This window comes from Dermacentor andersoni, chromosome 9 (assembly GCF_023375885.2).
Source record: "Dermacentor andersoni chromosome 9, qqDerAnde1_hic_scaffold, whole genome shotgun sequence".
Classification (NCBI taxonomy): domain Eukaryota; kingdom Metazoa; phylum Arthropoda; class Arachnida; order Ixodida; family Ixodidae; genus Dermacentor; species Dermacentor andersoni.
In genome coordinates this window covers 63,085,158-63,157,246 of record NC_092822.1, presented here as the reverse complement: position 1 = coordinate 63,157,246, position 72,089 = coordinate 63,085,158, and positions in this window count along the sequence as shown.

Sequence of the window (72,089 nt, the reverse complement as noted above, 5' to 3'; positions counted from 1 at the left end):
ATTGTATGAGTTACATTGCTTTGGAGAAGATTGTCTGTATGTTGTTATGAGTTAAGTGAAATTCCTCTATATCGTCTCTTTGCTGCAAGTACCTCGTTTTCGTTGGTGAATCTTTGACTCCGATCCATTCTCTGGATTGCCCAGCATTCTCTTGATGCCCAGCATTCGCTAATGCGAATGCTGGGCACCAAACGAGCACCCCTTTTTGTGAACTGGTAGCTCGATTTCGGGTGAGCTTGCCACGCTAAGCTGAGGACATCTCCTGAGAGACCGGTCTGAGCGGAGCGGACCGTAAACGCTCTGCTAAACCTCTCTAAAATCTAAATGGAAGCAACGATGACTCTTTCTGTAAGCGTGTTTTCGAGTGAAGAGCGGGGGATGGACGTGGGACAAGATAGGTAGTTCTGCGTTTTAGTCGTCCCTTTACGTTTACTCCTCGCTTCAAGTAGCGGTTTCTTCAAATGTCACTTCCCCCTAACTTCCTTTTGGGCTCCAGGGTCCTCCTAAGCATTTTAACTCACCTTCTTGTTGTACCGCATATACTCAAGTAAAACTTGCCCCCATGTATAGCCCGGACCCACGATTTTCGGCCGCGAAAATTTGAAAAGAAAAATGAAAACTCGTCAAGAACGCGCCGAAAAAGCGCCAAAAACGCACCAAAAACGCACCTAGTCCCACAAATTGCTAAAAGACGGCGTCATTGAGTTTTTTCCGCAATGTACTTCGCGTGCTCGACAGCTTTATAGGGAACATCAAAGAACCAGTAGGCTGGCCGCCTACCGAGCGGACTTGGCCGTGATTCCTACTGGCTTCACAAGCGGGCTTCAACCGCTCGATGTTTCAGTAACACGGCCATTCAAGGCAGAATTTCGGAGGTGCTCCGACAGGGCGACTAAAGTGAGCGTCTCTTCACCAAATGTGCGTTTGGATTCCGGACGCGTGGCGTTCCACGTCAGTGGGCACCATCGCAGAGAGCTTTACAATCACGGGGATATCAAACGCCACGGACGACACAGAGGAAGACGGGCTTTAAGAGCGCGCCGATAAGTTGAGCTCATCCGAGAGTGATTAGATCGAAAGCGGCGATAAACGGTGGAATAAGAAGTTGATAACTTTCATCAGTTTTTTTTAATTATCTGACGCAGAAGTCGCAGTAGCACGAAAGTGTGTTAATGTGTAGCTAGAGGCCTGATTAGTGCACAACCCGCTCCAGAGAAAATTTGATGAAAAAGTACGGGTTATGCACGAGTATATACGTTACACTATTGCACTTTGTCAAAATTTTTACGTGAGCTCGAAGTCCTTGTTGCAGAAAAGAAATGAAACTACAGACGCTACGTAATTAAGCACCTGCTCAAATATCCCTGTTTTCTTGAGGGAAAGAAACGGCAGGCGGAACACATCGTTTTAACACGGCCCGTGGGTCCCCATAATCGGAACCTATTGCTCATGCCTCGCACCTATTTTAGATCCCTCAAAAAAATTTTTTTCTTCGCGCTCGTGATATTTGTGGTCTTCGGCACAAGTGTTTCTACAAAGGCAGTCGTTTAGCGACTAACAATTCCAGTATATTTTTTTGTTTGTGCGGCCGGCGCTGCTGTTTCCGAAGACGGGTCTTCAGCCGTCATCAAGTACGCAAGCATTTCCACTTTGATGTCCAGAAACCGGCATCACAGCGCAGAATACCAAGCACTAGTCCTAGAGAAGTCTTCGTGTAGCAAATCCTCGCATGGGTCTGGCAGCGAGCAAGTTATCCGAGTACGGAAGGGCAGGGAAATGAAGCAGTCAACTCCCGCACGCATTGCAGGTTAGTGCTGGTGTGGGGGTAAACATAACCGGAGAGGCCGTCATGAATGCTAGCGCCGAATTCGTCTCTAGGAACGGTCGACCATTTTCGCATGATTGATGACTCCGGGTATTGAGAAATCACTGACCCTCTAATGCAGGGCCTCCAGAAAAGAATGCCTGCGAGCACCGAGAGTGTTCAATTACGAGTGGCTCCAGAAGTAAAAAAAAGCAAGGACGCTGATTTCACAGTCACATAAAGATGACTGTTTTGCTAAGAATGGCCAGTGCAACACGCCCCGATCGCGCAATCCTGGGAATGATTGCACAATTTATTGAACATCGAAGCATTCGCCTAAAGACACTGGCTGTGAAAGAATATTTTGAGTGGCACACCGCGGAATAATTAAAGCGTGGAGTTCTTGGTGTGCTCTGTGAAAATGGGGTAGCTATGGAACAAGTGTGCAGTGTAACGACGTACAATGAAGTGACTATGGTGAGCGCGCTTCCTCTCCTACCTGAGGCAGCCTCTGAAGACGAAGACCTGCGGCACGTGCCACAGTCCGAGGACGAAGAGTGGGAAACGTCAGTTGAGAATTTAGGCAACTGGCCTTTCCTAGACGAGTTGGAAGGAGACTTACCGTTTCCGGATGATGGTCCACTTCTTCAAGGGATGACGTGCGCCGCTCAACCATTGCAACTTGCAATGCATGGTGCCCTCAAATATTCAGCAGCGAAGGACTTTCTTATCAAAGGTCACGAGAATTCTAAAATGGACACCTCAATAGCCATAAATATGAAGATTGCCATGAAAATGTGCGAGAAGTTGTTGCTAGGCTGCGAGCTTTGCTCTGCAGCTATTTATCTAGATCCTCGCTACCACGTAACGTTGACTAATGAGGAAAAGTACCGAGCAAAACAGCATCTGGTGACCACATCGAAGCAGCTTAGTCAAACTGTGCGAGGCGATGAAGTACAAAAAATAGCGGCAGCAGAATCACCCTCTAGGAACTTACGAGCTGAGGAAGAACTTCAGGCCTTCTGTATGGAAAGAGAAGAGGACTGCCTGCAGCCAGCTAGCCATAGTTCACTCGAAGTCGAAGGCGTGCACAGCCTACTCGATGCCTTCGAGAACGTGCCTAGAATAAGCCTTGATTCCAATATACTGGACTATTGGGAGAAAGAAAAGTCAGGGTGCCCAAACCTGTATTCACTTGCAACAGTAGCGCTTGCGGTGACGGCCCCACAGGCTAGCGTAGAGAGAGTATTATCTGGGATTAAGTACATCCTGTCTAGTCATCGAATGAGGTTGAATCTACCAACTCTTGACGATGTCCTGTGCCTTTGCTATTTTTATTCTGCCTAATAAAAATTTGCAGCATTGTATGATCACATAATAAAATATTTGAAAGCGGCAAAGGTGTCACATTATGCGGATTGCTAATCATAGAAGCCAACACTGCACTCTAACGCAAGAGTGGTTGCGGGAGAAGATTGGAAATTGAAGAATTCGAAGATTGATCTTCGAGCTTGACAAATGCAGCACGGAATTAAATGGAAGAAGGTAATACCCGCCAGATGATTAAGCCGTACATCATATAAAACGCTGCAGGAAAGGCCCACTAAGTGTGCGAAAGATACGCAATGTGACCACTACAATAGAATAAATGCACACAACTGATAAAGTAAAGCGCTCATCGAGCATGTAAATAAAGTTTCTTAAATCTCTTCTATTTGGCTAAGCGGGGTAGTTTATTCTCCCTAAAAGAACTTTCAAATAGGGTAGAACGCAGCATAAGAGTAAATGCAAGACGGCGCTGTTAACATTTATGTTGTAGGTTTCCTATGCGCTTTATTCCCAAGCAATAGGTAAACCGTTGGCGGCTCTTAAAAGCTGTAATTTCTAGCTTTTATTATGGTACATTACCTTGCATGTGAAGATATTTTTGCCACACGCCCGAGAGCACCACCAAATATTACGCTCACTCTGGAGTTCCACAACCCAGCAGATTCTCTAATTATTACTCTCTATTTCTTGTTAAGTTGTCCGCATAAACTATCAGTGTGGATTATATGCTGTCCCTTTCCATTTAGAAAAAGTTGGGACGTATTTTCCGAGGCAACATATTATGGCTTGTTTTTCATGGTTTCTATGACCTGGGACTACGATATTATGGGACGTTTTTAGTCTCTTGTTCATTTGCATACATCTACGCCCCCATGCGAAGGCCTTAAGCGTCATCAAAAAATAAATCCATATCTTCCACTTCTTCTGGTTGAACAAGCCGTTATGTACAAACAGCAGTGATACACAAACACTCGCACTCCTTCACGTCACTGGCACTACTTTTTTGCGCAGTGACATTGTGCCATTTGCTTACTGCTCTACGAGAGCATGGAAATGAAATAACAAATTTTTGACCTTCTTATCTCCACTTTTAAAGTATATGGGAACGCATTTTTTATATCATCATGAATCTGCTAAACCTTATAATTAAGTGGCATACTTATTGAAGTCGATTAATGCGAATTTGCGAGTAGGCTGGGATGGATTAGTGAGATGAGTGGGTCAGCTAATGTTAAATAGTGGGATTGGAGGCGGAATAATTCCGATTATACTAATTAGTGGGCTGGTCAAGGTGAATTAGTAAGTGGGACCAAACTGGACATTTTTGGTGTCCTTGGTAGTTGCAAATTTTGTCGTAGTCTTGGCTCTAACTGTCATTAGGAGAGCTTAAGAGTTGCGATCCACGTTTTTTATCTGTCGTGTATATACATGTGAACATTTGCCTATAAGCATGTCTTTTTCATCTGGTCGATATTGCTTCCTGTCTACGTATGATCCTGGCAGCCTCTAATCTCCCCGAGTAATTGAGGCTCCGACGAAGAATGGAACAACAAAACCAGAATCGTAATAACCTCTACTAGAGCAATTACCTTCTTTTCCTCCAGATCGAGAGCATAATTGTGGCCATTCTCTACATTCACTGCAGTTGTGTCTTAGCGGGAATGGTGTTCAGATAGTGGCAATACTCTGGTTTGCAACATTACTGCAAGGCTCATCGCCCTCATTTGAATATTCATCGTTATTCTTGACTATAATTCATCGATGGCGCAGGTGGCGTATATCTGTGTGCCTTCTTTGTAAGTATGTCTCCGCGCTGAAATATGTCGTTAAGCGAACACCAACTAGCCCAACCACAACCTTCTGCTTATTATTAACCGTGGGATGCTTTCTGCTAGAACGTGGTTCACGTTATTTTGTGAGGTTACGCTAAAGGTAGTAAAGGACGTTTATTATTATGAAATCTAGCAGTTCCGTTTTATGGTTAACCCAAATTCTCGTTAAAAATACACGTTAAAGTTTCAGTTTTTCGCAGAGCCTTCATGGAGGCTTTTCGAGCATGTGTATCTTAGCACCTGGAACGTTCATTGGCTCCATTGAGAGACTGGTCGCCTGACCCGCCGTCTGCTCAATGTTCTACGATTCTAAATTACGCGTGGCAATATATGGTTTTGATAATTCAAGATGACATTGAAAACGCGTCATTCCAACTGAAGTTCTACGTACAAGTGGACTTATGTTGCCCACACTGTGCACCATCAATCGAATAAATGAATGTAACTTCAGACGACACTGTGTGTGATGCGATCTCGTCCTTCGAATACGAGTTTAACGGCCAATCTCAAGCATGAACGATAATTCTGTTTGTGCTTCTAATTTTCTCAATTCACTTCAAACTATGTACAACGTTCTCGCCACTTATATTGCGTGCTTTCTTCCACCGAATTATAGGTTCGTGCATGTATCTTCATTTTTAAACATCCGAAAAGTACCAGAGAAACTTGGCGTGGTTAGCACTATTTTGTCAATTACAAACGCTTCATCGAAGACACGGTGGACATCCTCCCTTGAATGTTTCGCGGAAGTACGGTGACACGCGAAGCAAAGCCTTTCATGCTTCTTCGCGAGGAATTATGCGCAATTAGCACTGTCCTGAGAGGATTATGCTCAAGGCCAGAGTTCTCACGTTGAAAAGGTGCTAAGACTTGAAAAAGCTTTATATCGGGAGGTCCTATCTAAATATATTGTAAAGTAAAACTTGTTTTAGAGCCCCGCTCTTCAGGCGCCCGTTCCTGCGTTGAGCGTCGGCCTCGGTAGCGGCATGGGCGAATAATCGCGGATTATAAAAGACGGCAGAACTAACAATCCCACGCAGTCCACCACAACGAAGGACGCGTTTCGTCATGTTCCCAGCGGCACCACCAGATGGCTCCCCCGTGCGCGCATTCGCGGTACCTGCGGCGCTGTCCGTGTGCGGTTACTAATTCGCCGACGATTACGATACTCCCTTGGGCGAAATTTGAGTGCAGCTACATATGTGTTTTGATTTCGCGATATCTTGAGGCAAAGAACTTCATGTGGGCATATAGCAAAGTCTGCAATCGCCGCACAGAGTTCGCGTCGCGCATACGATCGCAAACCATCAGAGTCGAAACAAGTACGAACGAAACAATGCGAAGCAAACTAAGCAGGCGCAAGCGAGAGCTGACGCGAAGAGACGATAGTTCGAATCGAACGCTTCGCCTGAGGCCAGATACGAGTACGCATCGAGCTATCGGGTGGGTCCGCATGGTACCAGTTTCCCGCGTGCACGTCAGAGAAGGGACCGCTCTAATTGGTCTCCGCCGTTCGCGGCTTGCGTCTATCACCTTCCGCTCCGAATTCGCTCTTTCAGCTTTCTCTGTGCTCGTTCTTCGAGTTACGCCGACGACGAAGCCACCGCCGACGCCGGCACTCGGCGCAAGAACGGGCGCCCAAGAGCAGCGCTCCAAAAGAATTTACCGACGGTTATGAAGGCAGCGGATTAAGAAGAACGGTGATTGCGAAGATAGCGCGAGGAGTAAACGTAGGGAGAGGGTAGGAAGCATTCACGTGCGCCTCAATGCATCGAAGTGTAAATTCGACCGTCGCCAGATTACCGTCCTTGGACATCTCGTTGACGCGAACGGAATACAACCGGACCCATGCAAGATCCATGCTGTTACGCACTTCCCTGTTCCAAAATGTGTGAAGGATTTGCGCAGCTTCATCGGCCTTTGTTCGTACTTCCGCCGTTTCGTGAAAAATTTCGCGGCCATTGCACGACCACTAACCGAGCTTCTGCACCACAACGAGGCCTCTGCAGTCTCGCATCCCACCACGCCTCCCGTTCTGGCCCATTTCGATCCTTCTGTGCCTACCGAAGTCCGTACTGTTGCCAGCAGACACGGAATTGGCGCAGTACTGGCACAACACCAGCGCGGCCACGACCGTGTTATCGCTTACGCCAGCAGGCTCCTCTCGCCCGCGGAGCGTAACTATTCCATTACTGAGCGTGAGTGTCTGGCCCTAGTTTGGGCGCTTGCGAAGTTCCGCCCATTCTTATATGGCCGATCCTTCGCCGTTGTCACAGACCATCACGTGCTTTGCTGGTTATGCTCGCTGAAAGATCCTACAGGAAGACTTGGTCGCTGGGCCTTACGCCTCCAAGAATATTCGTACTCTGTCACCTACAAATCTGGCCGACTTCATAAGGACGCTGACGGCCTGTCTCGCTACCCCGTAGACGAGCCTGACGACGCTGACAGTAGTACCGCCAACGGCATTTTCTTTGTGTCTGCCTTCGCTAACATCGCCGATGAGCAGTAACGAGACCTATCGTTGCGAGCACTCATCGAGCGTCTGCGCTCTACACCTACCTACGCATCCGTTCACCGATATGTCCTCCAGGGCGGTATTGTGTACAGAAGGAACTTCCTCCCTGACGGATCTGATCGTCTTCTTGTCGTGCCCAAACATCTACGACAGACTGTGCTCTTTGAGATGCATGACGCACCCACTGCAGGACATCTCGGGGTAACCCGCACGTACGACCGCGTCCGCCGCCGTTTCTATAGGCCTGGTCTCACTCGCTCCGTCCAACGCTATGTTGCTGCCTGTGATCCCTGCCAGCGTCGGAAGACACCTCAGGTGGTACCTGCCGGTCATCTCCAGACGATCACCGTCCCTGTGGAACGGTTCTTTCGTGTTGGCTTAGACCTCCTCGGTCCATTTCCCACGTTATCCTCCGGGAACAAATGGGTAGCCGTCGCAACTGATTACGCCACCCGATACGCTATCACGCGGGCTCTCTCTACCAGTTGCGCCAGTGACGTCGTGGACTTCCTCTTGCGTGATATTATCTTGCTTCATGGCGCCCCGCGACAGCTGCTTACTGACCGTGGTCGTAACTTCGTCGCGAAAGTTATCGCCGACATTGAGCGTTCCTGCTCCATTCAACACAAGCTGACTACCTCATACCATCCTCAAACCAATGACCTAACTACTCTTACCGATATGCTGTACAAGTACGTTTCCGAGGACCACCACGACTGGGACATTGCCCTTCCTTACGCCGCTTTACGTCACATTTGCATATAATTCTACCCGACAGGACACCACCGCATTTTCTCCATTTTATCTATTGTACGGTAGCGAACCAACCTTGCCCCTAGACATGGCACTTCGTCCTGCTGCGATCTCAACAAGCGAGTATGCTCGCGACGCCATCGCCCTCGCCGACCATGCACACCAGCTTGGCCGTGCTCGACTGACGGCCTCACAAACCACTCAGCAGCGTCAGTACAACGCCCGCCATCGTGACGCACAGTTTTCACCTGGTGTGCTCGTGCTCCTGTGGTCGCCCTCTCGTCACGTCGGACTTTCCGAGAAGCTCCTTTCGCGATACACAGGGCCCTACCACGTGCTGCGCCACGTGACGCCTGTGACGTACGAAATTGCTCCTGTGCGTTCAACCCCGTCCTCTACTCTAGCATCTAGTGATGTTGTGCACGTCAGTACGCTCAAGGCCTACTACACTGCTTCCGAGTCCGGCGTTTAGTCACTCCGGGACGGTGCTTTTGCCGCCGGGCGTAGTGCTACGGAAGAGTATTTACGATGAGAAAGAGGCGAGCAGGGTGAAGACGACGCCGACGATTACAGGCAAGCGCGGGCTGTTGCCTCTTGGCCAAGTGCGGCGTATTTCATTGTAAATATACTTGTATATAGCTTTTCGTCTGCGTCTTCCTACGTAACAATATTAATCTTCCTTAGGGACTGGTTCAACATAGATTTGCACGTCTAGCACTCTATCATATGATTTATCATTATCCGACACTGCATACACAATTCTTTACACGACGCCATTATGTATCACAACGTGTTGATCACTGTCATAAAATTTTGACCTATCTATGCCACACAAGCATTTCTCCCTGTCTTTTTTCCCTCGCACATGTATAGATTGGAATCACCTTCCCACTGGTATCGTAAATATTACTAATAACAGCCTTTATCGTGAAAATTTAGCTACCATTGCATAACAAGAAACTACCTTTTGTGAAACAGTAGCTAACATTGTATTGAAAGAAACCTTTGTATTCCAGCATTCTGTTTTATTCATATTAATTTTTGCGTTTTGTTTACTTTCTATGTTGCACATTTTCTTTTGTACCACTTCCCTCTATAATGTCTCTGGCCCTGAGAGCATGACAAATAAATAAATATATAAATAAATAAGTGAATAAATAAATAAATAAATAAGTAACTTCAACGGACCAACCTTGATATTTTTGCGGTGATTGTAAATGTTGCGGCGCTATCTCTCTCGGCCAATCAGAAACATTAGTTGCGCACAAAAAAGCCGGAAAGTTTTTTTTTGGTGACGGCACCCGACCAGGAGGCAACATCCCAGCCTGCCAGAAGATTGCGGCGAGGATGCATTATTTGGGGGCCCGTCAGTGGTGGTCGTGGTGAGTGGAGCACAAGGCGGCACCGCGGCGGCTACGCAGAACCATCGTTGTTGTTCTCATCAAGAAAACAAGTGCCGGGTGTGAAATTGCGTCTTTATGAGACAAGAATAAAATAAAATTAACTCTATTATAGACGCAAAATAAATAAACAAAAATAATCTTCCGACCATAAAGAGTAATGCTCTCAGATTCACACACGTAAGCAGCCATAAGAATCCCTGCGAAGGTTTTATTTCATTTCAGGTAATGTCGTATTCGTTGGCCTCCCATGGAAAACATCTTCAGTGGATTGTACAGTTCAGTTGGCCAAGTCACAACATTTACAGAAAGAAACCTACATAATCAATTTTTTTTTGTACGGACATGACAGAGAAACGAAAGGGCAGCACTACAATAGTAAAATAAAAGAAAAGAAAAACCCTCCCGTTTTCTGTCTTCTCCGAACACTTTTGAACCTGTTTGAATTGGGTTCAACTGGTTCGAGCCGATTCGAATCGGAACATATTGGTGACCACGAATCGAACCCGAACCGAACACAAAAAAATTCCGGTTAGGCACCCTGGCTACAAGTGCTATGTATAGGAAGTAGGGTTTACTCCTTTTCCCGTCCGAGCGGGTATCGTTAGATTTTGTGTTCTGCTAGGAAAGCCCGCGTTGTGTCCGGAGTCGACTGCGCGCCTTGTAGGCTTGGTACGGTGGCAAAAGAACATATTCAGAGAACGCGGTCTCGGAAACAGAGAGTTCGGATTCCGCCGACTGACAGTCATCATTGGCCCCCCTCAAAGAAACCTCCGTTGAGACTGACGCACGCGGTTTGCGGCTAATTCTCCCAAAAAGTCTGGCCCATCCCCATGGAGGCCCATCCCCATGGATTTTGCTCATCTTGGCAATTGTGTCTGTGGAGCGAGCCAAGAACGCTTCCGCTCGTTTTTCTTTGGCTATTGGGCGTATATTAATCCAAATGATATTTATTATTCTGGGCTAAAATCATTATTGGAAACAATCAGCAGGGTTTCGTTGTCTTGGCTCTAACTGTCATTATGAGGGTTGACGAATCCAAGTTCTATTTTCTGTCATGAATTTATATTTAAATGTTTACCCATAAGCATGTCTTGTGCATCTCCTCTATAGTGCTTCCTGTCTGCATTTGATCATGGCAGAAGATAATCACCCCAAGTACTACAGGCTCGGACGAAGAATGGAAAAACGAAACCAGAGCAGCGAAAACCTATAGTAGAATAACTGCCTTCTTTTCGTGCAGTTTGAGAGCATGATTGTGGCCACAGTCTGCATTCACTTGCAGTGGTGGCTTAGCGGGTACGGTGTTCACATAATGGCAAGTTGGGTCGCTACATTACTGCAAGGCTCATCGCCTTAAAGTGAATATTCATCGTTGTTTATCGTTATATTTCATCGATGGCGCCTGTGACGTGTTTCTGTGTACCGCCTTTGTAATTGCGCCAGACCGCTGAAATATGTCGTTAAACAAACACCAACCTGTCCAACCACAAGTTCATCTGCTTATTATTCACCGTGGAATGGTTTCTGCTGCAATTTGTTTGACTATTTTTTCCGACGTTACGTTAAAGGACGTGAAGAATGTCTTATTATTCTTAAACCTCTCATTTGAATTTGATGGTTACTCCAAATGCTAATTACATATGCATAGCAGAAATTCACCTTATCGAGGACAAGCAAGGAGGCTCTTAGAGATTGTTCCTGTTAGCAGCTCCATCACGCAAATGGCTCCATTGACAGTGGATATGGTACCTTTGTAAATTGGCTTGAGGTTCTACGAGTCGAAATTATAAGTGGCAATTTACGGTTCTAATATTTCGAGATGTCATTGAAATCGGGTTATTCCAACTAAAGCTCTAGGTATAAGTAAACTTATTGTCCCATACTGAACACCACCAATCCATTAAATCAATGTACCCTAAGCCACAGTGGCCGGTGCGATCTCGTCCTTCCAATAGGACAAGGTTAACGGCCTCTCTCGAGCATGACCGATAATTCTGTTTATGCTTCCAATTTTCTCAATTCACTCCATTTACAATGTTCTCAACACTGATGTTGCGTGCTTTCTTTCACCCAATTATAGGTTTGTACATGCGTCTTGAGTTTTATACATCCGAACAGTAACAGAGAGGCTTGGCGTAGTTAGCGCTATTTTGTCAATTACAAACGTTTAATCGAGGACACCGAGAACCGCCTCTCTTGAATCTGGCGCGGAGGTAAGACGGCACGCGAAGCGGCATCTTTAGTGCTCTGGCGCGATGGTCCATGCGCAATTAGCACAGTCCTGAGAGCATTATGACGAAGCTCACAGTCCTCCCGTTGAAAAAGTGCGCGGACTTGAGAAACCTTATACCCGGAGATCCTATCTTAATATATTGTAAAGTAGAACTTGTTTTAGAGCGCAGGGGGAGGGGTGCTCTTTGCCGCCCGCACCTTCGTTGAGCGTCGGCCTCGGCAGCTGCGTAAGTGAACAATCGCGGAGCACAAAAGATGGCAGAACGAACGAGCCCACGCAGCCAATCACAGCGAAGAATGCGTCCGGCCGTGCTCCCAGCGGCACCACCAGATGGCTCTCGCGTGCGTGCATTCGCGGTACCTGCGGCGCTGGCCGTGCGCGGTTACGAATAATGTGCCGAAGATTAAGCTACTCCGGAGCGCGAAATTTGAGCGCAGCTATTTACGTGTTTTCATTTCGCGATACCTTGAGGCAAGGAATTTGATATGGGCTTATAGCAAAGCCTGCAATCACCGAAAATCTGATCTGACGGTCAAGCGCGTCGGCTTTTATACGTGACTCGTTAATGTTTTCAGTGTAAACGCTGGTGCCGCGTGCCTTTCAAAGAGTACTACACAATCCGCTTTGCGCACACAATTGCATACCACCAGAACCGAAAAAAGCGCGAACGAAACCCTGCCAAGCAAACCAAACAAGCGCGAGCGAGAGCTGACGCTAGAAGACCATAATTCAAAACTAACGGTTCTCCTGAGGCCAGATGCGACTACGCATCGAGCAGTCGGGCAAGTCCGCATGGCACTGGCTACCCACGCGCACATTAGTGAAAGGACCACTCTAATTGGCCTGCGCCTTTCACGGCTCGGGTCTATCATCTTCCGCTCCGAGTTCGCTGTTTCATGTTTCTCTTTGCTCCTCCTTCTTCCACTTACGCGGGAACGGGCGCCCAAAAGCTGTGCTCCAAAAGAATTCATGGGCGATTAGCATCGGAGCGGAGTAAAAAAGACGATGATAGCAAAGAGAGCGCGAGGAGGAAAGTAGAGGATAAGGGTACAGCGAAAGCAGGAGGAAAGCGTACGAGGAGGGAGAGAATGACGAAAGGGTGAGGAAGAAAGCGGAGTGCCGCGCAAAACGGGCTGCACGGCGGTGAACCGCAACGTGATGGCGCCGTTGTACCGTGAACCAACACCCGGTCACCGACGACGACATTACTAGCGCATGCGGCGAGCGCGTCGACCGATACCATATATGGAGACAAAGCGCTGGTGTGGGCTTTCATCCCACTGCGCATGCGCTACTCTGTCTGTGCCACCGTCGCTAGGGAATACACTCCGCGCGAGCCACGCATTCCCGGGTTTACGCTTTCTTTCTGAACAAGGAGCGACGCCACCGTTGGAAGTTTTCCCTGCGGCTGCTGCTTAACGAACTGCGCGACCAAAGGCTCAGCGCCGCCGACGCCAGAATGCAGAGGTGCGTGCCGTCGAAGCCGAACATACATCCGTCCATTTCTCCCTACAGACAAGGCTACCGTCACGACCGTGGAAGTTTGCCTTTAGATCGCGTTTTTAAGAAACACTATGTGTGTAAAATGAAGTGTGGCCTCTAATACCACATGCGTACATGACTCTCAAATTTTTCCGTGGATCTTTGGCCAAGTGAAAACCCCTTCAGAGCTGCGCTCACATTTCGCATTGGTGAGAATTGTAATCATCGATGAATATTTTCTCCACAACCACAGCACCAACTTTGGTCAGGTTTCGTGTTTACGAAAGAAAGAAATTATAATCTCGTGAATGTTGAAGGCGATCTGTGAACTATGGCGTCGACATTTACATAAAAGTTACGCAAAATGAAGTCTTTTCAGAAAATGAAACTTTTAGGTTTACTACTCTCTAAATAAGCTATGAAGGATGGTGACACAATTTTGTAAATTGAATGCAATAGTACATCTAAAGCGATAAAATTGATATAATATACATGGCCCATTCTTTTCTGGATGCAGGGCCTCCAGAAAAGAATGCCTGCGAGCGCCGAGAGTGTTCAATTACGAGTGGCCCCAGAAGTAAAAAAAAAGAAAGGAAGCTGATTTCACAGTCACATAAAAATCAGTTTGTTTTGATAAGAATGGACAGTGTAACACGCCCCGATCGCGCGATCCTAGGCATCATTGCACAATTTATTGAATATCGCAGCATCCGCCTATAGACACTGGCTGTGAAAGAATATCTTGAGTGGCACACCGTGAAATAATTAAAGCGTGGAGTTCTTGGTGTGCTCTGTGAATATTTGTAGCTCTGGACAAAGTGTACAGTGTAGCGACGACAATAAAGTGACTATGGTGAGCGCGTTTTCTCTTCTAGCAGAGCCAGCCTCTGGAGGCGAAGAGGTGCGGCACATGCCACAGTCCGAGGATGAAGAGTGGGAAACGACAGATAAGAATTTAGGCAACTGGCCTCTCCTAAACGGATTGGAAGGAGACTTCCCGTTTCCGGATGATGGTCCACTTCTTCAAGGGATGATGTGCGCCGCTCAAACACTGCAACTTGCAATGCATGGTGACCTCAAATATTCAGCGGCGAAGGACTTTCTCATCAAAGGTCACGAGAATTCTAAAATGGACACCTCAATATCCATAAATATGGAGATTGCCATGAAAATGCGCAAGAAGTTGTTGCTAGGCTGCGAGCTTTTCTATGCAGCTATTTATCTAGATCCTCGCTACCACATAACGTTGACTAATGAGGAAAGGTGCCGAGCAAAACATCATCCGGTAACCACATCGAAGCGGCTTGGTGGAATTGTATGAGGCGATGAAGTACAAATAATAGCGGCAGCAGAATCACGCTCTAGGAACTTACGAGCTGAGGAAGAACTTCAGGCCTTCTGTATGGAAAGAGAAGAGGACAACCTGCAACCAGCTAGCGATAGTTCACTCGAAGTCGAAGGAGTAGACAGCCTACTCGATGCCTTCGAGAACGTGCCTAGAATAAGCCTTGATTCGAATATACTGGACTATTGGGAGAAAGAAAAGTCAGGGCTCCCTAACCTCTATTCACTGTCAACAGTAGCGCTTGCGGCGACGGCTACACAGGCTAGCCTCGAGAGAGTATTATCGGGGATTACGTACATCCTGCCTAGTCATCGAATGAGGTTGAATCTACCAACTCTTGACGATGTCCTGTGCCTTCGCTATTTTTACTCTGCCTAATACAAATTTGCAGCATTGTATGAGGACATAATAAACAGTTTGAAAGCGGCAAAGGTGTCATAGTATGCGTATTGCTAATCGTAGAAGTCAACACTCCACTCTAGGACAAGAGTGGTTGCGGGAGAAGATAGGAGATTAAAGAATTGGAAGATTGATCTTCGAGCTTGAAAAATTCAGCACGGAATTAAATTGAAGAAGGTAATACCAACCAGATAATTAAGCCGTACATCATATAAAATTCTGCGCGAAATTCTTGTGCAGGAAATGCCCATTAAAGTGTGCGATATATACGCAATGTCACCACTCGAATGGAATAAATGCCCTCAACTGATAAAGTAAAGCGCTCATCGAGCATGTGAATAAATTTTGTTAAATCTCGTTTATTTGGCTAAGCGGGGTCGCTTACTTTCCTTAAAAGAGCTTTCAAATAGGGCAGAACGCAGCATAAGTCTAAATACTAGACCGTGCTATTAACCTTTATATAGCAGGTTTCCTATGTGCTTTATTCCCAAGCAATAGGTGAACCGCTGGTGGCCCTTAAAAAGTAATTTCTAGTTTTTATTATGGTGCACAACCCTGCAGGGGAAGATATTTTTGCCACTCGCCCGAGAGCACCACCAAATATTACGCACACTCTGGAGTTTCACAACCCAGCAGATTTTCTAATTATTACTTCAATTTATTGTAAGGTTGTCAGCATAAAATGTCAGTCTGGGTTAGATACTGTCCCTTTCCATTTAGAAAAAGTTGGGACGTGTTTTCTGAGGCAACATATCATGGTTTGTGTTTCGTGGTTTCTATGACCATAGAATACTACATTATGGGACGTTTTTAGTCTGCTGTTTATTCGAATACATCTACGCCTCCATGCGAAGGCCTTCAGCGTCATCAAAAATAAATTGATATCTTCCACCCATTCTGGTTGAATATACCGTTATACACAAACAAGAGTGATGCACAAACACTCGCACGCCTTTACGTCACCGGCACTACTTTTTGCGCAGTGACATTGTGCCAGTTCTTTACTGCTCTACGAGAGCATGGGAATGAAAAAACAACTATTTGACCTTCTAAACTCCACTTTTAAAGTAGACACGAACGCTTTCCCATATCATCATGAATCTGCTCAACCTTAGAATTAAGTGTCATATTTATTGAAGTGGATTAATGCAAATTTGCGAGTAGGCAGGGGTGGATTAGTGAGATGAGTGGGTCAGCCAATGTTAAATAGTGGGATTGGAGGTGGAATAATTCCGACTATAGGAACTAGCGGGCTGGTTAAGGTGGATTAGTAGGTCGGACCAAACTGGACATTCATAGTGTCCTTGGTAGTTGCAAATCTTGCGGTGATCTCCCTCTCGACCAATCAGAAAATTTAGTTCCGCACAAAAAAGCCGGAAAGCTTTTAGGCAACGACAACCGGCCATGAGGCCACATGCCTGCCTACCAGAAGACTGGGGCGAGGATGCATTATTCGGGGGTCCGTCGGTGGTGGTCGAGGTGAGGGGAGCACAAGGAGGCACCGCGGCGGCTACGTGGAGCTATTGTTGTTCTCCTCAAGAAAACAAGTGCAGGGTGTGAAACTGCGGATTTATGAGCCAAGAATAAAATTAAATTTGGTTACATTATTGAACGAAAGCAAAATTAATAAAAATAATCTTGCGGCCATAAAGAGCAATGAATTCGCATTCACACACGTAAGCAGCCTTAAGTGTTCCTGCGAACTCTTTATTTTGTTTATGTTAGCATAGCGATCCTTGTCCTCCCATGGAGAACATTTTGCAGTGGATTGTAGAGGTTAGTTGGCAAAGTCACAATATTTACATAAAGAAACCTACATTATAAATTCATTTTTATACCGATGTGACAGAGAAATGAAAACACAGCACTACAAGAGTAAAATAAAACAAAAAACAAACATTCTCGGTTTTTTTCTTCTCCGAACACGTTTGAACCTGTCTGAATTCATTTGAACTGGTTCGAGTTGATTCAAACCGGAACGGAACGGTGACAGGTAAGCGAATTCGAACCAAACACGAAAAAACTCCGGTTCGACAGACTGGCCTCATGAGCTATGTATACGAGGTAGGGTTTACTGCCCTACGCGTCCGAACGGGAAAGATATGAATGTTTGGGTGGGGTGCAAATATTTCTTTTTTGGGAGGGAAGGATCGCATTGTAGGCTTGGATGCAAAGAACAGATTAGGAGAACGCGGTCTTGGAAATACCGAGTTCGGACTCCACCGACCGACAATAATCATTGTCCCCCCCTTAAGCAAACCCTTAGTGAGATTCGTATGCGCGTTGTTCCGGCGCCTCCTCCCAAACTCTTTGCTGACAATGGACGCCGGCGAGTTTCGGACTGGCCTAGCAGTATATTGTGTGGGCCTAGTGCTTCTCACCGATTTCGTGACGAGAATATCGAAAACGGAAGCGTGGTTGTAGAAAAAGAGCAAATGATTTCGTTTTCCGAATTTCTTTATTTTCCAGAGTGAGCTCCTTCCGCATGGATTTTATTCAGCTTGGCAATTGTGTCTGTGGAGCGAGCCAAGTGTGATGCCGCTTTTTTTTTTTTTTGGCTATTGGACGTATATTATTCCGAATCATATTTATTATTCTAGGTTCAAATCAGTATTGCAAACCATCAGGAGGGTGTCGTAGTCTTGGCTCTAACGGTCATTAGGAAAGTTGAAGAGTTGTAATGCCCTTTTTTTGTCGATCATTTATATACATGTAAATATTTGCGCATAAGCGTGTCTTCATCTGGTCTATATTGCTTCCTGTCTACGTTTAATCATGGCAGCCTCTAGTCTCCCGAAGTACTTCAGGCTCCGACGAAGAATGGAACAACGAAACCAGAATCGCAAAAACCTATACTAGAGCAATTACTTTCTTTTTCTGCAGTTCAACACCATTATGGCGGCCATAATCTACATTCACTTGAAGTGGTGGCTTAGCGGGTATGGTGTTCAGATAGTGGGATACTCGGTTGCAACATTACTACATGGTTCATCGCCTTCATTTGAATATTCATCGTTATTCATCGTTATTCTTCGTTGTATTTCATCGATGGCACACGTGGCGTATGTGTGTGTGCCTTTGTAGGTATGCCTCCGCGCTGAAATATGTAGTTAAGCAAACACAAACTAGCCCAACCACAACATTCTGCTTATTATTCACCGTTGAATGTTTTTTGCTAGAATGTGGTTTACGTTATTTTGTGAGGTTACGTTAAAGGACGTAAAGTACCGTGATAATTCCCAAATGTCGCATTTATATTTTATGGCTAAACCAAAGTCTGATTAATTACGCAGATTACAATTTCAGTTTCTCCAGAGCGCATATGGGGGCTTTTCGAGATTCTGTATGTTAGGAGCTCGACCGTTGAATTGGCTCCATTGGCAGTGTGACTTGCCCTTGCCGCGTCGGCTCAACGTTTTATGAGCCTAAATTAAGTGTGGCCATATAGGGTTGTGATAATTTAAGATGTCATCGAAATCGCGTCATTCCAACTGAAGTTCTAGGTACAAGTGGACTTATGTTGCCCATACTGTGCACCATCAATCGAATAAATGAATGTAACTTCAGACGACACTGTGTGTTATGCGATCTTGTCCTTCGAATAGGAGAAGCTTAACTCCCAATCTAGAGCATGAACGATAATTCTGTTTGCGCTTCCAATTTTCTCAATTCACTTCAATATATGCACAACGTTCTCGCCACGTATGTTGCGTCCTTTCTTACACCGAATTATAGCTTCGTTTAGCATCTTCGTTTTTAAACATCCGAATAGTACCAGAGAAACTTGGCGTAGTTGGCGCTATTTTGTCACTTACAAATGTTTCATTGAGGACACGGTGAACATAATCTCTTGAATGTGGCGCGGAAGTACGATGACACGCGAAGCAAAGCCTTCAATGCTTCTGTGAGAGGGTTTATGCGCAATTAGCACAGTCCTGAGAGGATTATGACGAAGGCCAGTGTTCTCACGTTGAAAAGGTGCGTAGACTTGCGAAAGCTTTATATCGGGAGGTCCTATCTAAATATATTGTAAAGTAAAACTTCTTTTAGAGCACCGCTCTTCAGGCGCCCGTTCCTGCGTTGAGCGTCGGCCTCGCAGCGGCATCAGCGAACAATAGCGGCTTATAAAAGGCGGCAGAACGAACAATCCCACGCAGTCCACCACAACGAAGGACGCGTTTCGTCATGTTCCCAGCGGAACCACCAGTTGGCTCTCACGTGCGCGCATTCGCGGTACCTGCGGCGCTGGCCAGGTGCGGTTACTAATAATTCGCCGATGATTCCCTTATGCTCCCTTATGCTCCCGATGAAAAATATGATACTCCCTATGAAAATGATACTCCCTCATGCGAAATTTTATTGCAGCCATATACGTGTTTTGATTTCGCGATATGTTGAGGCAAAGAGCTTGATATGGGCATATAGTAAAGTCTGCAATCGCCGCACACAATTCGCGGCGCACATCCAACCGCAAACCATCAGAATCAAAACAAGTGCGAAGGAAACAATGCCAAGCAAACTACGCAAGCGCGAGCGAGAGCTGACGCGAAGAGACGATAGTTCGAATGGAACGGTTCGCCTGAGGCCAGATGCGAGTACGCATCGAGCAGTCGGGTGGGTCCGCATGACACCAGTTTCCCGCGTGCACGTCAGTGAAGGGGCCGCTCTAGTTGGTATCCGCCGTTCGCGGCTTGCGTCTGTCATCATCTGCTCCGAGTTCGATTTATCAGCTTTCTCTGTGCTCGTTCGTCCAGTTACGCCGACGACGAAGCCACCATCGACGCCGGCACTCGGCGGAAGAACGCTCGCCCAAGAGCTGCGCTCCAAAAGAATTCACCGACGATTATGAAGGCAGCGGATTAAGAAAAACGGTGATTGCGAAGAGAGCGCGAGGAGTAAACGTAGGGAGAGAGTAGGAAGCATTCACGTAGTAAATGGTAGTAAACCTAGGAAGCATTGAGAAAGCGGAGCAGGAGAGCATGACGAAAAGGCAAGCAAGAGAGTGGAGGGCCACAAAAGACGTGCTCCACAAAGGCGACCCACAACGAGATAGCGCGACTGTACCGTGCACCATCACTCTGTCGCCGATGGCGACATTACTAAGGCATGCGGCGAGCCCGGCGACCGATACCATATATGGACACAAAGCATTGGCGTGGGCTTTCATACCACTGCGCATGCGCTTTTTCGCCTGTGCCGCGGTCGCTGGAGAATGCACTCCGCGCGAGCCATGCATTCCCGTGTTTACGCTTTCTTTCTAAACAATGAGCGACGCTACCGTTTCAAGTGCTTTCTCTGCCGCGACCGCTTAACTGCTTACGGCTTAATTCAGAGGTGCGCGCCTGTGAAGCAGAAGCTAAGCGACGAAGCCGAACGTGAATCCGGCCATTTCCCCGACCACAGGACTTCCGTCACGACCATAAAGAACTATGATAAGAGTTTATTTTAAGGAAAAAGTACGTGTGTAAAATAAGGGGTAACCTTTTATAGTACACGCACACATGGCTGTGATATTTTTGCCTTGCTCTTTCGCCCATTGAAAACACCTGGAGAGCTGTGTTCACATTTCGCATTGGTGAGAATCGTAATCATCGGTGAATATTTTCTCCGCAACCCCTGCATCATCTTTGGTCAGGTTTCTTGAATACGAAAGGAAAAATTAAAATGACATGAATGTTTAAGGCGATTTGTGAATTATGGCGTCGATCTTTGTATAGAAATTATGCAATATCACATGTGTTCAGAAAATGAAACTTTCAGGTTTCCTACTTTCTAAGTAAGTAATGAAAAATGGTGACACAATTCTGCGAACTTATTGTTACAGTACATTTAAGCGAATAAAATTGATGTAATATACATGGTCGTTAAGCCCACCAATCATTTCTTAACCCGATTTTTGGAACGCCCTTGTAGACATGTAAAATATTCACGTAAGATTTAAATAATGTACTAAACTTGTCAGCCTTGGATGTCCTTACGGATGCGGTTGGCAGAATTGCGTAACTGTTGTTGGCGCCGAAATATGAATTTGAAAACTTCGGGTTTCTATTATTCAGAACTGTCGCTAATATTTATTAAAAAATAAAGGTCTTAAACAAGTGTTTTCTTTATGCAATCACTCAAATTTAATTATCTCTCTTAAATGCCACAATATACATTATCATTGGCCTTTGGGTTATCACAAAAAAAAAACATATCAGCGCTAGTAGTAAAATCACTTTAACAGGCGCCCTCACACTTGGACCCGAGCTATTGCTTCCTGATAAAAACAGGCGGCATTTCGCCGTACGAACATCACGTGCTTTAGTGTTAGGAAGGCTGTTGGGGCACACCTTTGCTATAACCATTACAGCACATAGCTAATTTCTTTCTTCTTTTTGGTTTCATTTCCAACACACACTTCACGATCATCCCACGCCGAGTGTGACGTGTAATCTCAGATCATTCGCTAAAAGTTACGGTCAAATCCTGCCTTGCTCTCCATATCTAGGCGTGATGTCCCAAGGTATCTTTTACGGAAATTAATTTATCTGGAGACGCAACGTCTTTTCAAAGTTTGCCTAAGTACGCGAAGCCTCATTCTGCAAAGATATGGCTATAAAGATATTGTCTAAGGCGCAAAGCTTTAATTATTCAACCTACGAAGTCCAGTAGGGGTCTGTGAATATTTTCTTTTGAGTCCAAATTGAATATAAATGGAATAATACCAGATAGGAATAAAACAGAATAGTAAATTGCTTTCGGAAGATCAAGAAAAGTTATCAGAGTTAATATAAAATTACTTTCACAACCGTGTATTCCAAATTCAGGAAGTTTCAGCGAATACATCGCAAGTTATGACGCGTTATACATTAAAAGCACAATTTGTGCATTAAGGATAAACCAAATAGTTTCTTAATATGCACTTCATTAGGAATCATCAAAAGGCTCCAATGATTGCTACATTGCCTGTAATGTGGCCATAGCCTAGTGATGTTGCCAGCTTGAATACGCTGGTAATGATGTTTTATTTTCGTGCTATGGCCCCTTGGGTGACAATTAACGTACTTTTGCTGTTTTTACGTTTCAGTAGGTGCAGTTGACCGTCGTCGTTAAATATTAGCAAGTGCTAGAACAAAAATGTTCACATTTAGGGATAGTGATCATTTGATTCCAAAAGCGAATAAAACAGGACACTAGTCAATTCCTTACTCGTAAGTTTCGAATATTGGCACACCTTTTACGAGTAGCCTTCAACAGGTGAATGTGGCTATCGGAGCTTCGGTCATAAATGAGTCCCCCATGAGTGCCGAATTCTAAGAAAAGCCTGTCAAAGTGACCATTATTTCCTGCCAAAACTGCTATAGAGCTGTTCATTGTAATTTTCTTACTTAGTTGCCACATAGCTGTAAACAGAGTAAAATTATTTAGGCGCGAGAACACTGGAAATTTTCTGCCGTGAGATGCCAAACAAATGCGTTTTATTATTGTTTTTTTCTACTTTCCTCCACGATTTTGCAATATATACTACTCATAAACATATGATACCAAGTGCACTAAATTATTGCCCGTATTGGCGTGATTTCTGTCATTATATTTTTTAGCTTTAGTTTTCAGCGAAATGTGAGTGTGGCCTCTATGCTACGCTGAACATACTTCCTTGCCACCACTTCACCGCAAAGCGCACAGCCTGTCTTGCTTGAGACAGCCGGCGCTGAATTCACATATTAAGTGAAGACAGCGCTAAGGACACGGACAAAAGTGTCAGTGCCTAGTAAACGATATGTTTCGCTAGCTGACAACTAAATTCGTATTTAAAAGGCAACTGAAATGCAACTAGGTTCAAAATAACTGCGGATGAGGCCTCCCGAGAGCGCAATCATACGTGGACGATGTGTCCATTTAAAGAAATATGAACGACCCCAGCGAAACACTAAAAAATGTTCGGAAACGCCTTAGAGGGAATGGCGTAATGCTTAGGTACGATGAGTGGAAACTGCGAAGTCCAGCAGCAACATACCTCGGACACAGAATCAATCGGGATGGGCTTCACGCGATAGAGAAAAACCTTGATGCCATCGCACAGGCACTCTTCCATTGCTGTATGGGCGAGCTGTGGTCGTTTCACGGCGATGCTGTTGTAGCCTTGCACTTGGTCGGGATATTTCGGGGGCTCGTGCACACCGCAAAGCAGGACAGCTTCTTGCGGCTGCAACACTCAGCTATACCTCAAACGACGGCTGGAAAATTTATTTGTTTTTGAGCTTTCGGGTAATAGAATTACTTTTCTTTCGTGTACTCGAGTTACAGTGCCAGGCTATCATGCATGTCAGCAGCTTTTGTGTAAGCTGTACTTTAAGAAACTTTCTCACGCAATTTACTTTCAAAAATGTTATCATTGCAATAAGGCACTTGCGCACGGTGGAAGGCCTAGAAGGGTGAGGATGCATGTGGACTTCCTCGAATATGCGTCAGCACGTGACGTAACTCGTTTGCGCTTGTGATGCCTGCCTGCCGTGAACGAACGTCAGATGGGGTTGTGGTACTTGTCTTACGTCGGTTGCGCATGTCTAATGTAGTCTACAGCTTCGATGTGCATCCAGTTTCACAGGGTGGAATGGAGGCGGATCCTTGAGGTAAATTCTGAATTTTTCTGCTACATTTTACTCGATAGATTTCAACGAGCCGATTTCGGTAACAGCTCGGAAGAAGGGCCCTTCCAACCTTGACGAAGCGCGAAACGCCGTTCGCGTCGGAATGGAACGGTGACCATCGCGGCTCATATGTCCGCAGAGATGCACATTTTCGTCGTCCTCAACTGGTCCGAAAGACTTGCCTCTGTCGGAACAAGGAATTCTGCTGCATCGATGGCAGTTGCAACCACAACGCAAACCCGTGAACGCATTATTTCGCATTTCGCAACAACATCTCCTTCATTTGAATTGTTTTCTTACCCCCATCTGACCTTTGTAATCATCGGTTCTTTTTCTACACTCCTTCGACGTTTCCTTTGACAATCATCCGCTCTCTTCGTGCAAAATAGGCTCCAATGACTTGACAGCCAGATTGGCTAGACAGTGAAAAACGCAAATAAATGCGTATACGAAACGCCAATTACCTCAATTGCGCAGGTAAAATGTTATAAAGTGCTACCAGAGTTTTATTGCTTAATATACATAAAAGTAACATAAAAATTGGGACACGCCAGTAGCAAAGACGGAGACATATACAGCACCCGTGTCGAAAAAAAACTACAAGGAAAGTCATATACATGCATATTTATGCTCACGACAATTTTTTCTCCAATATATGCAAAAGGAACACATACACTTATAGCATAAAAAAGGTTCCTGCGCCTGAAAAATGCAGCGCAGTATGAAGCAGCGTCATGAGTACCGAAAAGTAGAGCTTAGTATATTTGAAAACTACGAATGCTTGCGTACATACAAACAGGCATGTGACATGTCATGCGTTGAATGGATGCAATTCATAAATCTTACACACAAATGAAGTTACCATCATTCTTATTGGCGTCCTCAGGGGACTCCTTTAAGATGAATTAGAAAAATGCACATCAGTGTTAAAAACAAAGAGATGATAAGACCCTTTAGCGTTCTTCCTGAAATAAACAGCACAAATAACTTCATGTATCAATTCTATGGACACTTCACCAATCCGGTGTACATTTATACTTGACAACCACCCAAACAGAGACGAGAAGGTTGAATTAAGGTAGGAACACACATGAACGCTGACTCAACTGGAAGTTTATTCGTGAAGAAAAAGATTTTAAACACATTGGCCAATTTCACAAAGGAAAAGCCACGGATGCGCAGCAGAAACAGCCAGGCGCAAAACAATAGGACCGAAAGACATGTCCTGTAGAATAAACATGTGCGTCAAGAATTAACGAAAAACACATGAAAACTGAAAGGTTTGTCCTGTAAGTGATATTAACGAGAAATACTGCAGCAACTCGTTCCCACTAAGGTTCACAGAAATCTTGCTTTTGAATTTTTCTTCGTCATCAATAAATAATGCTTCCATAAGTCCGTTCGTGTCCTGGTCTTGGTGATAAACAATCTTTCTTTCTGCCCTGTACCACAACACCGGAGGAGTTCTATTGATCACAAACGAAACAAATGCATAACCAAGTTATCTGTTGCCCTTAGTGGGAAAGAAATGCAGTTCTCAAATGAGTATTTCTCGTTGCGTAGCATCACTTATCGTACAAATCTATCGCTTTTTCGAAAGATTTGTCTGAAACTTCTCGTCTTTTGTGGTACGTTTATTCTACATGACATGGCTTTTTCATATTTATTTTTCTTGTCGCACGTGGCTGTTTCTGCCACGCAAGCACGGCTTTTTGCCTTTGTCAAGTTCACCAGTGTCTTTAATACCTGTCTTAAAAAATAAACTTCTAGTTGAGCTTGCGCTCGTGCGTGCTTCTACCTATTTCGTCGTCCGTCGTCCGCCTCTGTTCGCGCTGCTGTTTCCAGTACGCACGTATCAGTCGCTTAGACTGGTAAACATTCTCACAAGCAAAAGGAAATACCTCCCCTCAAAAGGTAGCCCATCCTTTACTACTAAAAGCCAGATCAAATCGAAAGTAAGCCTTCACAGCGTCTATGCAGCAGCTAGTACACCACAGAGCAGCACAAAAATTAGTTAAACATCCCACTTGATGGAGGGTGGCAACAGAGATGCGAGCTTCCTAGTGAATCAGCCACATATCAACGGGTGTCTCTTGCACGACGCCAAGCTGCTCTTGACGTAGAACACTTTAGCACCTTGGCATTTGCTGCATGCGTAACCTGTGAGAAGGGAATGCGGACATAAAGTGAGATTACGCGGATTAAGAATATACCACACACTGCACATAACTACGTACGATATAGACGTACACACGAAAGAGGCAAGTAAAAATTGGCGGCTCTTTACGAGTGCTGTCGAGAAAAGGAATAAGGTCGCTACGGTAAATGTTATCTAAGACACGCACAGCTAAGTTTCACAGCGTGCAAAAATATTCCCGGCTCTCTCGCAGAGCCAAAGGCCACGCGACAGTGCATAACCGATACCAAGCAGATATGGAATCTTTGGGTAGAAGTCCAGCAGCAGGAATGACCTAAAGATACGCCGAGAGCGATGCGGGCGTGAGCACACCTGTGCGAGTGAGAACATGCACCGCTTCTTTGAAGCTAGCCGCTCCGGCGTGGCTCCGATCATCCCACGCTATTTGTGTGCAGAACGTCGCGTACACGCCCTTGCGCGTTTTGCGCGGTAGCGTCTGCGCAGAGAGCTAGCATCATGCACGCGTCGCTCTTCGCCGCGCAAACGGTGCTCGAGCGCAACGCTTAGCTCGAGGTGACAACGCGCCGATTGGCGCTCCTTTCGCTTCTGCAAGCAACGCACATTCAGATCGGCCCAGCTCAAAGAGGCAGCAGAGAACGGCGGCATGTTTCTGTTATCGCCTGTTAAATTTGTACACGAAGCCTTCAACGGCAACGCGCCGCGCTATATAAATATGCTTACTGCGGAAGTTTTGGCGGTGATAGGCGATAAGGCGAGGCCGTCGGCGGCTGTGTTCATTGCCGACGTCTTCACTACACTTCTGTTCATTTGCGCTGTGTATCCGTGTACAGTCACCGCACGGAAGCTGCGACTTATCGGTTGGCCATTCTCCGCAAATCCCCAAGAGGCAAATGTATATTTTGCGGTGCGCCGCATCATTAGCCGCAACCTATAAATCGAGGCGCGTTTAACCACCAGGGCACAAAAGGGGATCACACTAACCGTACGCTAGACGTTAAGCCACTACGGATTTAAAAAAAAAATAATTTTGATATCCTACGTGCCAAACCAACGATCTGATTATGAGGCAGGTCGTAGTTGGGGACTCCGTATTAATGTTTACTTCGCGGAAATTTTTACGTCCACAATGCACGAGGGTTGTCGCATTCCGCTCCTTTGGAATGCGGCCGCTGCAGGGATCGTATCCATGAGCCCGAGTCCAAATTCCCAAGGCGGCTGCCATAGTTACGAAATGCGTAAGCGTGAAGTGCAACACTGCCTTCCGGTACGAGTGTGGTACAGGCGTAGCACAGCTGCACACCTGCTGCACAGTTATTTGTCGCGGTTCTCCTAAGCTCGTAAGGCCTGACTGAATACCTTGAAAGCCAGCGCGCCTCTCACGTATCGGAAAGCGATAACAAGCGCTTAGACGGCTCACGTGAGCCCCTATGAAAGATGGCGTGGCCACTGTACAAAATTTTCACTGCGCAGCGAAGCTGATCCTTATGTTCCAATTGTGTTCTCTCATACAAATTAAGGAAACGTCATTAGACAGGAGCAAATGAAGAAATGCAATTTTACGCACGTGGGGCGCCGCTGCCTCTTCGCCTACCACTGTTTCAAACGAAGTGACGGCGGCAGCGAGGGTTAGTATCTCGCGATTTCGCTCCGGGGCATGCGGTTCGCCCGAAGAAAGCGAACGGTGTGCTTAACATCTCACGATTGTGAATGTCAAAATAGAAAAAAAGAATGGCCAGGCTTAGCTTGGTTAAGCCAAGAATGCGTTGCATATTGCGCGCGAGTTGGGGCCCAGCTTTTCCTCCGGCTGTCGTGACGTCACGTCACGTGGTTGCGCTAAAGGTCAATGGTGGCTGCCCGGCCGCGCCCAAGGGCTGAACTGAGTGATTGCAATATGCAACGCATAAAAAAAAGGCTACGTGCTCAAGAAAACGAGACTACTTACCTATGTGCGAGAAGTTCGGCTGCGACTGTTTCGGGGCGCCTTCTCTCAACAGGCATCATGACCTCTGCCGCGCAACTCATCAAAACAGCCAGGTTCGCACATCAGTCGAAGACTAGTAGCTGGGTCAGCGAACGACTTCAACGGATAAACGTTCCATTTCTCATCGTTAAAGCATTTCACTAAAATGTGCGTCATGATGTCCTAAAGGAAAAAAATACTTTCATCAAAAAGCGCGAGGCGTGAACCACCGCACAACTTCAACCAAGTAAATGAGTCCGGAAGTCGTTCACAGCGTCACTATCGTATTGAGTTATAAAACCTTTAAAATACAAAATAACCGCACTGAAAAACCGCCAATTTATTAGCAATAATTTTTCATCTACTAACCATCATAAATTTTTCAGAACAACCTAATTTGTAGCGTAAACAACAAATACTACGACCAAGAAATGCGATTACGAAACTAGCGGTAACTATGTGTACTGTTGAAAAAGGGCGCTATTCTGGACATTCCGCCATTTTCTTCGGTGCGTGACGTAGGCGCGACGCAAACAAAATGGCGCTGGTGGCCCAGTTTTGCTTACCTAACGTGACGCCAACTCGACGTTTCGCCTAGGAAACTGAAATGAAGGCACTGAATGTAGCGTTATCGGTAAAGCGAAACAGTTTTCCTCCGCAGTAAAAATAAAGCAGCTATCTCAAAGCGTATGATTATTCCGTCGAAAACGCTTCTCGCTTCCGTCGTCTGCTGCGTACAAGCCATCGTCTGCTTCAATAGCTAGGATGCGTGTCCCCGGAAAATGGAATGAGTCATCGCACGTTGGCGCCAACGCGCTTGTTTTCTTGCTTGAGACAACATACGCGACCTACCAGTGGTGATGCGCGCACGTTCTAGGCCACGTTATCGCTAACTCGTGAAACGCAAATGACTCAGCCCGACTCGGCTGGCTGAGAAACGGCCGAGTATCACCGATAGCGTTGCGCGCGCCAGAGATATCCACTAGCGCGACGCAAGCGCCGGCGCTGCCATCTCTTGTTCATTTCGCTGGTTACTCGCACCGCGGGAGGAAACTTCAAGGCGCCGCCTTGCGTACATTTCCTTTTTACAAATTAGAAAGAGGCCGTTGTCATAACTTTTGATTGTGCGAAAATGCATTAATCTTGATTACAATACAAATGTAGCAGTGAAAAGTGGACAACATTGCCGAAAGTTTGCTATGTTCAACCAATATTATTTTGTATAAACGCGTTCTTTTAAAAAATGATGGCCCAAACACAAATGCCAACACCACCCGAGAGCGATGCAAATACTATGAGCACGCGTTATGAACAAAAGATTTTCGTGGTGCCAAACGACGGGGAAAATGTGGCGATACGCATTCCTCTCGGCTGCCATTGCATATGGCTGCTCATTAGCATAATTCGCGCGGCTCGTCGCAGCAAAAATTATGGCGGAAAATCTCAGCAATGGCGGCCCAGCGCAACGTCACGCATCGTCAAAATGACGTTTACGAAACAGCCCTTCCTGTGACGCTCCTCATGAGATATTCCTTCGGCCAATCAGCAAGCTGGCATGGCGCATATCTAGGATCGCCACCACATATTCGCGCAATTGCAGATGCATTGCACTGGCTTCTGCACGCTACCGCTCACATTCTTTTTGAAGCGCTAACATCCCAATATATCTGCCAAGGACCAAAAAAATGTATTAGTCCATGAAATTTGCAGCTCCACGTCACGTTTCGTCATCTTGATGAAAACGCAAAATTGCATTTTGCAATACTTCCGCTTCCCGGCACAAATTTCAAAATACGTGACCTCTCGACAGCCAATCAGAGAGTAAACATGGCGGATAATGGCGGCCGTGCAGCCGCCATGCGTGTCCAGAATAGCGCCCAAAGTGTGCGCAAAAGGAAGTTACAATGGTTACAACCACGTGCGCGCGCACACACACACACCCGAACGCTACCTTGACGTTTGTATCACTACATAGAAATAAAAATTATAACTAATTTCGTTATTTTATCAAAAGTAATGCTATTAAAATATTTTATGGCGTCTTTGCAGATGACGAGGTGACAAGTAAGGTATGATAAGAGTCCCTTACCTGCATTTCTTTCATTTCCCATTGGTCTTCTTCTATTTAACTGAACATACAACGAGTCCTGCAGGCTTGGGAGACGAGAGGACGACAGTTCGGTGAGGCTGGAATAAATCGCATGCTTCTTGCAAGGCGAGAGTCGGGAGCAGCCGCAGATACAGCGATTAGCTGTGATAGTGTTGCGGCTGTTGCTGGATCCGAAGCCCTTTGAAGTCAAAGCCAACGGGCTCCGATCTCAAAGCGCGTTCGCTGTTTCATCTTTAGTACCACGGCCATTGGATAAAAATAACTGTATTTACTTTCCAGATAGAGGGTGCGTCGCAGGAATTCCGAAGACCTCTCACGTGTATGTTTGCAGCGCGTGCGCGCTTGCATCCTACGGTTCCCACAGCGCGTCCGATGCTCAAAGATAGCGTCGTCGCGTGTCGGCTCCCGTCTAATCGCCGGCCGCGCTGCCGCCTTGTCTACTTTTGGGAAACTCCACATGCACGTAGTCACCGTGTTTGCAAGCGAATTTCGCATTCTTCAGCTCCCCGAAACGTGCTAATTTTTTATCGTACCAATGGCTATGTCATCTAGTGTATGTTAAACAGACGATGGCATTTGTACACCGGCGAAGAAATGTTAAATCGTTATGAACTTGGGTGGTCGTGAAGCTAGTTTAACGTTGCAGTTGTTACGTAGCGAAAACGGCTACGAAAGTGGGGCGGTATCAGAGATAGACGCTTCAAAGCACAAGCACGAGGAAGTGGCACGCGGTGCACGCGCCAGGCATTTCAGAGCTTACTGGCATTCGAACGAGAGGAGTATGCGCACGCTCGTGGCCGGGCTCGACGGCCGACGTTGGATTCCACCGCATCGGTCACACATTAATTTCTTTTAATGAAAGCGAGGCGAAACAAGAACCTACCTGCCGCAAAGTGACAAGAATGAGGTTGCAACGCTTCGCATTAAATTTTTGGAACGTTTTCATATGCGAGTTCTAATTATTGTTTACTGGACTCAAGTACTACACAACAACAAAACAACTACAAAAATGAACACAATTTACCCAATAAATTGTGTGTTGAGAACACTTGACGTTTATATATTTGTGCAAGTGTTCAGCGAACTCAATTGCTTTTGAAAATTGGTTGAAGTCCGTTGGTTTAACAATTGCCCAACAATATATCAATGGTTAATCAACAGTCATTTTTGCACGGGAAGGATCTGAACATCCTGGTAACTACTTAAAGATAAGAAAAGCGGTTTTTCTTTCGCACCTGTAGAGGCTAGTATCGAGCCGCAAGAGGTATTAAAATGTGACTATCAACGAGACAAGATGTGAGAATTAGTCTCAATTTACAAATTAACGGTGCGGGCGTTACTAACACCAACATGACCAAAACCAACCTCAGTGATCCACTATACATATGAAAATGGCGCACGGCCGTAGATAGTCATGTGTAGGCAAAACTATCGTAAGGCACACGTTTGGAAAATGAACCGAGTTCGATTATACTAAAGGGGCAATCATGCGTCTGGAAGGAGACTTTGGCGGTGCCTTTAAGACGCGATAATTAGTTGCTGATTAGGTAAGATAACAGTACGGGCGTAATTAGCGCGAATATACTTGAAAATAACCACATTGTACTACATACATCCACACCTCTAGGATTGGTCCACCTGGCCTTTAGGTATCAAACGGAAAGCGCAAAGCAAATGCGCACATAATTGGGCGTGAAATAGGAATAAAAGTAAGATAGAAAATGATTACTAATGAACACGAAAAGTGACAGAAATAGACACAGTAGAGAGAAATAGTCCACATTGAATCATTGAATCATTTTAACCACAATTCACGTCGACGTTGCGTGGTATAGCGTCGCCGATTGGTTTACGCCTTTTTTTCTCGTTAAGTAACATGTGAAAATGCATATGATCGCGACTGAAACTTACATGCCGCCATCGAAGCTGTTCTCTGTGCAACATCCAATTCTTAAATAATATCTGCGACACGCCTTGTGACATGAAGAGCTCCTTATCTTGCTCTATAAAAGCTCTGAATAAATTTTTTCCTAGTTCATCTAATATCATCAGCATCGTCATGTTGTTCCATTAAAGCGCCATATTTGCTCATAGATCGCTCTTTCTGTGTGATCCTTCTCGGATTTCTACGAAATGTTACCCTGAAATGCGAGAGCTGCAATATTCAACGAAAGAACAGCCCCAAGACGAACTGACGACGATCCCACGCATGGATGCGCAGGGAAGAGTGGAGTCAGAGGAAGCAACTGCCCTCATCCATCCACCGACAGCCGCTCGTTAACAAGGAGGTGAAGATGATCATGGATAGGGCACTGATCAGAACTACGGTGAGCTTCATGTTGGACCATATTGACACGGCTTTTCTGATGCCACAATGATTCAACTTCAACTCATGAGCATTGAGGGCTTACTGTGCACTCATGTGCGTTGTTCGTTGTGCGCGTTGCCGTGGCGTGATGTACATAGCAGTAGCGTCAGTCAGCACGAAGCTCCACCATCCGGGTTCAGCTGCAAAACGTAAATTACAAGCGTCTGTCACTGTGGTGGTTAAAGGGCATAGGAAAGGCGTTTGAAAAGGAGAAATGCGCTAAAGGAGCGAACAGCGGGATTTCAGAAAGTGGCAATTTACTTTTACAAACATCACGTAGAAAACAGGGGCATGACATATAATGCCATATCTACTGTGCCATGAAGACACTGAACGATTTCCAAGCATTTCCTACTTCTCCAACTCCTTTAACGCTGCCCTATATTTTAGAGGTTATGTGCACGTTCTCAAACAAGCACCTACCTCGACGTCAGGGCGCCATCTTTCTGTGCCCATTAGAAACATACATTTCTCCAGCAGTATTTTAAACAAATATTAATGAGATGAGCATTTTTGGGGTTACTTCACCAGCTTGCGGTAAGTTTGCCTGCCTGCTTACCAGTTCGTTCATTTTCACACCCATTCACCTCACCTTGGATTACTCGGTAGTCCATGGCCTAACTGTTAGAGCACTGGACTGCTGTGCTGAAGTAGCCAGGTTCGAAACCAATCATGTATTCAACTTGGCTTACTGGCTAGGCAACCCTGGTGATGTGCCGCGGTTCCATGAACGCCATGCATGCCAAATTTCGTTACTGGGTTTGTGCCGGTGGGTATCTGCCGCTTTTCTATGAATCACTTTCAGCCCAGCTTGGTCACTGTGTATGTGCGCCATTCTAGATCCCGCTCTTCATTAAATGTCTTTGGCACGAACATGGGTAACTTGCTAAGTGCTGCCTATTTAATGAGAGAATATGTTTTTTATTTCTCTGGTGTGGACGGTATCGAACCTAGGTAAAACATATTGAACAAGTCTTGTCTGAATTTATAAGTAAAGCAGTGCGACGGCGGTTATCGCAGCGGCGTTAGAGGATCGAGCAGCGCGTCCAAAGGGAACCGAGGGAGAGGAGCCCGGCATGATACATGCCTCAGACATGACACGTTCAGGTATAGAAAAGAAAACTCAAGGACAACTTTCTTTGGCAACGAAGGCACAGCTACGGGTGCGTGGCTGCTGTACATGTGTTACGGCACCAAGTAGTCCGCCAACATTTCACAGTGCTTTTAGTTGCTCCGAAGAATGTCTGAAAACAAGCATTTTCAGGCGCGATAGTTTCGCGTTTGCCTCGAAGGGTAAGGAAAAGCGGCAAAATAAGTAAACTTTTACATTCGGTGGTGTCTTTATCGTATCTAGTTGTTGCTAATAAGGCGTTTACGTTTCATTTTGCCCAGGTTAAACTAACGTGGATGAAAACGTGGGACTCTTTTCAGTACCGCTCTCACTTGTGCGCGCTTTGCCTCCGTAGCTTTCCCTTAATTGCCACAGAAAGTTGCCCGCGAGTATAATTAAATTACTTTTGGTATACTTCGTCAGATGGCTTCTGCTGGATATTTTTCACATTGCACTGCGAAGTTACATTAAAGAGCATAAAGAAAGCCTAATACCTTTCATCGGCACTGTAGAAAATTAAGGTTACCTCTATTGCTAATTATATAAGTTGTGGATAACTGAAGCTAAGCCAGGGCAAGCAGTGAGGCTTGTCCAGATTGCTTATGCCTTCAGTGCCAACGTGGAAACGGCTCCATTGCAAGTGCGTTCTTCTTCATCCCAGTCTGCAACGTACCTAAATAATCTTATCTCTATCCAAATTATGAATGTTCGAGTTGTCGCTGAATTTGCCTTTTTCAATCTGAAACTTCGGTGTGCTTTGAGATAAGAAGGGCCTACGCTTAAGTCAACTTCTATTACGCATGCTCTACAACACTTGCCCTTTAAGAGAATGTAAATTCAGATAGCACTTTGTTTCGCGCGATCGAGTCCGTTGTATAGGAGAGAACGTAAACGCCCTCTACCTTCCATGAGCAGTAATTCTATGTGTGCTCCCACCCTATCTCCCCACTTTTCCTTAATATTTTGACACCATTTACAGCGTTTTCGCTACTGATGTTGCGTCGCTTTTTTCCCCTATTATTCCTTAGTAAATAAATCATAACAGCAGTACCAGGAAAATCTAACGTAGTTAGCGCTCTTTCGTCAAGTATAGACGTTTTGATGGAGGACATGCGAGAACCTCCTGTCAGGAGTATGGCGAGGGAGTCCAACGGCACGCGCGGCAGCATCCTCAGTAAATTTACGTGGTGGTTCACAATGAATTAGCACAGAACCCAGATCATTATTGCGACGCCAAGAGCGCTCACGTAGAAAATGTGCGTAAACTTGAGAGAGTGTTCGTTCGGAGTCTGCAATCTAAATACATGGCAAAGGCTAAATCGTTTTAGAGCGCAGTTCTTAGGCGCCCATTCTTGCGTTCAGTGTCGGCCTCGGCGTCGGCGTAACCGGGAGAACGCGGAGCTCAGCGGAGGATGAAAGACTGGCAGAATGATCTAGCCCACCGAACCAACTACAGCAAGGCAGGCGTGCCGGGCGCGCCGCTGGGCTCCTAGCAGCACCACCGGAACGCCTATGCGCATCCTCCGCTGACTCGTACGGTGGACCATCATCACCATTACCACCGTCACATCATCATCATTATCATCATCATCATCTCGGCTACGCCCACGGCAGGGCAAAGGCCTCTCCCATACTTCTCCAATTACCCCGGCCACGTGCTAATTGTGGCCATGTTGCCCCTGCAAACTTCTTAATCTCAGCCGTCCACCTAACTTTCTGCCATCCCCTGCTACGCTTCCCTTCTTTTGGAATGCAGTCCGTAACACGTAATGACCATCGGTTATCTTCCCTCCTCATTACATGCCCTGCCCATGCCCTTTTTTTTCTTCATTTCAACTAAGATGTCATTACCTCGCGTTTGTTCCCTCACCCAATCTGCTCTCTTCTTATCCCCCTTAACGTTACACTCGTCATTCTTTCCACAGCTAGTTCCGTCGTACTCTCTGTAAGTAGAACCCTTTTCGTAAGCCTCCAAGTTTCTGCCCCGTAGGTGAGTGCTCGTAAGACACAACGGTTATACACTTTTCTTTTGACAGGTAATGGCAACCTGCTGTTCATGATCTGAGAAGGCCTGCCGAACGCACCCAAGCCCATTCTTATTCTTCTGATTATTTCAGTCTCGTGAACCCGAACCGCTCTCACTACCTGCCCTAAGTAGATGTATTCCCTTACCACTTCCAGTGCATCGCTACCTATCATAAACTGCTGTTCCCTTCCGAGACTGTAAAACATTACTTTAGTTTTCTGCAGATTAATTTTTAGACCCACCCTTCCGCTTTGTCTCTCCAGGTCAGTGAGCATGCATTTCAATTGGTTCCCTGAGTTACTAAGCAAGACAATATCATCAGGGAATCGCCAGTTACTAAGATATTCTCCATTAACTCTTATCCCCGATCCTTCCCAATCCACGTCTCTGAATACCTCCTCGAAACACGCTGTGAATAGCATTGGAGAGATGGTACCACCCTGCCTGACGCCCTTCTTCATTGGGATTTTGTTGCCTTCTTTATGGAAGACTGCGCTCGCTGCGGAGCCACTATAGATATCTTTCAGTATTTTTACACACGGCTCGTCTAGACCATGATTCCGTAATTCCTGCTGACTGCTGAAGTTTCGACTGAATCAAGCGCTTTCTCGTAATCAATGAAAGCTACATATAAGGGTTGGTTATATTTCACACATCTCTCTATCACCTGATTGATAGTGTGAATATGGCCTATGGTTGAGTTTGTTGAATGAACGTGGGCCGCAAGGCAGCAAAGAAGGGCAAGTGAAAAGTGAGAGAGGTTGAGGAAATCTAATGGGTGGCGGCAATGGAAAAGAAACCCGCTAAATGAGTAAGAAAGAAACAATTCCTGATAACTCACCGGGAAGGTTTACTTTCGGAAGCGAGATCGGGATTCCTTAGAGCACGCACTTATAAAGCGAGATGCGACAAGGAAGAACAAGCATGTGCTTGCTGCGGTGGTCGATTTAGGTAACCCTAGCCTCATTGAAGCCCTTGGGTTCAGCTCAAGCAGGACGAAAGTAACCATGTCCGCAGTAGAGATTAGTAAGAGGCTTGCAAGGGAAGCAGGGAAATGACAAATAACGGAGGCGTACAACAATAAAGTTCCCAATAAGTGTTCAGGAAGTGTGGCGATGGCAATCCTTCGTTTATTTTTTATTTTTATACGTATATTTTTGAAAAGTACGAAATTAGGCAATATGTCAACGAGTGCTCACTGGCAAAAGCCACCGCCACTTTCGAAAAGGGACGCTCATAATATCCATTCATCCATCATCCATCATCCATCCATCCATCCATCCATCCATCCATTCATGAATCATTCATCATCCATCCGCGGCAGTGGCGGCACCGGCCGTGCGGGGGAGGGGAAAAATTTACCGACGAATACGAGCGCAAAGGCAAAAGAAAGACGGCAATATTGAAGAGAGCGCGAGAAGGAAAGCCTAGGAAGAGGGTACAGTGGAAGCAGGAGCAAAGTGGAGTGAAGGAAGAGAGGATCGCGAAATGCTAAGGAGCAAAGCGGAGTGCCCTACGACATGGGCTTGATGGCGGCAACCCTCTGCTAGATGGCGCCAGGATAGCGTGCGCCATCACGTGGTCACCGACTAGGTCATTGCATTGGTATACCATATATGGAAAAAAGCGCTGGCATGGGCTGCGGTACCACTGTTCACGCGCGGCACTTCGCCTGCGCGCCCGCAGCTGAAAATGCGCCCAACGTACGCGACGCTCTTCCTTGTTCACGCTTTCGTTCTGACCATTGAGCGACGCAACCGGTGGAAGTGATTGTGTGACGCTGTTGGCAAACGAGCTGCAGCCAAACAAACGCTCAGCGCCGCTGACGCCAGGAATCAGAGGTGTGCTCGGTCGAAGCAGCAGTTAAGCGACGAAGCTGATCATGCATCCGTCCGTTTGTCTGACCAGAAAGCTTCCTTGACGACCATGATGGACTGGGAGAGTAGTGTGCCTTGAAGAAAGAGTATGTGTGAAAACTAAACAGTAGCCTCTAACAATACTTGCCTACACGTCTGTGTAATTTATTGCCTATGTATATCGCGAATTACAGTAGCCTCTAACAATAGTTGCCTACACGTCTGTGTAATTTATTGCCTAAGTATATCGCGAATTGAAAATGCGTAAGCGCTGCACTCAAATTTCGCATTAGAGAGGGCCGTAATCATCGGTGAAGTATTTCTCCGTAACAACGGCACCAAACTCGGTCGGGCTCGTTTTATATGAAAGAATAGAAAGTTAAATCTAGAGGCTGCTGAAGCCGATGTGTGATTTAGACGATGATATTAGTACTAAAGTTATCAAAATTCGTAACTTATCAGAAAATAAAACTATCAGGTTTACAACTCTATACCTGAGTAATGAAAAACGATATCACAATTGAGTCAATTGCGTGTATTAGTAAATGAGAAGCAAACAAAATTGATGCAATATACGTGGCCCTTACGAACGCAACTAATTTGTTAGTATGATTTTTGTAACACCTTCGTAAAAAAGTAACAAAATCCCGTATGATATGAATAATGTACCACATTTGTCCGCCTTCGCTGTTCTAACTGATGCAGTTGACAGAACTAATAAAGTGCAGAGAGACGGATTTGTATAACTCATGTTTCTATATTTCAAACTGTTGACAATTTTTGCGAGTGTAGAAGTGTTTTAAAGCACAATTTCGTTTCAGAAGTGGTTAGAATTTATCTTCCTCCATAAAATGCAAGAAAACTTATTAATATGGGTCAGTGTCCTATGACAGAAAATTATTTTTGCACTTTACTACTGTTTAAGTAGGCGGCATCGGACGTATGCCTAAGATATAGCTTCCACCTAAAAACTGACAGAATCGTCACGTAAAAACATGGCGCCGAATAAACTTAGGTTATTGTGCCAAAAAGAGGTTGCCTCCCATACTTGCGATAATCATTACAGCACATACCTAATTTCTTTCTTTTATGGCTTTTATTTCAAGCGTACACTTCACGGTCATCCCACGCTGAGTGTAACGTCTCATCTCAGATTATGCTTTAAAAATTAAGAAAACTAAATAATGTGAAAATCAAGTTTACTACCTCGTTCTCAGTATCTAGCTGTGATATCTCGAGGTATTTTTTTCTCAACGAAATGCTCTCTTGTCATGCGATATGTTTTCAAAGTTTTCTCAAGTACGCAAAATCTCGTTTAGCAAATAAAAGACTACTTTAAAAATTCTTTTAGTCTCCAACTCTTGAAAGCTTCGCCTACTAAACCTACGAACATTAGTAGAGCTGTGCGAATAGCGATTTTTGAGACCAAATCAAATACGAATCGGAAAATGTCTGATGTGAGTCAAATCGAATCTGATATCGAATAGTTTCCGAATAATGAACAGGCGTTATCATTATTATTATGAAACGATGTTCACATCGTAGTATTCTTAAGTTTAGCAAGTTTCTACGATTACATAGTAAGTATGAAGTGTTATTTATTAAAAGCACGAATGGAGTATTTAGAGCAAACAAGTAGTTTCTTCAAATGTACGAGACTCTTCAGTAAGCACGAATGACTGCTGCATAGCCAGGGAAAACACGGGGAAGGCGGGAGATGAAAATTCAAGACGATGATCAAAACGAGAACAAGGTGAAAGCGGAGCCAAGATTTCGACATGTGGACTTACCTTGCCTGAAAGGAAGGAGCTTCTCTTTTCTAATTTTTTGCCCCCCCCCCCCCCTTCTTTTTTCCCGCCTCTTTCTCGTTATACTGTTTTCCGACGCTTGCTTTAACAGTCGACAGCTCTTAGCCTGTAGAACGGGCATGGTGCGGTTTTCTGCACAGCGTCCTCAAACGGAAATGCTCATTTAGTTAACGTCCCTGCTCTTCCTACATTCCCTACCTCGTGTTTTCCATATTACTATTACGGCAAAGTTAACCAGAAAACTGCCACTCATATTAGCTACCTTACCAACTTTCTCGCCTCTACCGAAGTATCCACTCTACTGCCACGGATGGCACACATCTTTAAAAAGGGATAGCATCTTATACTAAAGTTCGACTGCTCTACACGTAAATAGAGCAATAAAGCTTTTCTCAAGAACCCAAACGGGAAGCACGCAGTCTATCTTAGGCCGTTTTTGCACCGAAGTCTACCAACCAGTCGACATAGCAAGGGAATCTAATTTTGATTCTGCTCATAGCACAACGAATGTACCAACGACATTTCTAGCGGTATTCAAGTGCACTAAAGTGAATCATGGTAACTTTCACTCAAATCAAGCTCCCTAACATTCCGAAAACTCGTGCAAGCGCTGCTTAGCTATAAACTTAGGCCAAGGCTGTGAGCTTGCTTTGAATATTTCTTTTTTTAGATTGAAGCAATGGTGCCAGCGCTTTTTGTTCTCCGTTGATATCAGCTTGGTCCTAAATCTTCAGCACCTACCTTTTATCTCCCTCGCCCTGTCGTAAATCTATGTCAGACTGACCCGCTGACTGATAGCACAAAACGCACACACAAAAACAAGTGCACAGCAGCAACAAGATTCCTCCTGCAGAGTAGGTTAAAGTGGTTCAATATAATTTTTTTTTTTACAAAGGGAAGGCAAACGTGGTAATGATAAGTGTGACGAATGAACTAATAAAAGGTTCATGTTCTCTTAGTTTTCTTTTTTTTTCTCTGCTTGAAGGAGTGCTGTGCTTATGATCTACGTTATAGCGATATCCATGCCTCTTTGATATGCTTCAGCTCGCGTTTCAGTCGCTTGGCACCTGAATTTATTATGCAGGCACCTTGCTGTGAACTAGTTAGGCTAAGGCAAGGTGAACGACCGTCAACGGAAAATGAAAGATTGGTTTTCGTAGCGTAAGGCTACACTACGCGGGTTGGAGGCGAGCTTCACGTGCTTCTGCGCCTGCCATACTGCGCATGCGCAAGAGCCGCGTGACGTCACGAGAGGCGCAGCTGCATCGCCCTCTTTGCCGCCGACTACGGCGCATTCCAGAGGTGTGACGTCGTAGTCTCCGCCGACGCGCCGGCGCCCTTTGCGCCCGCTGCTGCATTTAAGGCCTAAGTATAGTGTGAAGTAGCGTGAACGCGTGCACACGTTACGTCACGTTGGCGAGAACAACAGTGCCTATAGTTCGACCCGTGGTTCGACGCGCTGGCGCCCCCAACGTAACCAGACGCGGCCAAACAGGCGAACGCGCTCCGACGCCCACGGCGTCTAACGACGCTCGCCCGCGCGCCGATAACGTCGGACAACGCGCGGCACTGCGCATGCGCGAGGAGGGCGCGCCTTGCGCATAGATGCGTGGGAGAGACGGTTGATGCAGTGCGCTCGACATGGAGTTTAAGGAGGGTCGAGCCGCTGCGAGTCTACGCAAAGGAGTGGAAAATTAGCCGAACATAACCGTACCTTCACGCTACGTATATCCTGGCACAGCTGAGCTAAGCAACTGCCAATTTTTTGTCAGCCACGTTACCCCGCGTGTGCATGTGTTCCCGTAACGCAAGGCCAGACAGCGCACAACGTCCTCAAAGAGTAGAACCTTGTTCACACGTTTTGGAATCAAAAATAACATCAGAAAAAAAACTTGGAAACGGAAAAAGCGCATGATTCGAAGTAACTCCGAAACATAACAGATTCGAATGCATTGGACATCTACGTAATTCGGACCGTTGGGCGCGAATCGTTGCCTGCGAGGCACGAAACACCGACGCGCGTCGACCTGGTGGGTCTTCGGTATCACGGGACGCGTTTTGTTTTTTTTTCCTACTGCGCAGTGTTTAGCGACGGCGACGGGAAACTGAAAGTAAATCGAACTGGTGGGTGAATACCGCTGAAGCGAAACGTGACGCCCACATTGCATCGCCTGCAGCAGAGAACGGCGGTGCGTTCGTATCATCGTCTACTAAAAGCGTACAGTATGTTATGAACGGCACTATGTCCCACGCGCTGTAAAACAGATAGGTGAAGGTTCTTATCGCAACAGCTTTGGCGCCGATAGTTCTCGATGGGGCGGGTAACGACACGTGAGGACAATCGCTGGTGCCGGACTTACAAACGCAGTGCGCGCCAGCATTTACGAGGTTTCCACGTAGGATACGCGGTCGAGTATTGCGGTGAAGCTGATGCGGCGGGCGCCTACAGTTTTCTACCACGCGCGCCTCGCGAATTATGTGCAGTAGATAGACTACAGTGGCCGCAAAACGCGTACGATCGCTTTTCTGCAGCAAGGAGCCGCGGTGCGCTTTGGTTACCGCCTACTAAAAGCATACAGCACGCTTCCAACGGCACCACGCGCTGTGATTCAGACAGGCGAAGGTACTCATCGCTATAAGGTTGGTGGCGATAGTTGTGAATGCGACCACCCTGGAGGTGATTTTCTGCTACCGCAACAAGAAATTGAATGCGCCCCGGCATTTTTGACGTAAGATGCGTGGGCGAATATTGTGGTGAAGCTGCCGTGCCTGGCGGCGATATACAGTTCTCAATCGCAGACACCTCGATCTATTTTGTTTTTTTTTTTGTTTTTGCATGTGACGTAGTGGCAGGAAAACGTATCATACGGTCACACTTTGCCGACGTACTCAACATTCGGGCCGAGAAATTGTCTGGTCTGGGAACGTATGAACAGGCAAAAAGTAAGCTTAACTCAATTGGGTTGTTGTTTTAGTGTATTCTTGATTGCGATTGTTAACGCCGAAAAATCGTACGAAACAGCTTGGTATGACGACGTTCTACTTCGGTGTTAAAGGCAAGGTTACTCGGCCATTTTTTATGCCAGGACATTTTGTTTCTGAGGACGCCGGCACTGGACAGACTTCATGAGACATGAGACTTCATAAGACTTCGTGAGACATCATGTCGGGCTCAATCATCTGGCTCAGGTGGTGCTGTTGGACGGAATATGAGACAGCCGACGCATATCAGACTGGTGCACACCGTCACGGCGCAAACTCCTGCTACCGTAGAGGAGCACACGAGTTTTTCGAACAAATGAATTTTTTGGTGATGGAAAATTAGAATATTATTAATTTACCTACTTAATTCCCAGTAGCAACAGATACGAAAATTTGGGCGATAATTGACAACATTTCAATGCTTTAAGGTTAGAATAATTCAATCAAAAACGCTTTGATCAACAACTCCTCCCGAGAATATCGTGGAATCTATGTGACTGAATGCTGAAGATGGGTCTAGTTTTTAGGCCATGTGACAGTTCAGTGAAATACAATTAACCTTGTCCTGAACTCACACAAGCCCACCTCACATCCAAATATAGCAGACTTTCTAACACCTCAACAGGTCGACACATTCTACAAGCTGTTTCTATCACTCCGGAACCCATCATCAAGAATAAATACACCCTTCTACATCACATACACGAGAACCTCTGCATCGCCCCACTTCCCCAATATATGCACCCTGTGCATCACAGACGGCGCCGGTGGCAGCCTGCAAAGGCCGTCTAAAACAATTATCCACCTCAAAAGACGTGCTCTATGTTGATGCCGCCGAACATGGGAACCAAAAGCATTACGCAATATCAGTCATTACCTCTTACGGCCAGGTAGCTGCGGCTGCCTCCATTCCTGGCTCTTCCTCGGAGGAGGCGGCCATAACCCTGGCCCTCACAATCCCAAATTCATCAGTTATCTTTAGCGACTGCAAAGCAGCCATACATAACTTCGAGAGGGGCAGGGTCTCTAAAGCAGCCCTTACCCTCCTCTTGGCCCATCCTTTCCATCAAACTGTGGCGTTAATCTGGACTCGCGCGCATGCGGGCCTTGCCGGAAACGATGCGGCTCATGCCACTGTCCGAGGATTTACAGTCCGGGCTCATGCATGATACGTGTCGGACCTCGCCACGGAGCAGGCGCCGTTTACAGCACGGGATCGGTGTATTACGTACTACGACATCTGCACACACTACCGATTAGACCGTTTAACCTTTCCGCCACTCGTGCGCCAATCCCCGTGCAGGTGTAAAGTTCTGTGGCAACCGCTGCAGACTCGCACCTTTCCCTCCCTTTACCTCCTCCACCGCAATCACCCCTCCATGTCCCTTTCTCCCTCTTGTGAATCCTGCGTCTCTCCCAAAGCAGACTTAAACCACATTATGTGGGGGTGCCCTAAGCACTCCCTTCCCCCTTTCCTCAAGCAATTAATGTCTAGTGAGGAGCAGTGGGAGGCTGCCTTGCACAGCTCGTGGCCCAACCTTCAGGAGGCCATTCTGGAGTGGGCTGAGAGGATAGAGGAGGCCTACTCCAAGTAGTTCCTCCCCCCACCCTCTATTCCGTTGCCCCCTTCCCTTTAATGAGCGACAAATAAACTTTTTCATCATCATCATCATCCCCATACGTCGGCCGACCCGAAAATAGCGCAATACGGACCCACCCACGGTGGAGGCGAAGCAGGCGTTAAGCAATCCCCATACGTGAGCCGACACCAAAGATAGTGCAATGCCTGGCCGACCTGCGGTGGACGTGCAGTTCGCCGTTAAGGTGCCCACTAACACAGCTTCGCTCGTCATCCTTCTTCACAAAGTGGAAGAGCACTGAATTCTTTTTTTATTGTCTGATAGAGTTTCACAGTGGCACTACAGTGTGTTATTGCGTAGCTTTAGGCCTGATTAGTCTACAACCTACACCTAAGAAAATTTGGTGAAAGTGTGCGGCTAACACAAGAGTTTATACGGTACACTATTGCGCTATGTCACAATTTTTCAGTGAGCTAGCAGTCCTTGTTGCAGCCCAGAATTTAACCATCACGACAAAAAAAAAAAAAAGAAATAAAGCTACAGACGTTACGAAAGCACCCGCTCGAATATCCTTGTTTTGATGAAGTAAAGGAACGGCAGCCAGAACACATCGTTTTAACTATGCCCGTGGGACCCCAGAATCGGAACCCTTTGCTCATGCCTCACACCTATTTTAGATTCTGCAAAATATTCTTTTTTCCTCGCGCACATATTTGTGGTCGTAGGCGCAAGTGTTTCTACAAATGTAATCGTATAGTGACTAGCTACTCCTGTATTTTATTCTTGTGTGCAGCCGGAGCTGCTGTTTCCGAAGATGGGTCGCTTTACTCGTCATCCAGTCCGCAAGCATTTCCAGTTTGATGTCGAGAAAGCGGCATCGCAGCGCAAAATACAAAGAGAACAAGAGAACTAGTCCTAGAGCAGCCTTCGTGAAGCAAATCCTCGAACGAATCTGTCAGTAAGCAGGTTTACGAGTACGGATGGGCAAGAAAATGAAGCAGACACAACTCCCGCACGCATTGCAGTTGAGCGCGGGTGTGAGCGTAAACATTACCCGAGAAGCCATCATGAATGCTTCCGTCGAATTGGTCTCTAGGAACGGTCGACCATTTCGCATGATTGATGACTCCGGATTTCCAAAAAATGGACCCTATCATGCAGGGACTTCAGAACAGAATGACTGAGAGCGCGGAGAGTATTCAATTTCGAGTGGATGAAGAACAAAAAAAAAACAAGGAAACTGGTTTCACAGTCACATCAAAATCATTTTGCTTCGCTACAATTGGACAGTACTACACGGTTCGATCGCGCAATCTCTGGCATCAATGTACAATTTATGGAATATGGCAGGATCCACCTATAGACACTGGCTATGAAAGAATATTTTGAGCGGCACACTGCGAAAAAATGAAAGCGTGAAACTCTTGGTGTGGTCTCCGAATACGTAGCAGCTCTGGACGAAGTGTACAGTGCGATGGCGGAAAATGTAGCGACTATGGTTGAAGCGGTTGCTCGTCTAGTTGAGCCAGCTTCTGAAGACGAAGACATCCGACACGTGCCACAGTCTGAGGATGAATAGTTCGAAACATCAGAGGATAATTTAAGCAATTGGCCTTTCCTAAACGAGTTGGAAGGAGACTTCACGTTTCCGGATGATGGTCCACTTCTTCAAGGAATAAAGTGCTCCACTCGAACACTGCAACTTGCAATGCACGATGCGCTGAAACAATCAGCAGTGAAGGACCTTGTTAAGAAAGCACGAAACATTGTGAAAAAATTCGGGCACCAGCCGTGATATCACTCCTTGGCATGCTAAAATTGAAGAAACGAATTTTCAATTGTCCGACACGGTGGATGTCGAGAAGCACCATGCTTAAACGGCTGCTGAAACTCCGAGAATTCTGCGACGACTTTTTTCGCCATTAAGGTGAGCTTTTTCTTAGACAAGAAGACTGGCAGGGCATCGAAAACGCGAGGGTTGCACTGGCTTCCACTGAGGAAGGAACTGTTGAGCTGCACAGGGAGCAATTAACGATGCAACTTGTACGGCCCTTGGCTTAAATATCGCCCAAAGGTTTCCAATATGGACACTTCGATAGCCAGCAGCATGGCGACTGCCACGAAAAGGCGCGAGCAGCTGCAGTGTTGCTGGGCTGCGACCTTTTGTATGCAGCTATTTATCTAGATCCTCGCTTCCACGTAACTTTGACTAATGAGGAAAGGTGCCGAGCAAAACTGCATCTGGTGGCCACATGGAAGCGGCTTCCGAGGATCGTTGCAGGCGATGAAGTACAATTAATAGCGGCAGGAGAATCTCCCTCTAGGAACTTACGAGTTGAGGATAAATTTGAGGCCTTCCTCATGAAAAAAGAAGAGGACTGCCTTCGACCACCTGGCGACAGTCCATTGAAGGTTGAAGGAGTACACAGCCTACTCTATACCTTCGAGAAGTGGCCTGGAACAACCATTGATTCGGATACACGTGACTACTGGTAGAAGGAAAATTTGGGGTGCCAAGACCTCTATTCACTTGCAACAGTAGCGCTTGCGGTGGCGGCAACACAAGCTAGGCTTAAGTACATCCTGTCTCGCCATCGAATGAGGGTGGATCCACCAACCCTTGCCGACAACCTCTTCTTTCGCTCTTTTTATTCTATGTGATAAATATTTGAAGCATCGACTGAACGCATAATAGAATGTTTGGAAGCGGCAAAGGTGTCGCATAATGCCCCCGTAATGCTAATCGTACAAAGCAACACTGCACTGTGACCTAAGGGTGGTTCTGGGAGAAGATGCGTTGAAAGATTGTTCATAGGGTTTGAAAAATCAGCATGGACCTAAATTGAAAAAGGTTATACCCGCGAGAAACTTAGCCCTATGTCAGATAAAATTGTGCATGAAATTTTTACTGCAAGAAATGCCCATTAAGATATGCCAAATACATGAAATGTGACCACTCGAAGTAGAAGAAATGAACACAACTGATAAAGGTTAAGTGCTCATTGAGCATGAAAATAAATGTTGTTAAAGCCCTTCTATTTGGCTAAGTTCGGTAGTTTATTTACCCTAGATACGTCCACACTACCTAAAGAATGGAAGATCGGGAAGGTGATTCCCCTACATAAGTCAGGCAACAAAAATTCACCAATTAATTTCCGATCCATTTCATTGAGTAGTGCGCCTTGTAAACTACTTGAACAATAATTCTTTCTAACCTTTTTAAATACCTCGAGTATAATTAATTCTTCACCACAGCTCAGGCTTTAGAAAACTTTCTCATGTGCAACACAACTGGCTTCATTAACTCATGAGCTGCATCAAATTTTGGATCGTTCTTCTTTTGCCGATTCTTCTTTCAGTGATGTACATTCTGCGGTGCTCCAAGGTTCAGTCCTGGGCCATCTCCTTTTTCTCATCTATATTAATGATCTTCCTGCTACACTGTGTTCCAACGTACACTTCTTTGCTGATGACTGTGTTATTTTTCGCGAAATAACCAATAAAACCGACGTTAACAGGTTGCAACTCGACTTTGACGCAATATGTAACTGGTGTAACTTATAGTTAATGGAACTAAATATTAACAAATGTAAAGTACAACATGTATCCCCTGTTTTTCGCCAACATGCCACTTACCACTTATACAACATTCCTTTAAACACAGTTAACTCTTACAAGTATTTAGGTGTCCATATACAAACCTATCGTGGTCAATTCACACCGAATACGTTATTGACAACGCTAACGGTATGTTAGGCTCCTAGCGCCGTAACTTCGCCAGCTCACCTTTCCACCAAAAGCACCTACTCGATAAAACTCTAATACGCCCCAAGTTAGAATAGGCTACTTCTGTATGGGATCCTGGCCAAGATAACCTGAAACTGGCTTTAGAACTTGTCCAAGATAACCCAATCCAATTTATCTTTTCTAATTTGAATAGAACTTTGATCATTTCCTCCAATAAACATAATATTAATCTTCCTTTGTCGTCTGTTCGACGTAGATTTGCACGTCCAGCACTATATCACAGGATTTATCATCATCCGACACTGCACAGGCAATTCACTTACAGCGGCGGCTTGCCGGGTATGGTGTTCAGGTAGTGGCGATTCATTGGGTTGCATCATTACTGCAAGGCTCATCGCCCTTAAAGTGAATATTCATCGTTATTCATCGTGATATTTCATCGATGGCGCCTGTGACGTGTGTGTGTGTTCCGCCTTTCTAATTATGCCTCGGCATTGAAATATGTCGTCAAGCAAACACTGACTAGCGCAACCGCAAGCCTTTCTGTTTATTATTCACCGATGTGATATTTTGTGCTAGAGTTTGATTCACATTATTTTGCGAGCTTCCATTAAAGGGCGTAAAGAACTTTTATTAGCCTCAAAACCTCGTATTTTAATTTAATGGTTACCCAAAATGCTAATTACAGATGCAGACGACCAATTTTGCTTACCCAGAGCACGCACGGAGGCTTTTCGAGATTGTGTGTTAGCAGCCCCAATATTGAAATGGCTCCATTGACAAGTGGCGTTCTCCCCCACCAGATTCCAAGGAATTTACGCAAGCTTCTACGACCCTAAATTTTGCGTGCCAGTCTATGGTTGTGATAGTTCGAGATGTCATTGAAATCGCCTTTTTCCTTCCGAAGGTCTGTGTACAGGTAGAATTATATTGTCCATACTGTACACCACCGATCGAATAAATGAACGTAACTTAAGACGAGACTGTGTGTGACGCTGATCTCGTCCGTAGAATAGGAGAATTTTAACGGTCTGTCTCGAGCATGAGCGATAATTGTGTTTGCGCTTCCAATTTTCTCAATTCTCTTCACTCCTTTTACAACGTTCTCGCCACTGATGATGCGTCCTTTTTCTCACCTCGACGCCCCCTCCCCCCCCCCCTATTTTTTTTTATTGAAGTGAATGTTAGGAGAGGTTGGCGCCTTTATGGTGGCACCGGCTACTCCTTGTCACTTGGCAAACGAAACGAATTCGCGTACAAAGGAAGAATAGCGACACAAAATATAACACTTAGTAGAACACCGGATCAATAAAAAAATATACAGTCCAGCAGTACATGAGTCGCAAAGTTCTGTGCACTAGCTCAGTCCACGCACGCATATATAAAGTCAGATGTTTTGAACGGCCAAAACTCACAACACATGTAATACACTGCAAGTACAGAACAGAATTATACATGCTGCGTAAAAGATGCGATCACGCCCTACCCGAATTATGAACCACGAACAACGTTTATGTAACTCATTAACGTGCTTGGATCATCTGATACTTAATATTTTCCCAAAATGTTGGTCTCCTCTAAAAACTTTTTCAAAGCAAGAAGTACTCTTTTTTGAAGGCCCGCAGTTGCCCATGGGCCAAGTATCTTTTTAAGAGTGAATGGTCTTCTGTCTAATAAAAACAAATTAGCTTGCAGTACCGTTCTTTGTGTATCGTATTTCGTGCATTCGAGAAGAAGATGATGCACATCTTCGTCTGCATGACCACAAGAACACTGCGGACTAGAGATACGTTTTATCCTGTACAAGAGGTGTTTCGTAAATGCAGTACCAAGACGCAGCCGGTGTACCAATGTTTCAAATTTTCTGTTGTCTCTTAGACTTTCCGGCATTGATAAGTTTATACATGGGTCTATAGAGTATAACTCCGAGCTTTTAGTTTGCTGGTGAAACCAGGTAGTTTCGCTGAGGCGACAAGAAATCTGTCTCAGGATCAGACGGACTTCACTACGCAATAGGGGAAGATTGGTTGTCTCTGCGTTATTGTGCGCTCGATTCGCAGCTGCGTCCGCTGCAGTATTACCAGGAATATTGCAGTGCCCAGCTATCCACTGAAATGCAATTACGTGGTTCATTGCGCTTGTTTTTGTAAGTTCTTTCAGCGCCTCATACAATAGTGAAGTGTTCAAAGAATCTTTCTTATTGCTCTGCAGAAATGTGAGAGCGGCTTGCGAATCGCTAAAGATAACCCATTTTTGCGAATGTTTTTCTTAAGTTATGAAACGCAAAGCACACAGGATTGCAAATAGTTCTGCCATGGTGGAAGATGTCTCGCGGGATAATTTAAATGTTTGCTCTATCGCTAAATGTGGAATGACGAATGCTGAAGCCGAGGAATTTTACGTGGATGTACTGGGGATATAACGAGTAAATTTGGAAGAGTGCCAGTTGCTGTGCGGCTACTATGAACATGTCTCTCTTTGATATGATCCCGTCAACCGATAATTCTATTTTAGGGGATGTTAGCATCCAGGGAGGGTAACTAACATCCACTTTGCATAATTCAAATCTTGGTAATAACGCTTTATGTTCTCGACCAACATCGTGGATATTGCTTTTGTTTCTTTCGGTGAGCGCGAGGTTTAATGGATGCTTCTTGTGTTGGGTTAAGATGCGATAAATATGTCGGCATGTTTCAACCGTTCGTATGACTGGAAATGGGGGGTGACGAGCTTCAGCAATTACTAAAGAACTCGAGGTAGCCTTCGGAACCCCAAGACACACTCGTAGCCCCCTTGCTAGTAAACGTTGAAGTCGTTCCTCAGAAGTTTGCGATATACCATGGAGAATAGGGGCCGAGTAAGCAATTTTTTGTTTTATGAGTGCGTTATGAACTTGTAGTAGCGAAGAGACTGATCCCCCCCACGTTGTGCCAGCGAGTCGCCGAAGTACAGTTATTACTGCATTGGTCTGCTTTTCAATTGCGCGGATGTGTGGTGCCCATGTTAGGTGGCGGTCAAGAATAACTCCAAGAAATTTTTGCTCTTTCACGAACATCAAACTTTGCCCATTAAGTGTAAGTTGGAAATTATTTAGCTGTCGTCTAGTGAAAGGAAGTACGGCTGTCTTTGCGTATGAAAGACTCATGCCTCTTTCTTTTAAAAAGGTGTCGATACTATCAAGACCCTCTTGCAGCGTTGTTTGAATGTCTTGTATATGAGATCCAGAGGCCCATATGCAGATGTCATCTGCGTACAGAGAATACTGTAGACCAGACGGGAGTTTTTGTGGCAAGGCTGCCATGATACAGTTGAATAAAAACGGACTGAGAACACTGCCCTGCGGAACGCCCTGCGCGATGCTGTGATAACTACTTTCTCCTTCAATTGTTTCCATAAATATTCTTCTATCTTTCAAGAAATTTGATACCCATCGCAGTGTTTGACCGTGTAGGCCAAGCTCTAACATACCAGCAAGGACGTGTATGTGACTTGCAGTGTCGAATGCTCTTTGGATGTCTAAGAATACTGCTACTGTCACTTTTTCGCACATTCGTTCATGTTCGACGCATGTGACAATGTCTAATACTGCATCCATTGTACACCGATTTTGTCGAAAACCGGTCATGTGGTCGGAAGATACATTTGTGTGTTCGCATCACCATTGCAGTCGACTTTCTATTATCTTCTCCATTAGTTTGGAAAAACAGCTTGTGAGACTGACGGGTCGGTAGGAGTCAAGACAAAGTGGAGTCTTTCCTGGTTTCAGCACTGGAATTACCCGAGCTAATTTCCATGAATCCGGAAGGGTCTCTCTTATCCAGATATCATTAAATATCTCCAAAAGAGTCATTCTTCCTACTGGACCTAGGTTCTTTAACGTCACATACGTAACAGCATCTGGGCCTGCGGTTGTTCTTGTACGGCATGACGAAAGAGCACTTTTCAATTCATTTAAACTAAACTCACAGTCAAGCTGAGGATGTTGTGACATAAAGCACGCACGAACCTTCTGTTCTGCTAGTGTTACCGAATTTTCGAATTGTAGGCAAGTAAACGAAATTCCTGGTCTGGATATAAGTTGACAGAATTCGTCAGCAACATATATTTCCGGAGTGCTTCGAGCTACGGCAAGGGCTCGGAAGGGATGGCTCTGGGTAACTGGACCACTAAAAGATCGGACAACGGACCATATTCTGGGAACTGGTGTAAACGGAGACAACGACGCGCAGTATTCTCGCCATCTTCTCGTACCTAATTTTTGTAAGTGTCTGCGTGAAGTTGACTGAACTTTCTGCGCCATCTTGTAGTCATCCAGCTTTCCACTGCGGCGGTAAGCCCGTTCTGCGCGTCTTCGAATTTCCCTTAGGCATTCATATTCCCCGTTGACTGCAGCGTATTCATTCGGAACAATGACTTGCTTTGTGCACATCTTGTAAGACTCACACAGTATATTTGCAAAACTTTGAAAGTTCAGATTTTCACCCAATGAGTTACTTAAATGGTGTCGAAAACTTTGCCAATTAGTACGTTTTGAGTAGCGCCGGGTGCACTCACTCCGTATTAGGTGATGTTTTACGAGGATCGGAAAATGATCACTACCGTGCGTTTCTGTCTGTTGTCCATTCAACGCTATCAAGAAGGTCTTGTGAGCAGAGCGTGACATCTATACAGCTTGAGTAACGAAACCCCCGCAAGAACGTTGGAGAGCTGTCATTCAACACGACAGGAGGAGGAAAGAACTTTATTGGGTCCTGAGGAACCCCTTCCCACCCACTCTTGGTTTAGTGGTCGGCAGGGGTCGCGGGCCGCACCCACGTTGGGACGGGAAGCCCGTGAGCCTCTGCCCTTTCGTGAGCCCTCTGGACGGCCCGAAGCTGGGTCTGGTGGTCGTCGCTTCGCAGGGCGTCCATCCAGTCTTCTTCTTTGCTGAACACGGTGCCGCTTAACGCGGAGCATTGCCAAAGCATGTGCGATAGCGAGCAGTACGATTCGCCGCAATCCGGACATTGCGGCTCTACGTCCGGTGAATAAAGGCTCATTCTGCCTCTCGAGGGGAACGACCTTGTTTGCAGCATTCTGAATATAGATGACTGTGGTCTAGTAAGTTTAGCGTGGGGGAGCGGGAAGGTCCTCCTCGACAGCTGATAATGTGTTGTTAGTTCGTTGAAGGTGAGCAGCGGGTCTCGGTGCTCCCCTCCCTCCCCGCCACTTCGCTCGCCACGATCGCCGCGGTGCGTGAGTCCTCGCGCGCGTCCGTGTGCCAGCTCGTTGGCGTTGGGAAAGTCGGGGTGCACGTCGGCCCCCATGTGGGCTGGAAACCATTTGAGGATGTGATGACCCGAAGCTCCCTCACTGCCGAGGACGGCCGCTGCTTTCCGCGATATCGAGCCCGAGGCGAATGCTCTGGCCGCCGATCGCGAATCTGTGTATACGTATGGACGTTCGGGGTCCCTCATTGCCATGGCTATTGCCACCTGTTCGGCCACCTCGGACGTTACCCCCTTGACCGATGCTGCGTTGATGATCGTACCATCCCAGCGTATCGAGACGGCCGCGTACCGGTCGCTGCGCCCGTACTGGGCCGCGTCTACAAATGCCGCCAGTCCCGGACAGCTGGCGGTCGATTTCAGCAGTGCTCGGGCCCTCGCCTTTCGGCGCCCCTCGTTGAATTGCGGGTGGACGTTTCTCGGAAGCGGTTCTACCTTGAAAGTGCCCCTGACCGCCGCGCTGAGCGCGACGCTCCGTGCGTTGCACTCTGCCTCGGCATTTATACCTGCTTCTTCTAGGATGCGTCTGCCGGCCCTGGTGGTCGACAGCCGCACGACCTGTGCCTTGGTCTGTGCTTCGATAATTTCTGCTAGCGTATTGTGGACCCCTAGCCGATCGAGCCACTCCGTGCTTGTACTGATCGGAAGACCTAGAACCCCCTTGATGCTCTTGCGCATCAGTGTGTCTATCTTGGCCGCGTCTCTCTTGGTCCATTTTAGCGCCGAGGCTACGTAATTTACGTGACTCATGAGGAAGGCGTGGTAAAGTCTGATGAGATTGCTCTCGCTGAGCCCTCCCCTGCGGTTGGTCACCCTGAGGATCAGCCGGAGCATGTTCTCCGTTTTGGACGTGAGTCTCATGACCGTTTGCGTGTTACCGCCTTTAGCCTCAATTAGCAGCCCCAAGATTCTTATAGTGTCCACTCTGGGGATCGGCTGGCCGTCACTCGTGCGTAATTTGATTGGTATTTGATCGATAAGATTACTTTTTTCTGCGGCAGTCTCTATAATGCTTCCAAGGGAATCATTATATTCACTGCCCCAGATAACGTTGTGTGGGTTGAAGTCCCCACAAACTAGCACATGTGAGTTTGCGATACTAAACACATTCACCAAGCTGTCTACTGATAATTTGCTAGAACATTGTAGATAAAGACTGATCACTGTGACGCTTGTATTTCTAAACGATATCTTGCATGTTACGAACTCCGGTATATTTAAATCGCTCGACTATTAAATAGGACGGCAGGTCTTTTCTCACGCATAACATCGCTCTGCTACTTCCAGCAATGCGCGATGATTCATATATAACATAGTTCGAAAGACGAAAGTAATCTCGTACGCCTGCCTCCTGTATACATAAAACAGGAAAGTTATGTTGAGCTAGTAGTTTGCGGAAATCAGCCGACTTATTTCGAAGGCTATTAGCATTCCACTGAAATATGAAAACATTGTTATAGCGATTATTCATTGTAAACCTGCAGTGGAGCTGTTGGTGGTTGTGGAAGCCCCAACGATTCCATAGAAAGCAGTGCTTTTACCTCTGGAAGGTTGTTTGCGTGTGGAATGGCACTGAGAATTGCACGCAGAGCTGTGAATAGCATGGGCAGGATCATCTGTGCCACGGATAAAGACGCGTAATCACCAAACGACACTGAAGCTCCATGTGTGCTCGAAGCAGGTCGCTGAAGAGCTGACTGAGATGGTCGCTGGGATGACTGGTCTGGTTGAGGCGAATCTTGAGGTAGTCGGTCAGATGTTAGGTGAGGTTGCTGTGTCACTGGCAGAGGGCGTTGTTTAGAAGGTCGGCGAAGTTCACTCGAAGCCTGAGCAAGATGAGTAGTGTTCTCTGGAGGTGGATCGTGTCGCTCGCTGTCAGAGCGTTGTCGACCTGAGTGCTTTAGAGCTGCAGAATAGTTCATGTTGACCACCTGTTCTTTTTCTTTGTTGGCAGTTGGAGGCGCGCATCTTACAGCATCAAGGTTGGGTGGGGGCGCATTACGAGGAGGTATCCTTCCGTATTTCAGCTCGTGTCTGTGCAACCTTGAGGCAGCTCTGCTCTGAGGGCACCCGGAGAAGGAAGCTGTATGGTTTCCGCCACAGTTGGCACACTTTGGCTGATACACAGACTTGCACTCTGAATGGTCGTGGTCCTCTGAGCATATCTTGCAGCGACGTGGACTGCGGCAGTTCTTCGATAAATGTCCAAATCTCCGGCAGTTGTAGCATCTCAGAGCAGGGCCGTGATATTCTTCTACGGGATGACTCGTGAAACCTAAATGCACTCGTTGCGGCATTGGTTTGTCTTCTCTGAAATGGAGAATGACAGTTCTCAGAGGGCGTGATTCTACCGCTCCGTCTTCTTGGCGATTGTAGCGTGCCTGACGACGGGCAGATGTCACGCCAGTCCTTCAGGAAGTCAACCAGTTGTTCTTCTGTATACTCAACTGGCACATGGCGTATCTTGCCAACATTCCTGGTATAAGATGCCGGAATGAATGCTTTGACTCCCAACCCAGCCACTTCGCTCATCGACAGTAGATGTCTTGCAGATGAGACTGAAGTAACGTTGACAGAGAAACTTCCATCTCTATTCACGCGGAATGACTGTACTTTTTCCTTTGCCGCGGAGACAATTTCAGACGCAGCGCGGTTTGGATTCACTTGCCAGAAGTTGCGTCCTTCCTGCGAGGGTCGAAAAACAACTGGAATTTCCTCAGGCCGCTTCTTTTTATACGTTACCAAGGAGAACGGCGTTTCATCGCAGTCTATGTCTTCATCTTCACTTAGCTCATAGGTAGATGTCTTGTCGTCGTCAACCCGTTGTTTCTTGGCTTCGCTTTCGCTCGTCTCAGCCATATTCACTGAAGGTGCGCTGGAAGGTAGGGCAGCGTTGAAGACTAGCGTCGCTGGCTTGATGACATTAGGCACGTGTGTTGGCACTTCCGAGTGCGGCGCCGATTCTGCGGCACTCATGTGCCTCGGAACGCGCTGTCGGACATATGGCTCGTGCCGGTGTTCTTTGCTGCCCACCGCCGTGGCAGGCGTAGATGCGCTGCGGAGCGCAGCCAAACCACGCGACACTGTGCGCGATTTCCAGCACACAGGTATCCCTCGGGATGTCCGTTCTCTCTGGACAACAGCGAAATCTCTACACAGCACTGATTCTTGAAGAAAACAGAAAACAATACCTCACCGAAGAAGCAGCGGCAGCTCGGAGGGGCCCCCTATTAAAGGTTTCTACATCGATCTTCCTTCTTATGCATCCGAATAGTACCACAGAGACTTGGCGTAGTTAGCGCTATTTTGTCAATTACAAACGTTTCATCGAGGACACCGAGAACATCCTCTCTTGAATGTTTCGGGGAACTACGATGGCACGCGAAGCTACGTCTTTAATGCTTTTGCGTGGAGGTTTAAGCGCAATTAGCACCGTCCTGAGAGCATTAGGACGAAGCCCAGAGCCCTCACGTTGAAAAAGGGCGTAGAATTGAGAAAGCTTTATATTGGGAGATCCTATGTAAATATATTGTAAAGTAGAACGTGTTTTAGAGGGCCGCTCTTCACGCGCGCGTTCCTGCGTTGAGCGTCGGCCTCGGCAGCGGCGTAAGCGAAAAATCGCGGAATAAAAAATAAGGCAGAACGAACGACCCCACGCAGCCAATCACAGCGAAGGACGCGTTTGGCCGAGTTCCTAGAGGCACCACGGGATGGCTGTCGCGTGCACGCATCCGCAGTACCTGCGACGATGGCCGTGTGTGGTTAATAATTATTCGCCGACGATTACGACACTCCGTAATGCGAAACTGGAGCACAGCCTTTTACGTGTTTTTATTTCACGATATCTTGAGGCAAACAATTTGATACGGACTTATAGCAAAGTCTGCAATCGCCGGAAATATGATCTGATGGTCAAGTGCGTCGGCGTTTAACATGACTCGTCGATGTTTTCAGTGTAATCACTGATGCCACGTGCCTTCCAAAGAGTAAGTACTACACAATCTGCGTCGTGCACGCATTCGCAAACAATCAGAATCGAAACAAGCGCGAACGAAACCATGCCAAGCAAACCAAAGAAGCGTGAGCAAGAGTTGATGCTAGGAGACGATAGCTTGAAACGAACGGTTCGCCTGAGGCCAGATACGACTACGCATCGAGCAGTCGGGCAAGTCCGCATGACACTTGTTACCCATGCACACATTAGTGAAAGGACTGCTCTAGTTGGTCTCCGCCTTTCGCCGATCGCGTCTGTCATCTTACGCTCCGAGTTCGCTTTCATTTTTCTCTGTGCTCTTCATTCCCGTTACGCCGACGACGACACCAATGCCGCCACTCGCCGCAGGAACGTGTGCCTAAGAGCTGCTCTTCAAAAGAATTCACCGACGATTGCTGTCGCAGCGGAGTAAGAATGACGGCGATAGCGAAGAGGGCGGGAGGAGTAAACGTAGGAATAGGGTACAGCGGAAGCACGAGGGAAACGGAGGAGGAGAGTATGGCGAAAGGGTGAGGAAAAAAGTCGAGGGCCGCATAGGACCTGCTCCACACAGGCGACCCGCAGGGAGATGGCGCCATTGCACAGTGCGCCATCATCCGGTCGCCGATGACGACATTACTAAAGCATGCGGCGAGCGCGTCGACCGATACCATATGTGTAAAGGAATCCCTGGTTTCTGCTTTGATGCCACTGCGCATGCGCTACTTCGCCTGTGCCGCCGTCGCTAGAGAATCCACTCCGCGCGAGCCACGCGTGCCCATGTTTACGCTTTGTTTTTGAAGAATGAGCGACACAGTCTTTGGAAATGCTTCCTCTGCCGCTGCTGCTGAACCACCTGCTGCCCGACCAAAGCCACAGGGCCTCCAATGCCAGAATTCAGAGGTGCGCGACGTTGATGCGGAAGCTAAGCGTCGAAGCCGAACATGAATTCGTCCATTTTTCTGAACGCCAGCCTTCCGTCACGACCCTGAAAGGCTGCGATGGCAGGGTGTCTTGAGGAAAAACTGTGTATAAAATAAAGTGTGGCCTGTAGTAGTACATGCGTACATAGCTCTGAAATTTTTGCATCGATCTTTCGCCAATTGAAAACGCCTAAAGAGCTGTGCTCACATTTCGCATTGCGGACAATCGTAATCATCGGTGAATATTTTCTCTGCAACCACTGCACCAACCTTGGTCGGGTTTCTGGTATACGAATGAAAAAAACGAAGCGAAGATTTCGTGAATGTTGAAGGCAATTTGTGAATTATGATGCCGATCTCTGCATATAAATTACGCAAAATCAAATCTTTTCAAAATATGAAGGTTGCAGGTTTGCTATTCTGCAAGTAATCAATGAAAAATAGTGACACAATTCTGTAAATTCAATACAATAGTACGTCTAAAGCGATCAAATTGCTATAATATACATGGTCTTTAAGCACAGAAAGAATTTGTTAGCACGATTTTTGCTACAACCTTGTAAACATGTAAAAGATTCACATAAGATTTAAATAATGTACGAGGCTTGTCAGCCTTGGATGTTCTACCGGACCCAGTTAGCCGAATTCCGGCAACTTTTATTGGTGCAGTAATATGAATTTGCTAACTTCGCTTTTCTAATTTGTTGGAACCGTCGCTAAGCTTTTATTATAAAACAAAGGCATTTTTGTTATAAATAAAAAACATTTTTTTTAAGGAATCACTCGAGTATAACAATTTCTCCTAAATGGCGCACTGTACATTAGTACCGGCCCTTCGGTTATCACAAAAAAACATTTCTGCGCTGGTATTACCGGTATATGAAAAGGCGGAAAACTCATGAAACAGGCGGAATTGTCCAGTACGAATCTCACGTTCTAATGTAAGAAAACCTTTTGGGGCACACATTTGCTATAACATTCATTGCACATAGCTAATTTCCTTCTTCTTTTTGCTTTCGTTTGAAACACACACTTCAGAGTCATCCCAAGCCGAGTGTAAGATGTCTTCTCAGATCGTTCTTTACAAACTACGCGTATATCTTGCCTTGCTCTCGATATCTAGGCGTGATGTCCCAAGGTGCCTTTGCCAATAAATATAACCTGCAGACGCAACGTGTTTTCAAAGTTCGCGCAAGTGCACGAAGCCTCGTTCTGCAAATATATGGCCATAAAGATATTTTATTGTCTAAGGCTTCAAAGCTTTGATTATTGAACCTACGAAGTGTAGTAGGGGGATGTTAATAGTTACTTTTGAGTCCAAATCGATTAGAAATCGAATAATGCCAGATGCGAATCAAATACAATATTGGATTGTTTTTGGAAAATCAAGAGCAGTTACCAGAGTTCATATAAAATGAATTTCACAGCCGTGTATTTTAAGTTCAGAAAGTTTCTGACAATACATCGCAAGTTAGGATGCGTTGTGCATTAAAAGCACAAATGAAGCCAATAAGGGTAAAGCAAAATCTTTCTTAACATGCACATCATGAGGAATCTTGAGTAAGCGCGAATGATTGCAGCATAGCCTGCAAGGTACCCTTACTTAAGTGCTCTAGCCTGCTTTGATACGCCAGTATTAATGTTTCATGTACGAGCTATGGCCGCTGGGGTGAAAACTTACCGTACTTTTGCTGCACTTTTACGTTTCATTGGGTGCAGTTAACGTCCGTTGGGAAATAAGAAGTATTAGAAAACATGCTAATATTTACAAATAGTGACCGTTTGATGCGAAGAGCGAATAAAATACGACACTAGTCGATTCCTTATTGGGAAGTTTCCAATTTTTGCACACCCCTTACGATTGTCCTTCATTATATGAATTTTGTTATCGGCAGCTTCCGTGAGAAAAATGTCCTCCATGAGTCGCGAGTTCAGATAAAACTCCGTCAAACTGACAACTGCTTCCTGGCCAAGGTAGTATCGAAGTGTCAATTGTAATTGGCTTACTGCGTTGTCACATAGCTGTATAACACACTAAAATTATTTAGGAGCCAATACACAGTAGCAATTTTCTGCCTTAAGAAGCGAAACAAATGCATTGTTTGCTTTTCTCTACATTCCCCCATGATTTTCGCAATGAAATACTACTCGTAAAAATATGACACCAAGTGCAATAAATATACCCTCCTTGTATGCGCCCTAGTTCTGTCATTATCTTTTTAGGTTTTGTTTTGAGCAAAATATGTGCGTATGAATTTGGTCCCTATGCTACGCTTAGTATAGTTCCTTGCCACCGCTTCTCCGCAATGCGCAGTGCCTGTCTTGCTCGAGACAGCCGCTGCTGAATTAACATTCAGGTGAAGACAGGGTTAAGGACGTCGGCGAAGGTGCCGCTACCTACTACTCATGTTTTGCTGACTGAATACTAATTTGGCTTTTGAAACACAAATGAAATGTATACATTTTGCATAGAAGTATGGATGAGGGGCCGGCTGGTCCTTAACAGCCCAAGCAAACTTGGACGACGAGTCCGTTTCGCCAAAATATGAATGACTCTATCGAAATACTACAATATGTTCGAGAACGCCTTAGAGAGAATGGCATAAAGCTTAGGCACGATAAGTGCAAGCTGCATAGTCAAGCAGTATAACTTATCTCAGACACAGACTCGACTGGGAAGGGATTCGCATGACAGAGAAATACCTTTCATGCAATTGCGCAGGCACTCAGCCATCGCCGTATAAGCGAGCTGCGGTCGTTTCACGGCGAAGCTGTAAGCCTCAAATTGCTCGGGATATTTTGTAGGCTTGTGCTTACCCCATAGTAGTACCAGTATTTCTGGCCGCAGGCACTCGGGTAGGCCACAGACGATGGCTGGAAAAGGAATTTGTTTTTGAGTTTACGGGTAATAGAGTTATTTTTCCTTGTGTGTGCGAGTAACAATTCGAAGTTATGTCTGCAGCTTGCTTGTACGCTGAACTTTAAGAAATTGCTGACGAAATTTTCTTGAAAAATCAATTAGTGCAATAATGCTCTTCCGCTCAGCGGAGGGCTAGAAGAGTGAGGTCGTATGTTGTACTTCCTCAAATCTGCGTGCACGCCTGACGTATGTCGCTCATTGTGATTTTTCTGCTCTAAAGCAGTCAACAGCTTCGCTGTGCATCCACTTCAGAGGGTGGAATGGAGGCGGATCTTTTGGCCAAATGCTGAGTATTTATGCTAGAAGTTACTCGATAGATTTCAACCAGTCGTTGTCGGTGAGAGCTCGGGTGAACGGCACTTCCACCAATGACAAAGCCCGAAGCATCCTTCCCATCGGAATAGAATGGCTACATCATCGCGGCCCATATGTCCGCAGAGGCGCTCATTCTCTGCCGCGCTGAACCGGTCCGCAAGGCTTGCCTCTGTCTGAAGAAAGAACTATATGGAATCGAGGGCAGAAGCGAGTGCTCCACGACACTGTTCAGGCATTACTGATCACATTGAGTAGGTGACACTGAAATGACGGCAATTCGAAGAGCACCACGAATTGACAACTACTGCGTGACGACGCCAGAGTGGCTACAATAGAATGACGAAGGTTGAATGACGACTTCATGGCGTGACGACAGCAACGTGAGAAAAATGGCATCACAACAATAGGATTATTACGACGGCCCGACGGCAGTAGCATTGTGACCATGGAAAAACCATAAATTACGACGACTGCACGATGATAACCGATGACCACAAGGTGTGATGAGGAGGGAATAAAGTTCAGGGCATGACAGGTACTGACATGACATGACAGTGTGATCCCGACACTTAAATACATATGATAAAACGACCATGAGGACAGTGACGAGGAAATATGACCATGACACAATGACGGCGATGACATAACGGCGATGGATTGATAATGACAATGTGATGACGACGTCAGTGCGACATTGGAATGAAGATAATCGCCTGGATACGATGGCCCAAGCGCAATGTAATGCTGACGTCGGAACGACAACTGTTTTACGAATATACAATGATTATGAATGCATGACAACGATGTAATTACGAACAAATGATGACGAAAATAGGAAGACAATGGGATGAAGACGCTGAAACGACTGGGTTATCGTGAAGATGGGCGAATCAAGGAGGAATGATGACGAAATTATGACGTCGACACTAAGACGTCGATGGCATGACGACAATGGCATGGCGAAGCTGAAATGATGGCCATGGTTTGACATGACGGCCACGCGATGACCGCAGGTGTATGGCGACTCTATATCAACCCTATGACGATGGTCCCATGACTAAGACAAAGGACAACGACGATACAATGACGATAAAGTGAGTACAGCATGATGACGGTATGAAGATGGCGCTAAGTTTACAACTGGATGGTGACGTATGCTAATGACGATGGCATGTCGACGACTGGACACTAGACACGGAATGACGACGGAATGTTTATGGCGGCATTGCTGGCGTCGTGCTGATGACTGCATGGCAACGCAATGACGACGACAGGTTTCAGACGGAAGAACAATGGCGACAGTACAACAACGAAGGAATATTCGCAAAGAAAAGAAGGTGATGAAATGACTACGACAAATGACGGCGATGGCTTGTTTACACACTCTTATGGGATATCACACCGCCATGTGTTTAGAGGAAAACACCAAATATGAGACCAGGACGCATCATATATGACGCGTTTCGGCTATTCGCTTACTTGATTATATTCCGTTTGCGATTTCTCTAGGTATTTATTAAAGCGTTAGTTTATGATCGCTCGTTGCGCTTCTTGCTCAGTGCTAGCGCGATTGGGGCTCCTTACAATGGTTTGCCGGTTACAGCTGCAGCTGCTACGCGTATTCGCCGCTCAACATAAACCACGGCGTATATCCTCATGTCACTGGGTATGTACTATCGTTGTCACGCTGTCTTCATCAGGCGATTGTCGTGATAAAGTCATTGTTATGCAGTCGGCTTCACACAATCATCGTCAATCCATTTTGAAATGAAACCATGCCATATTCGTCTATGCACTCTTCTACACAAGTTATTAGTTTCTTTTGAGGCAAGGAGTAGTTCAAGTCCTTGATGTCAAAGGAGCAAGCTGATAGGCTTCTGTCACAATTTTATTTCAGGAAATCTACGATTTATGCAGAGCTTCTAACCAAAAATGGGACGAGTATGGCGTGGTTCCATTTAAAAATGTAGCCGGTTTATCCGTTCACAGCTTTCTAGATATGCTTAGTTGCTACCTTCACTCGACGTATGCAGCATGGAAGGACGACATATTCATTCAAAAGCAGGGGGTTTGCATCGGTTCATGTTTGGCGCCTATACTAAGTGACATTTTTCTAGCTCACCATAACCAAAACCTGTCCCGTACCTTGTCCGAGCACAGGGTGGTTAAAGTTGTCAGGCACGTTGATGACTATCTTGTCATTTTCGAACCAGACGCATGTTTTACAGTAGGCAAGCTTTACAAAGTTTTTTTCTGCAGGCCTTAGCCCACTTACTCTCACGATTGAAAAGCCCAGCGCTAACGTGCAGCGTTTCTTAGATAGTCAGCTCGAGTTCATGAAACGGCACACGTGTTGGGAGTGTAAACCTAGAGCTAATAAGCCCCTGTTGCCGTATCGGCCAGCCAACTCGAAGCTCGTCAAGAGAAGCATTGCCAACTTATGGTTTGGAAAAGCATTAAAGAAACCTTGCCACCATAAGGTTTATACGAGTCTTACGGATCAGTCGGGAAGGCTATCAGCAGCAAGGTTTCCGGAATCAGTGCAAGTTTCGGTCGTAGAGGGGCTGCTAAAAAGGTGCAGGTGAGAGCACCATTCAGCACGCGGCATATCAACGGACGGAACGGTGAGGAACAGTAGTGGTGGTGCCCTACCTGCATAGTACGGCACATAGTCTTAAGAAAATGGCTAGCCGGGTGAACACAAAAGTGGTCTTTTCAGCACCAGAAAAGCTGACAAAAATATGTCGATAAACGGGCCCGTACCGTAAGCCAGCTGTCGGATGCTCTACGAATCATCGCAAAGCACCAGTGGGTTGCGTAGAAGCAGTTGGTTACGAGCTCCCGCTGTCCTGTTGGAAAAACTACATCGCACTGACAGGAAGGCGTCTTAATGACCGATTACGGGAACATTGCCGATACGTGAAAAATAAGCAATACGGTCATCTGTCAACTCACTGACACGAATGAGGCTGCACGCCGGTGTATGGATCCTGCCGGACGGGGTTCTTGCGAAGCACAGACATAAATATGTGCGACAGATTATTGAGGCTCAAGCTATTTGTCGGTATAGTGATACGTGTGTTAGTGCCGCTTCGGTCGACTTCTTAGATAAGGACATGGCTGTTTTAGGTGGTTAAGATTTGGATGAGGTGGCGCCACATTGCATGGGTTAAATAGGTGTGCTTCCTGAAAATCAAGTTGTTGAAGTTAGCGCATTGTGGTGTCGTCTCCCTTCTGTCCTTGTTTGCTGGCACTAAATGTGCTTTCCAAGTCCTCATACCGGCGACATCATCCGGTTGTCGTCATACCGTTGCTATCATGCCACTTTAGTCGTTCAAATGACATATTTCCTTATTCTTCAGTCTATTGTAACCATGATATTGCCGTGCAAACTTGATTATGGCACTGTTTTATAGCACCGCCATCGTAAAGTAGTCTTCATGCTATCACTGTTGTATCATCGTCGCGACGTAATGGCGTAATGGTCGTTTCAGCGTCGTCACTCTTGCATCGATCCGACTCTCAGCATACCGCCATCGTCACGCCATCATTGCTTTATTCTCCTTATAATTTCAGAATTATCATCCCACCGTCATCATGCCCTCGTCGTGCTACGTTACTCGGCTGCTCTGTATGGACTAAGACAGCCGACGAGCGCTCGAGTATCGCATATGAGCTTAACAGTTCAAACGAGAATGCTGTAAAACATGCTCTAGACTGCAATGTAATGAGAAAAAGAGGATCCTTATAGTTTCAATACATTGGGCGAGTTCAAGATCAGCAGAGAAAAAAAAGCGTAGATAGCCCCCCAGATTGATCTGAGAGCTTGAAAATGCAGCACGGAATAAATTGAAAAAGGTAGTACCTGCCAGATAATTAAGCCGTTTATCAGATAAAATTCTGCACCAAATTTTACTGCAAGAAATGCCCATTAAAATGTGCGAAAGATATGCAATGTGACCACTCGAAGTAGAATACATGCACACAACTGATAAAAGTAAAGCGCTCATCGAGCATGCAAATAAATTTTGATAAAGCTCATCTATTTGGCTAAGCAGGGTAGTTTTTTCAATCCAAAAATATCTTAAAAATCGCTGAACATGGGTGGAACGCAGCATAAGTCTTAATACTAAACGGCGCTGTTAGCATTTATATCGGAGATTTCCTATCTGCTTTATTCCCAAGCATAGGTAAACCGTTGGCGGCTCTTAAAAACTGCGATTTCTTGTTTTTTATTATGGTACATTACCTTGAGTCTGGAGATGTTTTTGCCACTCGCCCGAGAGCACCACCAAATATTATGCATAGTCTGTTGTTCCGCAACCCACCAGGTTCTCTTATTATTAACCTCAATTTATTGTAAAGTTGCCGGCATATACTGCCAGTTTGCGTTAGATACTGTTCCTTTGAATTTAGAATGAGTTGGGACGTATATTCTGTGGCAAGACATCATGGCTTGTTTTTCATGGTTTCTATGTGCATAGACTTCTATATTATGTGACGTTTTTAATCTGTTGTTAATTTGAATGCATCCCCGCCCCCATGCGAAGGCCTTAATGAAAATCAAGAATAAATCAACATCTTCCACTTATTCTGGTTGAAAAAGCCGTTATAAACAAACAGCAATGAGACACAAACGCTCGCAGTCCTCTACGTCACCGGCACTTCTTGCGCAGTGACACTGTCTCCTTTGTTTACTGCTCTACGAGAGCATGGGAACTTAAAAACAACAATATTGGGACCTTCTTAACTCCTCTTTTAAAGTAGATGCGAACGCTGTTTCATAACATCAGGAAGCTGCCCATCCTTAAAACTAAGGGCCACATTTATTGATGTCGATTAATGCTAATTTGCAGGCAGCCAGGGGTGTACTAGTGAGAGGAGTGGGTCAGCTAATGTGAATTAGTGGGATTGGAGGTTGAATAAGTTAGATTAGAGGAATTAGCGGGCCGGTTAAGTTGGATTTGTGGGTCGGACCAAGATGGACATTTTTTGTGTCTTTGGTTTTTGCAAATTTTGCGGCGCTATCCTTCTCGATTAATCAGAAAATTAAGTTGCGCACAAAAAAGCCGGAAAGCTTTTAGGTGATGACAACCGGCCAGGAGGCTACGTGCCTTCCTGCAAGAAGACTGGGACGAGAATGCATTATTTGGGGGCCCGTCATTGGTCGTCGAGGTGAGTGGAGCACAGGGTGGCACCGCGGCGGCTACGTAGAGCCATTGTTGTTGTTCTCCTCAGAAGAACAACGGCGGGGTATGAAACTGTGGGTTTATGAGCCAAGAATAAAATTAAATTGAGTTACATTATTGAACGAAGGCAAATCAATAAAAATAAACTTGCGGCCATAAAGAGTAATGAATTCACGTTCACCCACGTAAGCAGCCTCAAGTGCTCAGGCGAACTTTTTATTTCGTTCCAGCTGGTGTAGTGATCGTTGGCCTCCCATGAAAAACATTTCCCCGAAGATTGTGCGGTTAACTTGGCCAAGTCACAACATTTGCATACAGAAACCTGTATTACGAATTCGTTTTTACACCGACGTGAAAGAGAAACAAAAACGCAGCGCTACAAGAGTAAAATAAAACAAGATAAAAGAACAGTCCCATTTTTTTCCCCTCCCCGAACAGGTTTGAACCTGTTTGAATTGATTCGAACTGGTTCTAGGTGATTCGAGCCGGAACGGAACGGTGACAAGGAACAGAATGCAAACCGAACACGAACAAATCCCGGTTCGAATCCTTGGCCCCATGTGCTATGTATACAAGTTGGGTTTACGGCCCTGCGCGTCCGAGCAGGAAGCGTTTGAATTTTTTCTTGTGCATTGTTCTTGCTTTTTTTTTGGGGGGGGGGGAGGGGGCGAGAGCATTGTAGGTTTTGTACGGATGCAAAGATGGGATTCGGAGAACGGGGTCTCGGAATCAGCGAGTTCGAATTCCGGTCGACCGACCGTCATCATTGCTCCGCCTCAAACAAACCCCCGATGAAACTGGTGTGCGAGGTGTAGTGGCGCCTTCTCCCAAACTCTTAGCTGACAAGGGACGCCACCGAAGTTCAGAATTGCCTAGCAGTATATTGTGTGGGCCCAGTGTTTCTCACAGAGGCCGGGACGAAAGAATCAAAAAAGGAGGCGTCGTTGTAGAAAAAGAGGCAATAGTTTTTTCCGAATTTTTTTATTTTGCAGAGTAGGTCCATCCCCATGGAATTTACTCATCTCGGCAATTTTGTCTCTCGAGCGAGCCAAGAGCGATTCCGCTCTTGTTTTTTTGGCTAGTGGAGATATAATACAAATCATATTTATTATTCTGGGTTAAAATCAGAAGTGCAAACGATAAGAAGGGTATCGTAGTCTTGGCTCTAACTGTCATTAGGAGAGTTGAAAAGATATATTCCACGTTTTAATCTGTCATTTATTTAAATGTAAGCGTACACCTATAATTAAGTCTTGTCCTTCTGGTCTATACTGCTTCCTGTCTTCGTTTGATCTTGGCAGCCTCTAATCATACGGAGTACTACAGGCTCCGACGAAGAATGGAACAACGAAACCAGAACCGCAAGAACTATACAAGAGCAATTCCTTCTTTTCCTCAGTTCAAGAGCATGATGGTGGCCATTATGTGCATTCACTTGCAGTGCTGTCTTAGCGGGTATGGTGTTCAGATAGTGGCAATACGTTGGGTTGCAACATTACTGCAAAGAGCATCGCCTTAAATTGAATATTCATCGTTATTGATCGTTACTCATCCTTATTCATCGCTACATTTCATCGATGGTGGCTGTGACGTGCTTCTATGTGCCTTCATTGGTAATCTGCCTCCGCGCTGAAATATGTCGTTAAGCAAACACTAACTAGCACAACCACAAGTCCTTCTGGTTATTATTCCCCATGGGATGTTTCCTGCTAAAATTTGTTTCACAATATTTTGCAACGTTTCGTTAAAGCACGGAAAGAACGGCCATTATCCTCAAACCTCGTTTCTCAATTTTATTGTCGCTCCAAATGCTAAATAAATATGCGGATGACCATTTCAGCTTAGCCAGAGCATGGATGGAGGCTTTTCGAGATTGTGTGTGTTTGCAGCTCCACGTAGAAGTGGCTCCATTGACATAGTCGCGAGCTTCCTTCCACATGGAATTGACTCAAGGTTCTACAAGTCTAAATTATGCGTGGCAATACATGGTTGTGATAATTGGAGATGTCATTTGCAAATAGACTTAACGTTGTCTATACTGTACACCATCAATCGATTAAAGGAATGTAACATCTGACGACTCTGTGTGTGATTCTGATCTCGTCCTCCCAATAGGAGGCGTTAACGGCCTCGGTCGAGCATGACCGCTAATTCTGTTTGTGCTTTCAATTTTCTCAATTTCCTTCACTTAATTTACAATATTCTCGCCACTGATGTCATGTCTTTTCTTTCGCTCAATTATAGGTTTGTACATGCATCTTCATTTTTATACATCTGAACAGAACCCGAGAGACTTGGCGTAGCGAGCGCTATTTAATATATTACAATCGTTTAATCGAGGACACCGGCAACATCCTCCCTTGAATGTGACGCGCAAGCAGGATGGCACGCGAAGCAAAGTCTTTAATGTTTTTCCTCGAGGGTTCATGCGCAATCAGCACAGTCCTGAGAGGATTATGACGAAGTCCAGAGTCCTCACGTTGAAAAGTGCGGACTTGAGAAAATTTTATATCAGGAGATGCTATCTAAATAGATTGTAACGTAGAACTTGTTTTAGAGCGGAGGTCTTCAGGCGTCCGTTCCTGCGTTAACCGTCAGCATCGGCAGCGGCCAAACTGATCAGTCGTGAAGTACAAACGACGGCAGAATGAACGAGCCCATGCAGCCAATCACAGCGAAAGACGCGTTATGCCATGTTCCTGGCGGCACCACCAGATGGCTCTCGCTTGCGCGCATCTGCGGTAACTACGGTAACGTATGCGCTAACGAACAATTCGCCGACGATTACGATACTCCCTAATGCGAAATTTGAGCCCAGCTATTTACGTGCTTTGATTTCGCGATGTCTTGAGGTAAACAATTTGATATGGGCATATTGTAAAGTCTGCAATCGCCCAAAATCTGATCTGATGGTCAAGCGCGTCGGGTTTTATACTTAACTCCTCGGCGGTTCCGGTTAAATCCCTGGTTCCGCGTACCTTCCCAGAGTACTACACAATCGGCGTCGCGCATGCCATAGCATACCATCAGAATCGAAACAAGAGCGAAGGAAACCATGCCAAGCAAACCGAACAAGCGCGAGCAAGAACTGACGCTAGGAGACAATAGTTTGTAATGAGCGGTTCGCCTGAGGCCAGATAAAGCTACACATCGAGCTGTCAGGCAAGTCCGGACAAGGCTGGTTACCCACGCGCACGTTAGTGAAGGGACCGCTCTAATTGGTCTCCACCATTCGCGGATCACGTCTGTCATCTACCGCTCCGCGTTCGCCCTTTCAATTTCTCTGTGCTCGTTCTTGCAGTACGCAGGAACGCGCCCAAGAGCTGCGCTCCAAAAGAATTCAGCGACGATTGCAATTGCAGCGGAGTAAGAAAGACGACGATAGCAAAGAGAGCGCGAGGAGGAAAGGAGAGCGCGAGTGTGATAAGGGTACAAATGATAAGGGTACAGCGAAAGCAGGACGAAAGCGGAGGAGGAGAGTATGGCGAAAGGTTGAGGACGAAAGCGGAGAGCCGCGCAAAGCGTGCTGCACGGTGGCGACACGCATGGAGATGGCACCGTAGCAATATGTGCCATCACCCCGTCGCCGTGGGCGACATTACTTGGGCGGCGAGCGCGTCGGCCGATACCATATATGGAAACAAAGTTCTGGTGTGGGCTTTGATACCACTGCGCATGCGCTACTACGTCTGTGCCACCATCGCTAGAGAGTCCACTCCGCGCGAGCCACGCATTCCCGTGTTCACGCTTTGTTTTTAAAATGAGGGACGCAACCGTTGGAAGTTCTTTCTCTGCTGAACGAACTGCCAGACCAAAGGGTCGGCGTCTCTGGCGCCAGAATTCAGAGGTGCGTGACGCCGATGCAGAAGCTAAGCATCGAAGCAGAACATACATCCGTCCATTTCTCCGGCACGCAAGGCTGCCGTCACAACCCCGAAGGACTACAATAAGAGTGTGTTTTGAGCAAAAACTATGCGTGTAAAATAAAGTGTGGCCCGCAATAGCACATGCGTGCATGGCTCTCAAATTTTTGCCTCGATCTTTAGCCAGTTGAAAACACCTAAATAGCTGTGCTCACATTTCGCATTGGTGAGAATCGTATTCGTGGGTGAAGATATTCTCCACAACCACTTCACCAACTTTGGTCAGGTTTCTTGTATGCGAAAGAAATAAATTATAATCTCGCGAATATTGAAGGCGATTTGTGAATTACGGCGAGGATATTTGTATAGAAATATCAAAAAAATCACATTATTAGAAAATGAAACTTTTACGTTTGCTGCTCTCTAAGTAAGCAAAGGAAAATGGTGACGCAATTCTGTAAATTCAATACAATAGTACATCTGACGCGGTAAAATTGATGTTATATACATTACCCTTAGGCACACGAATAATTTGTTCGCACGATTTGTGCAACAACCTTGTAAACATGTAACAACTTCACGTAGGATTTAAATAATGCACCAGGCTTGTCTGCCTTGGATGTTCTAACGGATGCGGATGCAGAATTGCGGTCACTGTTATTATCGCAGAAAGATGAATTTGCAAACTTCGCGTTTCTATTGTTTTTAGAACTGTCGCTAAGTTTAAATGAAAAATAAGGGCCATAAAACATTTCATTTAAGGAATCACTGGAATATACCTATGTCTCTTAAATGCCACAACATGCAATATTATCGGCCCTTCGGTTATCAGAGAAAAACATTTCTGCTCTTGTAGTAAGAGTATATAAATAGGCGGCGTCACACTTGGGCGTGAGCTATGGCTTCCTCATAAAAACAGGCGGAATTGTCCCGTACGAACTTCAGGTTATAGTGTTAGAAAAGGTTTGGGGGCACACTTTTGCTATAATAATTATTGCACATAGCTAATTTCTTTCGTCTTTTCGCTTTCATTTCAAACACACGCATAAGGGACATCCCGCGCCGAGTGCAAGGTGTCGTCTCAGATCATTCTTTACAAACTACGGATATATCCTGCCTTGCTCTCAATATCTAGGCGTGATGTCGCAAGGTATCTTTTGCCGAAAAAATGTTATCTGGAGACGCAACGTGTTTTCAAAGTTTGCTCAAGTACGCGAAGCCTCGTTCTGGAAATATACGGCTATAAAATATTGCATTGTCTAAGGCTTCAAACCTTCGGTTATTGAACCTACGAAGTGTAGTAGGGGTATGGTAATAGTTAATTTTGAGTACAAATCGAATAGAAATCGAATAATGCCTGATGCGAATAAAATAGAATGTTGAATTGTTCTCGGAAGACCCGGAGCAGTTATCAGAGTTAATGTAAAATGAATATCACAACCGTGTATTCTAAATTCAGAAAGTTTCTGCCAATAGATCGCAAGTTATGATACATTCTGCATTAAAATCACAAATGGAGCAATATGGGTAAACCAAAAAGTTCCTTAACATGCACATCATGGGGAATCATAAGTAAGCTGGTATGATTGCGGCATAGCCTGTGAGGTACCCTTACCTAAGTGGTGTAGCCTGCTCTGATACGCAGGTATTAATGTTTCATGTCCGTGCTATGGCCGCTGGAGTGAAAACTTACCATACATTTGCTGCACTTATACGTTTCATTAGGTGCGCTTAACCTTCGTTGTGAAGTAATAACAAGTATTAGAACAAAATTTTCACATTTACGAATAGTCACCATTTGATTCGAAGAGCGAATAAAATAGGACACTAGTCAATTCCTTACAGGGAAATTTCGATTATTCTTCATTATCTGAATTTTGTTATCGACAGCTTCGGTCAGAAAAATGTCCCCCATGAGTCCCGAGTTCTGATAAAACTCTGTCAAACTGACAACTGCTTCCTGTCCAAAGAACCATAGTGGTGTCAGTTGTAATTTGCTTACTGCGCTGTCACACAGCTGCAATTATGCACTAAAATGATTTAAGCGCGAATACACTGTTGGACCTTTCTACCTTAAGAAGCTGAACGAATGCATTGTTTCCTTTTCTGTAATTTCCCCCATGATTCTCGCAATGAAATAGTACGTGTAAAATTAAGACACCAAGTACAATAAATATACCCTCCTTGTGAGCGCTCGGTTTC